Source organism: Accipiter gentilis, chromosome 3, assembly GCF_929443795.1.
Source record: "Accipiter gentilis chromosome 3, bAccGen1.1, whole genome shotgun sequence".
Taxonomy (NCBI): domain Eukaryota; kingdom Metazoa; phylum Chordata; class Aves; order Accipitriformes; family Accipitridae; genus Astur; species Astur gentilis.
In genome coordinates this window covers 32577251-32649339 of record NC_064882.1, presented here as the reverse complement: position 1 = coordinate 32649339, position 72089 = coordinate 32577251, and positions in this window count along the sequence as shown.

The following is a 72089-nucleotide window of genomic DNA, read 5'->3' as shown; positions in this document are numbered from 1 at the left end:
GTCCTCATTCAGTATAAGCTTTAGTTCCAATAGAAGCAGAAGAGGCAGAAAATTACTCAAATAATTTTTTGCTCTTCACCTTTCTCCCACCTTTCAACAAGGACCATGACCTTGAACATGCACCACCTGCATATCAGAGAATAGCTCAAGGAAGCATCACCCAGACATCTTCTAGTATTGTGGAGCGAGAAAAAAAATCCAAGGTTAAACACTGAAATATTAACAGAATAAGCTGACGAAAAAAGGAGAGGAAGCCATGAAGAAGAGCATTTATGAAATAAAAATTGAAAATACTCTTTAATTCCTCATTAAGAGACCACAATCAAGGCCTCAGTTAGAAGAATGACTTAATTTCTGATGTCTGAAATTTGGTTGGAAAGCTGTATTTCACAAATTTCTTAAATTCTTTATAGGGAGAAATAAAAGCTACAGTTTGTATATTCTCAGACTCAGCTGGGCACATTCATTGTTTTGAACAATTCAGTCATTTATTAACTCTTTCCTTTGGTTTCTAAACCTCACGAGGCTGTGGTTTGCCTGCAGTTCATGCACTTAGGCCAACGGATCGCAGGTGCAAACCGCAGAAAATGGCAGCAGAGGGAGCAGGTTGTGGCAGCACAGGATGAAAAGCAGCCATGGGACTCCTGATTCCAGGTTGTCCAAGCATCCCGCTGCACTCCAGCACCTGCCTGTATTCCTGATGGCTCCCATCAAGGCACATTCTTGCTGAGGAGTTTGGATGCTTTGGGCAAAGAGGTCTGGCCTGGGTGATTTTTTTGGAAAAAGGGGTGAGAAAACATGAACATAAAAATTGTCAGATAAGAAAACCTGATACAGCTTGAAAAAGCATCCTATAGTGTTTCTGAGAAAACGTTTCGAGAAAAGAACTGAGAAAGTGCTATTTGAAAGAGATTTGCTGCTTTTAGCTGGAAAACTGCCTCTGCGTTGTTTGAATCTTCATGTTTTCAGGGATGGAGGTCTTTTCTAAATGTCTAACATTTCTGACTGTGGGAAATATATGTTTCATTTTTTATAGCCTACTTCTTCTCTCCCTGGTGCCACTAGACCCCACCGCTACCAACTGCCTTGCCTGTGTCCCACCTACCCCCCCCCCCCCGTCTACTCCTCCAGCAGGGGGTCCTGGCTCATCCTTCCTGGGGAACCCTCACCAGCCTTCCTCCAGCCTCTCATGGCAAGGGTCCCAGCTGACCCTTTGGCCATTTTCAAATGGGATTCAAAAACCAGGATCAACTTCCCATGAAAGCCAGTCAGTGAAGAAACACCTCAGGTTTTCTAGACCCAGTGACTTTTTGTTGGATACCTGTAAACTACCGTTTTTGGGTTTTTTTTTAAATTGTTTTAATATCTGCTTCTATGAGAACATTTAGGTCCTCTACTATTGTGGAAAACAGATTTATGGCTTGACTAAAACTTGGTAAAAGTTTTTGGCTAAAATATCTCTTGGACAAATTATTCAGTGAATGGCAAAATATATCAACTAGTCACACTGAATTGACTTAATAGTTTGAGTCACAAAAGTCTTAAAGTAGTCCTCCTTCCAAAAAAATGTGTTCATATTTAAAGAAAGTTGGGTGTTTGTATTTTCTTCATTCAAAATAGTACTTCACTTAGAAAATGTCTAACAAACTTATTTTAAAACTAAAAAAAAGAAAAAAAAAAACATTTTAAGCAATGCATTTTGCTTTAGATTAAATGAAGCAAGTAATTCAACCAAAGAAAATTTCATTTATCTTAAAAATGTTTCCTTTACATTCAGCCTAAAATTATTTTTTCTTTACTTTCAGAAATACCAGCAAAACAAAAGATTCACTATTTACACAGCTGCTTTTCTGACACATATGCCCCAGTCTTATGGCTACATTTCTTATTCCTGGCTGGGCTTCCCAAGAACATTCCAGTAGTTAATAGCAATAACATGGGGCAATTCAGGCTTGAGAGAGGTAGGTGGTGTTTAGTGGATTTTTGCCCACTGTTATTAGGTCTGAATAGATTCCATTTTATTATTTTATCAGTTTCTCAGATCTGGGATAACATTTTATGCTGCAATCTGTTCTCTGATTTGAATGGAAGGAACGTTTAGGATTCTAATAAAGGAAGGTACTAATACAAGTTTCCTACTTCAGAAGGTTTTATTACTTCCTTAACAGTTTCATTATTATTTAAGTAGCATTCTTGTAGAAGTCTTGTTCCTGGCCTAGTCTGTCTTACTGGCATTTCACATCTTCATTTTTGTAAATCCACTGCATCAAGGTGCTGGGCTGCTCTAGCGTTTGCCCACAAACTTTGCTTACTGTGCTCTGGTAAGATACTTCAAGTTAAGTTTCTCAGGTTTGGAATTTACTTCTGCTGAAGCTGTGGAGTTGGCATGCTTCACTAGGATTTAATCTTACATTAAAAAAAGAGACCCAATGTTTTCTTTAGCATTTAATCAATTTCACACCAAAAAGCTCTTCCTCTTTACACCCTCACAGCTTGTCTGAAATTGATTGCCTTTTCTCTTTTGTACCTTCCCATTTTAAGTTCTCTGGACACTAGCTTATATTCCAGTAAGTCTCACCTTTCACTACTCTATTCACCTTCTTGCACTTTATTTCACCATTTACTTTAATTTGTCCACTAGATGTATTTCTCTGACACCATTTTCCTTTCCTGTCCCGCTGAATGCTTTTCCTGGTTTGACTTTCTGTACTGGCTTCCCATGCTTTCCCTGTCCTCCACCACCTCTGTGTCCTCTATGGAGCTTTCTTGGGAAATATTATTTCTACATTTCTGCTCTTATCTTCATGCTGATATACTCTCTAATGTCTTTTCTCCTTAGTTTTTTTTCCCTGAATCCTTTATGCAGAAGTTGTTCAATGCCTCCCTCTCTCCCCTCATTAGTAATTTTCTTATGCTTGTAACACTCTCCAGATTTACATACACTAACATCGTCCTCACTTCATCCAAAAACTAGAACCACCCCTTACATGACCAATCTGAGTAACCACAGCAACCAGACCCCAGTCTGCCTTTGTTCACTCTATTGCGATACTTGTCCTCTCAGCCTTTTCTTTCCCAAGAATTATTTTATTGGGCTTGTAGATGTGAGCAGGACAGTGCATTTCAAAGCACTGAAAAGGGATTCTGAATAATATTTACAGTTTAGCTTTAAGGTATCATTCCTGCCTTTCATCAGAAATCTAGCTTTCTTTTGCTTCCTCAAGGAGATCATGCTTAGCAAAAGGATCACTGCTCCCAGCTAGAATACATACTCCCTATGCTTAGCCAGAGCAATCCCTGGGTTTCTGTCCAGAGGATTTTTATCTAGTGGATGGAACAGGGGCCATTAAGTAGTTTGAGAGCCCACAACAAAAGGATGCGAGTAGTGAAGCTTAACTACAACTTAATCATTGCTAACAATAAATTGTTATTTACAGTGTAACTAGACAAAGGAGGAACTTGCTGTATCACACCAAAAAAGGAGGGGGGAAAAAGTAAAAAAAAAAAAAAAAAAAAGAAGATATCACCATGCTATAGCTTCCATCTGTTCAGACATGGAAGGAGATCTTCGCATGACATTTAGAACAAATATGATATTTGTTTATCCAAAACAGAGACTATCGAATTCTGTAGCCCGTTCCTCAGGCACATCTTGCTGAGAGTGCCTGAGCTGCAGGATACTGCTCCAAAGGTGACCTCATTCTGAAAGCTGAATCCAAATGAATACAAAAATATTTGTTTATTGAAATGTGTTGTAGCAGTTTTCAAAAAGTGACCTAGTGAGACTTGCAGCAGAGGAAAAAGGTCTATTTTCGTTACTGCTCAGCTCGGTATATTATGCATCAACCTAGGGCTCCTTCTACTAAGGCTCTCAAATTGTTTGAGGGAAAACCAGAATGAATAAAATATATATATTACTTCTACAGAACCATTTTTTTGCTCTCAGTTATATCAGGATAAATTCAGAGTAAATCTAATTAAGTCAATGGTTTTCTAAAAGTGTAAAAGCGAACAAATTGAGCTCTGAAGCTTCTCATGTTTTATTTGCCAAGTGTTTTCATGTTATGCTGGCAAATGGACAGTGACAGGATGTACAGGTTTTGGGAGCCCTTTGGCAGGCACCAAAGAAGCCCTATTATATCCCATGACAATGCAGCCATTTGCAAATGCTACCAGAACCGGACTTCCTAGCCAGAAGCATAGCAGTTCCTCTCACTGGTTTGTTGTCCTCACATGCTTGCTTGCTAAATTGTAAGGAAGAAAGGCATCCTGGATGTTTCCTTGAGGTGGCAATTGGGATTGAATGAGAATTTTTTCACTAAACCCCAAACATGAAAGAAGAACATTAAATAGAAACTACAAACAATCATTATCTACCCTTTTCTCCCTCCCCTCAAACATAGGCTCAAGCTCTCTCCAAACTCCCACCACACTCAGGATCATGGTTCTTTTATTCAGTCAGAACAGATCATTTCCTTTTGGAGATAAGCTTTCAACCTTGCATTTAATTACTTGCATTATTTATTATCAACCTCTATGTTTGCTGAAAGAATATGGAGTCATTTGTCGTATTTAATTTCATTTGTGCTTAATGAATAGAGGGCCAGATCCAAAAAACACCTTGAGCACCTTAAATGCATCTTCTGGAAAAGCTGCTCTCCTAAATCTCAGTTTTCAATCCTGAAAGCACCCTCTGAGTTCTCACTCCACGTGAGGGTCTTCACACTTCTAAGCCACCTCCTGCCAGGGGTCAGAACGCCCCGGCTGCCAGGCTGCCTCTCCAGCCACAAGGGGAAGCCAGCACATCAGCAGAGCTGCCTGGAGGCTTCAGTGGAAGAGTAGTAGTTTATTCCTCAGGAGGACCTAAAGCAGAGGTAGGACCCTGCTCCTGGCTAAAGTCAGCGGTGACTTCCAAGACAGCTGCAGGAGGTATAAGCACCCACTTTGAGTCAAGCCTACTGGCTGGAGAAACTGGTTGCAAGGTTTTCCTTTTCAGTGTCCAAACTGACCCAGGCATGGGCATGTTCACTGCTGTTTTTTGAACCATGCAGGGGACCTAGAGAACAGCCACACAAGAAATAAGTATGAGCATGATTGAGACCGAATGGTTGCAACTGGTATGGAGAGGGGAGTCCTGAGCCTGGGTTTCAGCCTGAAGCATTCAAACAGCTGGAATGTATCCAAATGCTGTCCTTGCAGGTTTCCTCCAACATCCCCATTGTAATACCCTTCTTTTCCCCTGCCTCTTGTGATTTCATATGACCCATACCGCTACAGCACTTCCATCCTTCATGAGCCAGGTTAGAGGCAGTTCATTGCAAGCTACGTACGGGCCAAGTTGCTGCCCAAGAGACTGCCAGCTGACTACTCGCAAAATGAACAGAAAATTGCGGACCAACAAGGCTGACTAGGTGGAAGAGTCCTAACCTAGTTCTCATAGCAGGGGAAGAGACTTCTTCAGCACTGCTCCAGCTGTCTTCAAGGCTCATCTCCTCTGCCAGTGTTGACTGAAGTTGGTCAACAAGGCTCAGGAGCTGTTGTAGGGAATAACAGCAGCTTGCTTGCTTACAGTTGTATAAAACCTCACACCACCTAAACAATGCCAAACCACTCATAGTGAGCAAGAATTTTGTGTTACTACTTGAGACAAAAAAGCACCATGGATGACCTCCATCACATCAAAGAAATTCTCCAGCTCTATATTTCATCCCTGTTGTGTACAACTTGGACATGGTCCATTCCTGCTCAGCCTTCCATCTCTTTCCCTCCATCTCTTTCCCCAAGTGAAGTTAGAATAGGGATTGAAGAGAAAAGCTAGAAAGAAGGGGATTATCAGCATTAACTCTTGTTAGCATATCTGGGCGTCAGCTTATCACCTGCTGTTAGTGTACTGAAACACAGAAAAAAACTGCATTTCTGTAAAAGACATTGGGTGCAAAATTGGACAGAAGAGTGTCAGATTGCAGTTATTCCATTCTTTCACACAAAATGTGAAATAACATGTTAACTGCCTTCTGGGCATACAGTAAGCATCCATTAAAATAATCACCATATGGCTCTTTTTGGGACATGGTAACTTTCATGTTATTTCTGAATCCATTCAGATGAACAATTTCACAATGGACCCTGCAGGACCTTGAAAGGATTTTATCAGGTTACTGGATTAAGGCTTTGATAGAAATTCTGAGGAAAAAGCAGGTGGAAATAACAGCTCACACAGTGCCTCTGCAGAATGATTACTGGGCTATATTCTCTGTTGAAATGGGAAAAGGAAATCCCTTGAAATAAAAAGTCTCTCTGCTGCTGATTAGCTGACAAGAAGGAAATTGAACACTACATGCATAAAACTCTGTATGTGCTACCAACAGATCCATCATGTCAGCAATTCATTTTCTTATGGTAGCATGGGCTTGGAGAGGAATCCATTAAGGACTAAATAAATTAATAGCAGAGAAGAGAAGTACCTCTTCCTTGCATGATTTTCTATACACACAGCTTAGAAGTCTAGTTTGGGGTTGTTATTTTTTATATTTATCCCTTCCTCACTTATTACCTTTACTGCATTATATAGTCAGGGACCCAAATATTTTGCTTTTTGTTGTTACCAGCATATAACTTACTACAGGACTCCTGCAGCTGGAGAAACTGATGTAAGATTATTCTATATGGAGCAGATACTTCTCAATCTTTGAGTGGTTCCAGTTGTACCTGGAACTTATTACAAGGACTAAGGGCACGATAGATTGAGGGTGAACCCTGGTTAATATTCACCTAAAACACCATTACATCAGTAATTTTGTTTTGTTGTTTTTAAACAGCCTATATCATCTCTTTTTCTCCAGTTTTACCCCTTGTGGAGTCATTGAAATGCATTGTCTGTTGGAGGACTCCAGTTGTGGTGGTGATGGTACGTTAGGTGGCAAGTCCCATGAAGCATGCTAATATGCGCTAATCTTTTAATAATGATGAATATTTGACTCTTTGTAATGGAGGTATTTTTTTTAAAGAGGCTTTCCACAAGAAAATCATCACAATGGTTGTCACAAGTAAGCTTCCCTCCCCTTTGAAACAACTGACTGTAGTGGAAAAGATAATTACTTAGTTCCTTTATCTCTGAATTATTTGTAATAAAACCTGAAATCGCACCACAAGGTCTTTCATGAGGATGTCATAAATTAAGATGCATCGATGTATTTGGTGCATCTGTTCAGCTCTGCACTCCTTTGTCTTCTGCAAATAGCGCAGCAGCTTCAATACCCAGCAGACAGCATTTACGCAAATGATGTCGTGGTCTGTATCATTAATATTCAGCGATTGTCTGTCATAGACACCTTACTGTACATCTGTTATGCAAATTTATGTTAATTTTTGCTCACTGACAGCTGCCTTGGTTCCCTCCCTAAAATGATCTTTTCCATTTTGAAGTTTGCAATCTGTTCCCAAAAATGTTAATCTAACAATTAACTGAAATTGCTAAACAGAAATTTTACATGTTATGTCCAAAATAGAAACCAGTGTTTTTAAATAGATGGTGAATCTTCTCTTCACATCATTTGTTTTATATGTGATTCAGAGAAGGGTAAACATTGATCTTTGCACAGCCTGTGTTGGGATAAGTGACAATCTCCCCATACAGTAATAGGTTTTGCAGGAAATGATGCCATCTTGTTTTCACATAGGCTATGGGCATAAAACTGACTTTCCCATTAAAAGCTGCTCTTTGTACAATTGTTTCTTATTTAGACTTTTGGAAATGGAGAGGCCATTCTTTATTAATACGTTAATAACATTTAAACCTTTGATATTATTTAATATGACCATATTTCAAAGAAAGACAGCAAGCATTTTAGAAATGTTTCAGAGAAATTACAACATCATGATAGCATAATGTATCAGGAAAAGTGAGATACGGAGGTCTTGGAAGCTAGGTTCACACTGCTGGGACAAATGCTTTGACCCATTGTGCCCACAACCAGGTTTTTGCTTCCAGAGTCAGGAACCAGACAAGTTACACCAGGTATCCCACAGGGAACTAGTGGACATCTGGGCAGTTGGTGTACAGGAGAGGGTCTAAGTATGTTAGACGTTAGGAGGTACAAGAGGAGAGCCTAGACAGAAAAATGGTCTCCACCTTAAACCAAAGTGCAACCAGATTGCCGGCACAGAGTGTTTACAAGTTCTAGGGCAACGCTTTGATCCGGAGCAAGAGAAACATTGATAGGAGCCAGGGAGAGCTTTGGTCAGGCAGATACCTGCCAGAGATGTCAGAAACACGGGGGGACCTCTGTGTCTCGGAGAGGACAGCTCTGGGACTGGGGATGGAGTGGAGAAGGACAGGTTGCAGTCACAGGAGGAGAGGGAATTAAATAAGAGTAGGCATACTGCACGTATTGGGAAAGAAGCCCCTAAGTGTCTATATACCGAGGCCAACGGCTTCAAACCAGAAACCGCTTAACTACATCGCCTGGCAGTGTGATAGGGCCATGATGTAATAGATTTTTCAGAAACCTATGGCCAAATCAGAATTTGACAGAATAATACAGAACCTGACTATAAACCATACAGAAAGACAGGCTGAAAGAAGTTAAGTTGTAGACATTAGAAAAAGCATTACAGCACACCACAGATTCAATATTAGTCTTCGCCATGGAAAATACAGCCAAGATACCTATCCAAGCCCTACCCTTATCAGGAAATAAAGAGCACGCTATGTCAGGCTGAGCTGTCAAAATAAGAAGAGTAGGAAAATTAAACTGATAAATTAAAGAGCAGCATGTCACCTGACCGATGGCATCCCTCCAGGAGATCTCTTAGAAGCATAGCTGCTGTTTCTAACAAAGAATACAGAATAGCTCATTAGAAAACACAGAATAGCAGGCTAGAAAACATTGCCCTTTCCTTCTAAAAAGGGAAACAGGGGAGTTCTCAGACTTACAAACTATGAATGCTCAGAAAAGTTTTTGGAACAATAATTAAAACAAAAGTATAAAACCACCAAAATGAGAATACTATGAGGCCAAGCTGGCAGAGCTTCTATTAAGGAAAATTGTTCCTCTCTAGCCTATGGTAATGCATCAAGAGTGTTAAACAATGGATGATGAAGACCATTTTGTAAATAAGTTCACTTGAAAGCCCATGTATTTAATTGAAAAAGTATTTCCTGAGGAACCAATTAGGAAAACAAAGCATTCATGTAAGAAGAGTGAATATTCTGCTGTAGTTCAGAAAGTGATTGACAAAACTGCAGCAAATAGAAGTATATCACTTACTCCCAAATTAGAAACTCATAGTGAAAATTTGCTGAACTATTTTAGAAACTGCAGTTAATAAGATTGTTTGGAAAAGGGCTAAACAGCCATATCAGTATTTGCAGGTGACAACAATTTTTCTAGATGTCCAGACAAAGGAAAGTGCTTGACAGACTTAGGAAGGCCTTTAAAATAAATCACAAGGCAGCACTTGAAAAACAAATTCAATGTCAAGTACAAGATAAATTTAGGGGCATGGGATACTACATTTCAAGGAACCTCCCGAGACGTCAGGTTTAACCACTTACTATTACAGGCAACCACATCATATAACTTTCCATCATAAGTTTAACAAGCTCCAGTTTTTGTTCTAATCAGAATTATCATACACATTTTTGGTAAACAATCTCCTCAGAACAAAGTTTAAATTGTTTATAGCAACATTCAAGCATATAACAGAGGCTGCAGCTAAACAGAATGATTCATAAAAATTTAAACTGACTTTGACTCCTGTGTTTCACCTGTCTTTTCATGAAGCACTTTCCTAGTGAAAGTAGAACTTGCAATACAGTTCCAATAATATTATACTATCCTAATGTAGGACCCCCTTCCCCCCCCCGCCATGATATGATTTTTTTTATATTAACTGCCATTGTTGTGGATAAGCCATGTTACAGTCATTCCTTTTCTCTTTTTTAAGACACCAGCAGTGAATGGAAGCAGTGAATGTGGTCGTCTCCATACCGTCTCCTGTGCATGTATTTCAGAACTTCAGCCTTCATAAATAGTTTTCCTATTTACAACAACCTGGAACACCCTCCTATGGGAGTTTTGGCTTTTTTTATTTACAAGAAATTGTCAGGGGACATAGTACAGCATACCAGAGGTTGTCTGTCTAGCATTACCTGCAATGTTGGAGTAAAGTGGTAGGATAACAGTAGAAGAGTGGGGCAGGCAGAAAGCTATTAAGAGCAGTGGACCAGCCCAAGGTTACTGTGTTGACCTGGCACCCCAGCAAGCATATCCCTGCCTGCTGGATGCTATTCATCAGTCCCAAAGCTCCAGACGCTGCCTCTGCTGTGTTAGCTTAGTTTTGAACTTATTTCAAACATCCTAAGTCCAGAGAAATTGTTATTAAATTGCAGTCCACAGAGATAGAGTTTTCATTGTTTGAAATAGTTCAATCACAGTAGTTGAAGAACAAAATGCCAAAGAGCAGCTACAACATAACTAATCTCAGAGCTTAAATCTCATATCTAATTGGTGACCAGATCTAAAAGTGATTTCTCCCCTTGATGACATTAAGATTAGATGATGCTTCTTCTTTTTTTTTTTTTTTTTTTTTTTTTTTTTTTTAGTACACTGGCATTTTACTGTCATATGGCTGAATCATTTGTAAGGAAAAAGAATGTGATGAACTGCTTTATTTAATGTCCTTAAAACCTTGACAATATTTTTGTACTGTGTAAACCTCAGGTTGCTGACCACAGCCTCAGCAGGAGCTCAGGGGCTACGCCAGGAATTTCCACCTATAGAAGTGAGTTGAGACAAAGACAGTTTTGCCATTTTCATTTTATCCTTCTTCCCATTTTGGAATGAAAACAAATATTTCAGTGTTTCCTGATAAAAAAAGCTGTCAGAAAGTTGTGACAGACTGATTACGGTATTTTGCTCCCAGAAAACAAACACTGTGGTCTAGTTTTCAAGTTTCTGAACCTCTTTATTATACAAACAAAATAAGTTTCATCAGAAATGACCCCTTAAAATGAAAAAAATCAAAACATTGTTCCAAAATTGGTGAAGCACTTTAATTTCATTGTTTTAAAATGGTGTTTCTTACAGACTGATTAAAAAACTCTTAATGAATCGTGTTTCATTTGAAGTGGTGGAAGAGAATTTGAGAGGCACCTTTGACAGAAGTTTTCTGAGCTCTAATGTGCAAGAAATTGGGTTTTGAACTGTCTGTAGCCAAAACGCTGAGTCTGACTGAACTGCAACAACTCACCCAGCCCTTTGTCCATGCTTTGTATAAAAATACCAACCAAAGATGGAACAATCCAATAGCACGGTAGCTTTCTAGGCCCTACACCTTAGAGCAATGCAGCAAAAGCCTACCCCGAAAGCACAGAGACAGGCAGCAATTCTCGGAAAGACCCTCCAGGTATGGCGGCTGGTTTGCAACTCCTGCTCAGCTGTGCCCCCCAGCACCCTCACTGCTGCACCCACTGGGTCTTCCTGCTGCCGCACTGTCAGTGCAGGGCAGCTGTTGGAGATGGTATCTGCAGCCATAAGGACAAAGGAGTTTTGCTTGGTTTAGGAATGCTGCTGAACCAGACAAAACTGCTGTTATTTTCACTTTAACTGTTCTTTTGTCTTGACATCTACCTCCCCAAGACAGAATACACACCTAGAAAGAGAGACTTAATTAGATTTCTTATTTCTGACAGCCGCTAGTGCAATAATATTCTCTTCTCCCTACCCACATAGGTCACAGAAAATAAGATTGGAGGGATCTGAAAAGATTGGAAGTCTGCTAAATTATTCACAAGAGCAGTGCCGAGGTCCATCTGTGAAGAGTTGCATTTCTTTACGGGACTGAGCGACATTCATCAGTCACTTTATTGACCAGCGTAGAAAACTGTAAGTTAATGGGCATGGGGAAAACCCCCACCAAACACACAAAACCTGCTTCAACACCATTCCTCTGACTGTTGCTAAGTAGTAATGGCTTATTGGGGTTATAACAGGTAATTTCATGGATCTATCACCTCACTGACTAATAGTAATCAAGCAAGCCAGCTAAATACTAGGAATTATTAGGAGAGGAGTAGAGAACAAAATAGAAGATATTGTGATCCTTTTGAATAAATCCATAGTTTACCTGCATCGCAGGTATTATGTTTTACACTTGTCCCCAGTTCTCAAATAGAAAAATGAAGATTGTAAAACCAGGAAATGTTCTGAGAAGAACATAATGAAAAATCGCTTCTGTGTAAGGAATGGCTAAATAAACTCTATGTCTTCAGTCTGCAGAATATAATAATGTGTACAGTCATTACTAGTATGGGTGTCTAGGAAATGACAGTTTACTCTTTATTCCACTGCAAGAGTTCAGGAGCAAAGAGAAGCTGGACAGAACACAAAGGAGGTGGATCTCACAAAGGGTAGCAAATTGCAGAGCCCTCAGAGATGCCACATCTGGTTCAGAAAGCCTCCAAGCTAACTGGTGGAAATTAAGAGAGTGGGTAGGGAGGGCAGGGCAGGTGCATATATGTCTATCCTACTGCTCTCTAGGTCATCCATTTCTCTCAAATGCAGACACAAGATGTTAGGCAAGAGAAATCTTCCCCAGAGGTTTAGGTATTTGCATCAGATAAATAAACGATCTCCATGCCATCCACAAGAGAAACAAATAAGTGCTCAAATTAGGGGGAAAAAACCCCCAACGACAAAACAAACCCAAAGTATTTTGCAGTTTTCAGCCCTCAATAGACCAGAAAACATTCCTAAAAATAATCAGCCAAACTTACCTTCAAAGGCAGGACTATATTTTTCCCATATGAGAACAAAGCTCCTGCTTAGCCAGCCCCAGTACCAAACAAACCCTCAGCCTGCCTTCACTCCCCATCTTTATATGGGCTGAAGTTATGACCTGTGACCAACCAAAGGCTGAAAAGCACCATCCCAAAGAAGGTTTCTGTCTCCCTTTCCCAACTTTCCAACATCCCATTCACAAATGAAAAACATTTAGTCTATCATCACACAAACCACTTCAGCTGAGAAAAGCACTCCCTTCAGTTGTGGTACTGTTGGGAACTCCTCTCAGCTCCTGCAGTGCCTCTACCACATCCCTATAGTTTTCGAAGACAAGTGTTTATCAGAATGTGACTTCAGCTTCAGGAAAATTAAAGTCACATGTATCAAAACAGATTTAGCAACTCAGTAGCTAGAGTTAATACAGAAAAAAGTCTATGGAGATTGCTAATAAATGATGATCTAAGAGAGATTTTAGATCACTAGATTGCATTAACCTGTTCCTTTCAGTCCCACTAAATCTAAATCCAATTAAATAATTACATATTCCTTGTATTTAGATAAAACTGCTCCTAGTCTAACAAGCGTCAAAGACTTGTTAACCTCTCCTACTTGTATTTAACTGTTCTGTCCCTTTAAAAATGCCAGAGTGATAAAGAACAGAAACAAAATAAAATTTGAATAATTAATTAATTAATATGTGGCTGGGAAGTGGGCTAGCTTAAATTCGTGAGCGTGCATATACTGGTACTTCCTGAGATTTTACTGAAAATGATACTGTATCAGAAGTAATATCAGGGGCAAAATAATGCAAGGTGACTCAATAGTCAGGAGCATGTTATGAGTATTTGCTGAGGACACATCACAAATGCTGAACCTTCTGTGGCTCTTACTGCAAATAATTGCAATGATTCATGGAAAAGGACACCTCTAATATCAGAATAATGCAGCTTTAAAAGGTAATTTTGAGTGTTTTTTATATGGGCTTAAAACAATGTAACATCCCCCTAGACTCATTGGAGAAACTTTCATTAAGCTGCATAGAAGAAAAAGTCAAGCTCACAGATGAGTAGGAATAGGTGACATTTTGATCTAGGTAATATGAAGATATACAAAGCATAAATGGAGCTAATTTAGATGTGCAGCAGTGTGTGTACATAAGTTTAGAATTTTGCCCAGCAATTTTCATTAAAGTGAAGTCTTTCTCAAATGCCAAATATTATTTGGGAATAAGTAGAGGTGGCAATGAAAAGAATAAATAAACCTAGATAAACTTTAAGAAGAATTACTTAAGCAGGTGTGCAGGTTAGAGAAACCCACAAAGAAATTCCCCCCTGTGAAAAGGCATATATATTCACCTCGTTAACTGTCTGGATTTCTACATTCACACCTCTTTGGTCTTTGTTTTCCATTGATTCTAGTAAATGAGGTTATTTGTAGTAATGTCAAAGGAAAAAAATGAATTTAAGCAAAAAGAATACTCCTGAAAAGCAAAGTTGCAGTGTTTCAAGCTCATTTGGAGATTTATACCAAGACATGAATCATACAAGCTGTGCTCAGCGCCTGGGAGAGGGAGCGCTTTGGCAAGCTGTGCCTTTGCGAAGAGCACAGCACTCTCTAGCCATGTGCATGTTCCTCGCGCACTGTAATTTTCACAAAACTTATCAAACCTCCAGCTCACTATAAAATGACTGAATCCAAGGTTTAATGTAGATGTCTTGTACAATTCCATCGCATCATAATTACACTGAAAAGGTCACAAGCTTAACTTTGTAAAACATAACAGATCCAGTGTGGTGAATCATCATACTGTTGGCTAATCATTTTTACATATGAATACACTGAGCTTTCCTCACTTGTGTTTTAATAAAAGCCTTGGGATAACACCGAGGTGGCACCTTGTCTGCTGAGCCAAAATCAGCTGCAGTAAAGAAAAGTATACTCATTTATTCCCAGGACCTTTCAGTTAAGCCATCATTCTATAAGGAAAAAATAAACATTTTCACAAGGATACCTGCAATCTACTCCATTCTGGAAATTTTTAGGCTTAGTTCTCCATGGTCCTGGCATCTACAATCTCCCAAGTAGACTGGTTCAGGCAGCCCTACAATAATTAATAAGGAATGGGATTATTGAAAAGATGTTCTTGAGAATTTTTTCCCATCCTCTATTTGCACTGCAAGTTATGAATTTTCAGTGTTTCCCTGGCACTTGTTACTGTGATGCTCAAACACCTGGATACAGGCAATTCATTTTGACCTGGCTGGCTATGGCAAAGTCTTCCTGTAAAATCAAACTCTTAAGGTGGGCAGCCTCTCCCGTATGATCGGTTTGCCATTATTATTATTTTACTGCCCAATATCAGGACCTTTGCATTCTCTGTAACTGACTTTTTTTTTTGGTTTGCAGCTGCTGCAAATGAAACACCTGCCACCATTGTGGATAACTATTGGAAAACAGATTTGAAGTTAAAAGCCCCACAAAATCAGAATGTAGTAAAAATTCTTCAGAGAACTGCAATAAGCATCACTTTTGCACAATTCTTGTGATTCTGTGTAGGCTAAACCCGCAAGGTATAATCCAGCTACACACAATCCACGTGCCCCTTTGGTTATAGTGTGAAGATGATTACAACCTGGAGCCAGTTCTGGAGAGGCATCCAACAGATGAGCCATGCAAATAAGCCTTATTTTCCACAAGGAGTCTTTCTACTGTTGACTCTATTTACTGTCACTGTAACATTATCCATCATGCTGTGGAAAGTGTCAGACCTAAAAATAAAGTGGAAATCTATAAAACAGGTCTTGAGCCAGTAAAAAATGTCAATTTCATGGCAGTCTTTATTAATCCTATTAAGTGCAGTACTTTGGAATCCACGGGATTTCATAAGACTCATAATGCAGCAGTGTTTGGATAAAAGAAGACACATGGAAATCCCATGTGTGCGTATGCAGAGAAACTTAAAGAAACGACTCAGTGGCTGACACCCGCTTATGTCAGTAATGTCAAAGCTGATATGGTCTTGTTAAGCTGGTTATCTTCTCCATGGTATCACCATGGGAAACTTTAATGTTGTGGTTTAGAGATGTAGCTTCATACAGTTGACTTGAACAATATCCTCCCCCTCACCTATGGGCTGAGCTGTCATGTTGAATGAACTGTGTCTCCCTCCATGTATCATGTCACACCTCTCCTCTTAAAGAAAAACTTGTGTTTTCATCAGAGATCTAATCATCAGAGATCTAATCCAGCTAATCATACCTAATTTCAAGAGTATTGTACAAAGTGTATGAAAGACCTTTTGAAATTATTTTTCCTGCTACCAGACCACTTTTTTATTTTTTGCTTTATGCGTTATATTCAGATTTACTATTTTTCCTAAATAATTGTGCTACATGCATAACTGGCCTAGAGGGTATAGAATTAAGTATTTTACAATTAGAAATTCTGAAGGAAAAGAAGAAAAGACTTTCTCTCTTCAGCAATGTACTTAGCTCTAAGCACATACAATAAACTAAAAGTCAGACTGTGAACCTTTTCTTCCCTCTGGGGAACATTTTTTCACATAAGTAACCACATTTATTTACAATGGGAGAAGCCCACTACAGATTCCAAAGGCAAGTGTTGGAGGAGAGTGGTTCAGCTGGAGCTGCACATGAGATGACGGGCTGTGAACTGTGGTTTATTAATTCATTTTGGCAATGTGACCCAGTAAGTGCAAAATAACAGCAATGTGAAATATGGTACACAAAATGTGACTAACAGCAATTATGCTAACTGTGAATCTAATCTTGGAGAAAGCAGCGACGAGGGATGCTCATCATCCTAGGACATGTGTGGTTAACCTCAGCTAACTGGGTTAATCTCTCTATGTTCTCTGTTATGTCGATGGGGAAGGATAAGCTCATTCAGACCATTTTTCTAGAGCAAATGCCCAACTTTACTTATTTTTACTTACTCCTGAGGACTCTCTGTGTCTGTCTCTCTCTCTTTCCACATATCGCAGGAGGACACTTAGACTGTCTTAGAAAAGTGGTTCTTGTAAATACCCATCTTAGAACTGTGGCTGAAAGTAAATTCCAGTATGTAAACTAATCTAAGTTACATATGAATTTACATGTTAAATGTCAAGATAAAACATATAGGTTGTTACCAGTGATGCAAAAGAGGATGCAAATGAAGCACATGGCCAGTGGCTTTGTCTGTTGGCAAATAGCAAACAAATGCAGAAATCAATATCCACTACAGTGGGAAGTTCAAAATAATTGTATCAGCACAGTGAAGAGGGCCAAAGGCCCAGGCGGCAGTTTGTCACAGGCTGTCCATGGCTGTCCAGTGCCGGCACTGCTCTGACCTGGGATTTGGCCTGGGCCAACCAGTGCTTCCCCACACCATGCCCAGGCAATGCTGGGGGCGTCGGGAGGAACCTGAAGCCAAGGAAAGGTACTCAGAGGTCACCCTATTCTGCAATGGTCAAGGTGCCAACCACATAGACAAGTTACGCTAAGCTGTTTGCCCTAAGGGGCAGAAGATAAGCTGTGGTCCATTTTATTTAATACTATAGAACCAGCTTGTCTTGACAAGACTGCAGCATGGCTGCATAAAGTGATATTAATTTCCCTCCCCGTGCCCATTTCCATGTCCATCTTGACAGGCAATATGGACTCTTGTTTCAACATTGCTATACACAGGTTCACAACCAACATGAAATAAAAACCCCTAATACCTCAGTCCTGCCCTTGGCACAGGTATGTTCTGTTAGTATAGTAACTGAATTATTCCCTTACCCATGATATATTCCTATTTAATAACATTCTGCTCTGATTAACAAAAAGCTTTATTTTATTGCCATGATTCCTGGCTTTCTCACAGTCTTTAAAAATATGAACTGAAACGCTCACTCCAGGGGCGGTCAAAAAATTTTACTACTTCAATACAATATTGCAGATAGTAAATCTTTTCACATATGAAAATAAATCCCTCTGTTTGTTTAGAGAGGCACATATTGCAAAACAAAATCACAACTGTAAGTGATAAGAAAATCTCCACAATTGATATCCCTGCCTGCTTACAACTGATAGCAGAGGTACCTGATGCAAGGAAATCTGCTGCTTTCATAGAAATATCAGCCACAGTGGAGATGACATTGCTGGGATGCAGCACATCAACAGAGAGAGGAGAGAGAATCTTCATTAACAGCATCGCAATTAAATGGGGTATGCAGGGTTGATCCTGGGCATATTGACTTCATTTGTGGTGTTTGCTCTGTACGGACTTCAGAGAGAAAGGCAAGTCCAGTCTGAGGTCTCAGTCGCTAACAGCTCTGCTCTCCTAATGGAGCAAAACTTTCTCTGAGGAGGCAAAGCTTGTCTGGGCAAGGACTTCCTTGAAGCTTAGTCTGAGACAGTCAAGACACCTAAAGTCTCTAAGGTCTACAATAAACGTCAACACATTCAGCTTCAAGTGCAAGGCGTAAATCTTTCCATCTGCCTTCTCTAACAGGAACACAAAATAACATGCACATTTAAAGAACGAAAAAAAAGCCTCACATACTTTACAGCCCACATATATCTAACTGAAGTACTCGGACACTCTGGCAGTATTGGTGGTAGCAACTTAAGTGAAGCTAGAGGAGCTGCAGCTCAGTGTCAGGCAGTGCTCCGTGGGTCCACGGCCACAAAACCGGCATCCTGAGACACCTTCCCAGGTAGCTGGGGATACCTCCTGCGTGGAGAAGCCCTTACATACTGGGCAGGCTTCCCTCCCTGAGCCAGGACAGAGTGTCTAAGTTCAGTGGTCAAGCTCAAAAAATGATGCCTTTGTAGGAACCACTCATCTCGAGGCTTATGATAGATCGATCACATTCTAAAACCCCTAAAAATTGTCTTCCTAGTTTCCTCTGCAGCACTGTCGTCATGGAATTGGGTGACAGGATTGACTACTTGGTCAAATGAAGGTGACAAATCAATCCCAGGAGTCACAGATGTCCTCTACTCTATTCCTGGTGGTCACCTCTCAGAAAGGGATTTGCACCAAGTGAGCTCCTACAGCTCCAAAGAGAAGATAATCTATGCAAGCGAAAAACCAAACCTAAACCACCCCCACCCCCACCCCAATTTGCAGTAATTTAATCAAGATGTGAAGGAACACAGGGTCCTTTATAGAAAATAAACCAATCACATTTTGTAGCTTTCAGGAAAGCAGATACATAGTGTGCTAACAGGGAGACAGATACTGGCAGCCTCAGAGTCCCTCCTCCTGAGTCACCAGCCCTCCATCCTGCAGCGTGCTCTTGGCTTTGTTACTCTGGTGTGCAAGTACCACCCCAGTTTAGAAGTCTTACAGGAGCAGGCCAGTTAAGCTGGATGTAATCAGTTCTCCTGCCCGCTTGAGAAGGGGGATCGATAAATATTGCATACTATGCAATCTAAATAAAAGTAATCATTTTTTATTAAGTTGAAACTTACCGTCAGGAAAGGAAATGAAAGTGAAGAAAGCAAAGCAAGCTATCGCAGAAAGTATTTCACTGCCATGGCCGGTTGAGCTTAAGGCCATGCATGCTTTCACTGGTTTGGTATGTTCTGAAGGAGGAAGAAGTTTACAAGTTTGTCCCGCTCACCGTGTGACCCAGCGCAGGCTGCTCCACCCTGCCTTGCAGCGGCGCAGAGCCTGCCAAGCCTGCTGCTGAGATTCCCTCACCGCCTCCTCCGGGACCAGGAGTACAGCACAGCTACCCTGTTTCTTTCCTCCGTGGACTGTCAGCGCCATGATAAAGTGTTTTGGGGGTTGGTTTCTTTTTTTCTTCTTTTTCTTTGTGTTCTGAGTTACTTCCCGCTCTTCCTTAGGGGATATATATAAATCCAGTCTTAATGGTTTATTCCTCAAGCACGAGGCACTACCAGATAAAATAATGCAAACTAAGGAATGGAGGCCAAGTATCTGTCCCAATAGTCAAAGTGAGTTTCACCATGGACTGCAAAGGGACTCAGACTTGGCCCTGTTTCTGCAGATATGGAAAACATTAGTGAAGCTTTAGAACATGCTTGAGGCTCTGTCCTAACCTCTGATGAGCAGCTATAGGAAAAATGTAGGAAACATAAATTTCTCCTCTGCTCGTGAGCCAGGACCAAAGACTTGTCCAATGAACCATCTGTGACAGCACATTTTGAAGGTGCCATACGTTTTCCAAGCTATCAGAAGATATAAAATGCATGCAGCCCCCAGCAGCAGTTACAGCTGGTAGGGAAAGGTGGGCTCCTCGTGGAGAAGCACAACACATCCCATAAGGGGCTGCAGCCAAGACACACAGTCCTGGTGGGAGCTGAAAGTATCTCCAAGGCAGAGGAAACATTAGGCTGTGCTCTTGTTCTGTACTGCTGTACGAGCTAGGCAGGTTTAGCTTGTACTTCATAATTACCAGAGGTGATTTATTCTCTCGTTATCATCACAGAAGCTTAATCAAGAGAAAGGTCATAAAAAAGGTCCAGACTTTTACACGTTGCAAAATTCTGGCTTGGATAGTCTGCTATGTATTCGGAGTAGAGCTTCTTTGCTCCATAGTCTGAGCTGAAATGGACTTGGCAAAAGAGAGGATCTAATCAACTTCATTTGTACTTTGCCTTCTCACACAGAAACTGGGAACATATGTCAAATCAAGCAACCACAGAAGTGTCCAGGATCATGGTTTTCATTTTTCTGGAAAAATAGAACAGATGGAAGGCCAAATAGCCACACTTATTCATTGTATGTGACTTTCTATCATGGGTATGTAAAAAGTTAAACATTATCTTCCACCTGTTGTTTGCCAGTTCAAGTTTAAGGAGTTTGATGTGGAATTATTCTTAAAGAATTGTGCATGACACTGACAAAGCCAGCTAAACAATAGGAAAAAACCCCACTGCAGAGTGTTTGAGCACATAACTGCCGTAGCTGCAAGAATTAAATAAGATGAGAATTATTATCGTGTAATGCAGTTTTGCTATGGGAGGGAGGTTAAAGTCTCTCCATATGGTTTGGTCTTATTTTAGAGTGTGATACACATAGACACTGTAATTTCACATACAAGTAAAAATGGTGATTTCTGCATAACAACATGTCACTTCCTTCTATCCCAGGCTGTTCTATATTCTGACCATTCTGGCATGACCTTTCTGGTGCTGAAATCAAGCAGCTCCCTGATAACGCATGTGAAGGGTTTAGCTATGTTTGGTGTTCAATATAGAGATCCAGGCGTGTCATTTTGCCATGGCAAATTTAGAGCAAAAGAATGGATTAGTCATGGCACAAATGCTAAGTATAGATGAAACTCAGCAAAAGCTATGGGCTTGTTTTCTAGTGGCTCGGTGAAGGTTGTGTCATTCTACTTATCAGAGAGGGTTTTGCTGGTGATATTGGTTTTTTGTTGGGTTTGGTTTTAAACACGAGGGTAGCTAAGAGTGTGATAGGTGAAGCAGTGCTGGAACTGAAGGGGAGCAAAAAACCCCCATAAGATTACTGTATTTCTGTAAGGATAAAAGACATTTATTATTTACATCCATATTGCCTCAAAATTCTAGCCAGTGACCAGAAGTTCATAACACTTTGTGATAAACATGGCAAAGACCCTCCAAAGCTTAGAAATGAAGTATAAGATGAGAGGGAGTGCATGGCTTTAGGCAGATGGCCACAAGAGTATGAAGAAGCAGCGGCACGGATCCTGTTCCTCAGAAGCATTTCCAGCAGACCAGCAGCCTGCTCTTCAAAAAGATTGGGTCGCACAGAAAGGGAAAATAAGGAAGATTTTGAAGGCGAATAGCAAAGTAAAATGCTGTGAGTGTTTCTAGTTCAGAGCACGGATTAGACAGAAATAACTCCAAACATATGCGGACCACAGTTAGTGATTTCCAGCATGGGACCCAGAACATGGCATGGCCTGAGCCCTAACTAAGCAGCCATGATTGCCTTCAGCTGATATGAGGGAAGATTTATTTTCATCTTCCTGGGTGAAGGTCGAGACTTTCCAAGGCAAGTGACACTGGGATCTGTGAACCCATCGAGTGTAGCGTTGTGAATAAGTGCAAGACTCCCATTTGCCTGCTGTGAAGTTTGCTTTCTGTTTGGGATATCCATGCCCAAAGCAAACTGTGTGAAGTTCATGGAGTTATGCTGTTCAATTTTGCTCTGGGAGATTCAAGTAAAATGCTCAATACTTGTGAAATTTCTATGCTCAATGCTTCTTTTTGCCTTTCTTTGGTTTTGGATTTTTTTCTAACAGGAACTTTGATTTTTCAGGTTGAGATTTTAAACACACAGAAGTCTTAAAATTCTAAGTTACAGTTACCACAGCAACTGGAATTACATACACTAATTAAAGACTGTAACAACCACACAAAGTGATACCAATTCCTATGGAAGGAGTCTCCATTCTAACTAATAAGAATCTTTTCTTGAGTTTTTGTGGGTTTATGTGAATAGAAATAGATATGCAAATAATGACACTTCTCCAACCCCAAAGTCTTCTGATTAAATTACAGTATAAACTTTTTCTTGTAGAATTTTCTACTTTTCCTGCTACATTATCCATGATTTTGGACTTAGCAGACAATAGTCCCTTTCCCCAAAAGCTGGAAATCTGAACATAAGAAAAAAATAAAAATTCATCTTGAATAATAAACAATGAGATAATTTAGATTCTGATTACCTGAGGTTTAGTTCTGCAAACCTGACTGAAGAGCTTGTGTAGCAGAAAAACTTTGGAAACTTTGGCTTCTCCTGAGAGCAAAGTCTTATATATAAGAGCATGCTAACATTGGGCTGATTAATTTGTTTCATAGTGGTTGTCATCAATTTATCATCCTGCACCTAGAACTGGTAGACATCTATCATTAAAAAAAAAATTACTGCTATCTCAAAAATTGGAATACAGTTTTTAGACAAAGAAACTGCATGCACAGGATTTGTCTTACTAAATCAGTCGCTGGAAGAGCATGTCCCCCTCCACTGATCATAAAAGGGTCTGGCTGACAAGCTGGGACCAGAAGCCTAACTTTTACCCACTAAATTTAGATGAGATTAATTCCCTTTTTTATGGATGATGCACTACTTTTTTTCTATCATTGAAAGCAAGGTCTGCTTGAAACTGACATCTGAGACTGGCCTCTTCATACTACCCTAGGAGAGCTGATGGGCTTCAAAGAAAGGTGAAGCCACTGGGACATTATGAGAACCCTTAACAAGTGGGCACTTAAAGTTCCCATTACCTACCCTATGAAAGGTGAAGAAAAAAAATAAAATTATTTTCAGGACCTTTAAGCTAGCAACATGGTCAAAATGGGTGTCACAGAAGGTGTGTGCACATGAAGAGGTGACACACTAGGGATCCTCTAGTTCACTCCAGGTGGTGTGACATCCCCACACAGTGCCTTGCAGGTTACTCAGTCCACATAGTGCATTAGCAGCTTATACTGCTTCATTTTGTCTGTGTATATACACTTCATTACATGTGTACATACATGCCACCACTGAGCAATTAAAGCTTCTGAAGATGACAGGCCTCATTGTAACAGTTTTAAGCTTTGCTCTGTCACAACTGAAGGAGAAAAACTGTTTTTTAAATGGGGAACAGTGATTAATAATAAATGTTAACATTTCAAAGAAAATTATTAATCAGTCAGAGGAAGTAATGTCTCTAGGTTTCAAGTACAAAATATTAATAGATTTCAAGGCCAGGAATATACTGAAAATGATGGCATTTGGCATCCACCAAAATTTCACCCAAATTGTCAGTTCAAAGTGTTTCGTCTTTCTTTACCATGAACTGACACAGGAAATCAAAACCTTATAAAATAATTGCAGTTATGTAAAATTTGCTAACAGTCAGCCACTGCTTCCTGGCTTTATGGATCACCACATCTATCCTGTTTCTAGTAACTGTTTATTTATGTTCCTTGGGGAAACACATGTACCTCCTAACCAAATAAAATCAATTTCACATGCAAATTACAGGAACGATGGGAGATATTTCACTTCCAAACCATTTGAACCCTCAAGGCCCCAATGCACCAAGATGCCAGGCTGTGCTTTAAAGTACTGCTCCTGAGATTTCCAAGAAGGTGGTGATCGTCTAGCTGGATATTTAGCAGTATCCAACTGCTGGCAGTTTCACCTGTTCCTGATCGGAAACATCATTTGCTCTGAATCCCCTTTTTGTGGTTATCCTGGAGTAAAAGAAAATCACATGAACAAAACCACATACAGACACTAGACATGCAAACACATACAGAGAGGCTGGTAAGACAACCCTCGCACCATTTTTAGACTGTGCCCATACTTTATCTCTCCCATCACCTATACTTTTTCTCTCACACAGATGCACACCTGAGGGTAGGAGTCATCTCACATATCTTTATTCATCTAAAAATTGTCTAGTCTAAACTAGTTAACTAGGTTCCCTCTAGAGTCTGTGCAGGGAGAAAAAGTGAGAGGCAAGCACATCCAGAGGGCAATTCACTCACCTGCATTAGACACTCAGGATGGGATGAATCAGCCTTTAGAAATGCTCCTCTCTCTCCTTTGGCTGCAGACGGAACATAGACAACCTGCCTGCAGAAGATAATTAACTGATAAAGTTAGGTAAGGTGATTCCCACTCCATATGTAGGCATACTCTGCTTTTGGAGATTGTGTTGTCCTTTGGTGGGATTTATCATGCTAACAGAACGGAAAAATCTTTCACTAAGACAAACCAGCAGAGTGGCTGGATTCTAGTCTGAGCTCAGACTGCACCTTTTTTTCTAGTAAGAAATTGTTTGGAAAGCGTCCTCAAATTTTCATGCACCAACATGTTTCCCGCTTCAGGTTAGAACTGGAAGTGGTGAAATAGCACAAGAAAATCAATCTTGGCTCTACTGCAAAGCAGCTCCCATGAGATTTCTTCCCAGGCTGAAAAAGTAAAGGCTGTTGGAATAGTTCAGTCAAACTCTGGGCAACTGTCCACACTTTGGGGTGCAGCGAACAGAGCAGAGCACTTGTGAGATTCTTCATGGTCTTCTTCGAAGACTGCCTAAACATCATTTGAAACTGCAGACTAGTACAGTGTGTAGTAGACCAGCTACAACACAAGGTAGGGCATATAGAGAACACAAGGCTCAGTGCATCAACTCTCTGTGTAATTCATGGACTTGGTCATTATTTACTACAGCTCTAAAGAGGCTACCAATAGCCCCCTCAGGAATTAGCACTCGCTCTGCACTCGTAGCAGTAGCATTCATCCAGTTAAAGCCCATTATACCTCTCACAGAAGATGAAGCAGAGTGTTATGGAGATGGAGAGTTGTTTAATATGTGGCCCCATGCTGCACACTCTTCAAACACTTTCTGGAAGAGGACTGCTCCTTTCCTCCTGCAGTTTAAGACAGTGCTCTGTACCGGGTAGCTAAACACACTGCAGCAGCAGCACAGAGGTGTAAAGGTCAAGATCTCCACTAGCCTTGAGTGCCCATTCGAAAGCACCTAACACCGGATATTTTCAGAAGACACAGCACTATAGAGCATTTGCCATGTGAAAGGAACAGGTTCTGTCAATTTGACTTGTGACAGTGAAGCCACAGAACTTCCAGAAAGCAGACCTTGGATGTTTTATCCCCACTAAATGTTTAGAAAACGGAACAAAAGAAAAAGGAAAAGAAAAATTTTTTAAATCCATGAGCTACTGGAAAAAATTTGGTTTGAATGTCTTGCTTAGCATGAAAAGAGAATGTAATGGAAGAGAGAGACAAAGATTTCACATCAGTAGATAAATTTCTTACTTGCAAGTCTTTCCTCTTACTGCATTTTAGGCTTTGTTTCCTGCACATCCTCCCATTTCTGCAAAGGTCCTACAGAAAACATTTCATTAAACAAACTTTTTAGCTTTCACTCTTTACACTATTCGCTATGTTTTACATGGGAAGCTGAAGAAGGGTTTGAGACCTCACCTATAATCTTTTGAAATTCTGCTCCACAAAGCTTCATGAAAATACAGTCTTGAAGTTGTTTTGTGTGGTTTTTTTTCTTACATGTCTCCCTTTCCAGCTGGAGAAGAAATTCACAATGAGACTATCTAGCTTCCCAAAATTCTTTCATTGTTCCTTTCTTCTTTCGCTCTTCAAAATCCTTCAATAATTCATCTTGTCCTTCTCCCAGATTCAATATCATCTAGACTTTGCCTCATTAGGCTAGGAAAAATCCTTCTTCATTTAAGAGTGAAAGTAAAGTTTCTCAAGACAATTGGTTAGGGAGTCGCAGCCGTCAGTGCTGCAATTTAATATCAGTGCTCCCTTTAAATAAATTGCCATTACAGCTTTTGGGTTAAGAGGTTCAGCGACTGAGCTGTACAGTTCACATTTCCAATTACCTTAACTTGGAATTAAATAAAATCCTCAATTTTATAAAACTGAGCAACATGCAACTTACAGGTGCAAAGGCTGCCTTGTCCCAGTCTGGTGGGAAAGCTCTTGGACTGATGGTCATCTCTGTTTTGTAGAAGAGGACTCTAAACTGCTTAATGAGAAGTGAACTGTCCACAGCATACTTCCGTCACTTCTCTGTTAACAAAGGCAGCCTGTGCCCTTAGTGGTTATCGTCACTACCGATGACCCGATTGGAAGAAAACCTAGAAATTGATCTCTAGCTTCAGTTCTGTTTTCTAAAGAAAGGGCATTTCTAGCCTCTTTCTTTGTGATTAAAGCCTTCAACGTGCAAGCTGCTAGAAAACTGATGTAACCAGATTGTCAGGATGGAAAGAAACAAGCAGCTGGGATCCCCATCTGCTGCAATAAGGAGCTAAGCTAAAAATCCTCCCAACATACTCATCTGAGGTAAAACAAGTCAATAAAACTGTATTTTTATCCATAGAAGCACCCCACAAATTCCTTCCTATTCCTCTACTTCCCTTTACCCTACCCATTTACGACATGCTTAAACCAGTATCATTCGATACAGTCAGGGTTTTTAGCCAAGCCCACGGTCTGCCACGTGAACAAAATCCGTAGCACGTAATTTATGTTCAGTGTCAAGGGCATAATTTGCCTCTTTGTTTTCAACAACGCTACACAAATGTGTCAGTTGTGGTGCTTCCTCTGATCTGTCGATAGTTCCCACAATTGCCACTCCAGTATGATGGAGTCACTGGTGTCACTAAAGCTGCATTAGGCAATTGGTGTAGTTGCTTTCTCTTGAATGCTAGTGAGCAGTATAAGTAAATGGTAACACACCAGTTCCACTGCCTGTGACTCTGGAAACTGAGAAATAGGGAATACTATTTTAAGCAATAGTTTAAAATATGATAAAAGAAAAGATTGATTCAGATGAGAGATGTAATTTCATTTTAGGATGGGAAAAAACAAAGAATTGAGAGGTTTAGATAAGCATCGTTTTAAAAAATTGTAACTCAATAGTTAATGTCAATGAAGTTGAAACTGAAGTCATGTAGCCTTTCTGACTTCATTATTTTTAATTACTTTCCTTTTTTATATAAATAAGACATTCAGTTTCTCTACCTGGTCTTTTAAAATATTTTTCTTTTTATACAACTTTTTTATTCTATCCCCTCTATGCTAGTTTTTATCTTATTTTTCCTAATCAAAATGTTTTATTTTGTAAGTATAAGCTATTTCTGCTTTTCTATGTCTTGATCTTGTTTTGGTGTTCTTTCTCTCTTCTTATTTTTTGAATGTTTGAAACTTCAACAACTCAAGGGATGCCCTCTTATTTAGACTATTCAAATTTAGTATTTTTTTTTTACAGAATGGAAGCTTAGAATGGAAGGTATTTCTTTCGATAGAATTTTAAATTTAATTAAGAATTTTAAGATATTAACCACAGTGATCACTTAATTACTCTACATGTTTATGTAAGGTTACATCAAAATGCTTATGACAGAGACAAAACACTAAATTTTCTCCAGGTAGAACATTTTATAATGTAAAGCATTATTATTTTAACACAGAAAGCATTTTAATTGCAGCAATTGTAACCTACAAAGACCCTTCCCCTGCTTCTTAGCTCTCAAAACAATCTTTCTGTTTGTTTTGTAAACAGAGAAAAGCAGAGAAAGAACACAAGATAGAAACAAGGGAGGGAAGTGGGAACAGTGTGCCGCTTTAGGGTACATACACCTTTATACAAACAAACAAAAGAAAACAAAGGTGCCTGAGCGATCCTGTCTTAAGGAGTCTGGGCTACAATGACATTCTGCTTGCTTTGACAAAAAACGGTAATTATTCACATGTATTCTCTCATCAGTGTACTGGATGTTGTCAACACCTCTCAACAGACATGGACTATGCCCCTAAGATCGTGGTGTTATGGCTATATAAATTCATAAACATCAGCCTAACATAGTTCCACAGAGGATGCGTAGACCTTGATGCTATGATTTCAAAATATTTTTCAAAGTCCAATTATAATTCTGCTCTTTCATATATGCCTCGCGATGGTCTTCCCATGGGGCTTGGTTTCCCCTGGTTTTTCCCCATATCCAACAGCTTCAGCTACACACCTTCCTCAAGTACTTTATCTCTGAAGGAGTGTTTAAGGATCAGCACCTTGTATGTATTCATCAATACTGAGAAAAAGCATCAGCAGGCAGCCCCTGTGTAAAGCCTTACTACTACATGGTCTGTATTTTCCCAGGCGCCATCATCAGCATCCTCTGCCCAAAAGCTCAACGGCTGGGTGGTAGATGTGAGCCACCAGTCTCTGCAGCAGCATGCTTGTCTCCACTGCAGCACCATTTGTGGTATCACACTCCCTACCAGCCACCAGCCCCTTGGCAAGACCACGGGCAATGAGCACAGCTCAAAGGACAAAAAGACCAAAAAAACCCAAAAACCATTCCCAAAGAGGCAGCATCACACCATGGCTTATTGGCTATGGTAAAAACAAGTTTAAGGGGTATAAAGAGCAAGCAGAACTCTTCTCTCTAGCATTGATGGCACATTGAGGGGTTTTTTTTTAAAGTGCTCTTCAGATTTGGTGCATGAATTATCACCTCTAATAACTGATAATTAAACCACTTCAGCAAAGCTGTGAAATAGAGAGGACTAGCAATAAATTCTCAATCTCACCTGGCAATTATTTTGAAACTATGCTCCAAATAACCAGATAAATAAATCTGTCTACGTCACAGGCAATTCTCTGCAGACTGACAATTCCATAAATAAACACACACACACAGATGCACACATCCATAGCCACATCTATATGTATAAGCTTCAGTGAAATATGGAATAGGTCTTAAAATCAATTGCACAATCAAGGAGAAGAATATGATAAAACTAGAGACGTACTCAATGACCTTTCTTGAATACTGTGTAACTGGCTCAAGAACATAATACAAAAGGCTAGATAAAAAAAGAGCTAATAAGCAGATATTTTTCATTTATGGAATCTGAAAAGCTATCTGGCAATCCATCTCATTGTTCTGTTTTAGAAGGAAAACAAACTGTTCTAGGGACAAATATCGATTTCACCATTAAAAGAAAACTACCCATTCATAAATATTAAGTGATGATATTATCTCTTTCCATGACTGCTTTGTTGCAGGCAACAGAAGAAACATAATCCACATCCAGGAAAACAATAAATAGCTTTAGCAGCTACAGAATCTACTCATCCAACACATGTCTTAAATGGAAAACTGGAAGGACATTTTGGAAAGCTATCCCACTATGGAAAAAAGTGAGAGCACCCTATAAAAGACTCTGCAATGCCACAGACAAACTTCTACAGACATAGGAGGGACAGTATTAAGTATTTCAAGCCTTTTGATCTGGTGAAAAATGCCCTCTGTTTCTTGTCTTCTAAAAAAGGTTTTGTGCTCTATAGTTGCAGGATAAAACAAACAAACAAACAAAAAGCCTCATACAGTAGCGTGAGAACCTTTGTGTTCATTAGGAAGCTTAACATTTAGAATCTTGTAATAAAATTATGGGTTAGAGCTCAGAATTTCCCTGTACTCGTCCTTCCTTAGAAACCAGGAGGTTTGGAGTTAGAGTCCCTTTAGGTAAGGAAGTAAAACACTGGAAAATTCTTGATGGTTGACAGTGAAGTTGTAACAGTTAATTTGTAATCAGGTCCAAGGACCTCTTTCAGTATCTTTACCCTCTTCTCAAAATTATGAAATTTGCTTTATAATCATAGTATTCCAAACCTGCTGACTTTCAAAAGCAGTTGTGAGTTTTGACATTTCAAGATGTACCTGACTTACGTTTCCATCTCCTTTCCAAGTATGACTGATAAAAAATTTTGCTTGGTTTTGTTTACACAAAAGATGATATCTTCCTATAGCTATATAATCTAGGAACTGGAGCTGCAAGAAAAACACTAAGTGTGGAGTCATGCAAAAAGAGGCAGCGAAAGAGAAGAGGAAACTGGGGCCAGATGCAGGAGTAAATTAAGAGGGGACACAAAGGTGTCTACTGCTAAAAACATGATATTCACAGTGCAGAAACGTTTGAAAACACTTTCTGGGCAGAAAACTTCATCATCAACCCTGAAAACACTAGTGACTATAGAATAGGGAAGATGAGGTAGAATCAATCCTACACAAAAGCTCAGTCCCAACTGGATGATGCCATTTGTAGAGGAAGGCCGTCTGAAGGAGAATGAAACATAGATCTACTTTGTCTCCACATAAGACTGCCATCCCTCCTTGATGTTGTGATACATATTTTTTCCCTAGAAATACTTGAGAGAATTTCTTTTTGCTAGTTATAGGCATACAAAAATTGCCCTAAGGCAAATTCTAATGGGGAGTAGAATTGAGAAAGGAAGCAAAAAACACAGGAATGAGAATATGCATGGGCAGACAGAGAGATAAACTAGGATTATATTAGTTTCACTGATTTCTCTTGAGTTATTCCTAATTTGCCCAGCAAGAAGAATATCAGGCCCAACAATTCATAGCTATTATTTGATTCAGAACTGTCAGTGCAGAAGGGAACAGTGCCAGTGAATAAAGTCTTTTCCCTAATGAATACATACATATCATTAGGATTGAACTCTTTATTTTATAATCAGTACAGTCACTAAAATTAAATATAAACCCAAATGCTTCAGATAAAGCCATCATCACTTACGATAGTCATGTTTCATGCAGTAGCTTTCATTATAGTGTAGGCAAGCAATGACTTTGTTTTTGCGGTACCAAAACCTCCCACTCTACAATCTACATCAGAATCAAGGAGATAGAAGTTTTCAAAATTTCTCCAGAGCTGACAAGGAGAGGAACAGCAGCAAGAACAGCAAACAAAGAACATTTCAGTTTTGAAAACCTCCTGCAAATTTTGATTTATTATGAAAGGCATGTTTCAGATAAGTCTTAGTGCATCTGGAAGAAGGTTTTGACTGGAACAATCATATTCTTATAGAATTTGGATACACTTACACATTTTAAATCCAAAGTCATAATTCAAGCATCTTCTTGTTCTTGTGAAGAGTGAAGAAAAAAGAATGAAGCAAATGCAAGTTGTAAAGTTATGCGGCTTTTGAGGAATTTTTTTGTCTGTGCGTAGAGGTTATACCTAGGGGGTAGGCTGCAGCCTGCTTTCACTATATTACTTCTACAACTGCGGTGCAAGAGCAGTATATGGAAGACCCTCTGGTGTCATCATTTAGTTGCTTTCTGACAAGCAGTCTATCATTATTTAACTCACTTTCCTCTTTATCAAATACTCTATCCGTTTCACAGATTAATGGATTTTATACCCATATTATTATTTTATATTTCATATTACTGTTTCATAAAACAGGAACTCAAAATTTAAAATAAAAGAGGGTTAGGCAAAAAAAAAAAAAAAAAATACTGAAAGAAAAAAATCTTCCAAACAGGTCTACTGCTTTCTGTCCTGGTCTCAAAAGACCGAGTGTACACAATGATGACAAAGTCACATTACAAAAAAAAGGTACATTAAAGGAATCCCTGAAGCAATTTATGCCAGAAAATATGACCTCAGATAAGCCATGCTAATACAACAATTAACTGCACTGGTAAATTAGACAGAGGCTGATAGGTTTTACAGATGGAGCAGTGAAAAGTCAGGTGGATAGTGAGATGGCAAAGTCAGTCCTAAGCGAACTGTGAGAAGTTGCAGATGGATCTCCAGCCATCCAAGTGGTTAAATATAAGATTAAATTCAGTGCCACTAAGTTCAGTACATGTGAGAAAAACAATTTTAACTGCATGTATACTTCAAGAGCCTTTAAATTACCTAATAACCCTCAGGAAAGAGATTTTACACTCATTGTGAATGCTCTTGGAAAATGTCAGCTCAGTGCCTAGTGATGGTCAAAAGAGCAAACAGCATCATCTGAATTGTCAAAATAGGAAAAGAGAGCGAAGCAGAACAGAAAATATTATGCCGCTGTAGAAATCAATGGCACACCCATTTCTTGAATCCTATGTGCAGTCTTGGTCCTACTATTACAAAAATGATAGAGTAGAGCTAGAAAAGGTGCAGAAAAGGGCAACAAAAATCAGGTTATTGAAGGGCTTTTTTGGGGAAGAGAGATTAAATAAGGTATGACTCTTCAAGCAATGAGTAAGGGGAAATACAATAGAGGTCTATAAAATCAGGTTTAACAGAGAGAAGTTGCAGGGACAACATGTATTGACACCATGTGCCACAGGTCATACAAAAATATTATTAGACAGCAGACTAAAACCTAACAGAAGGAAGTACTTTTTCAAAGAACACATAAATTGTAAAATTCACGGCCACAGGAAGCTCTGAAAGCCAAAAGTATAAACTGGTGAGGATTAGACTGGCTTTTAAATGCAGCAGTATGGGTGTGACCTCCAACTAAGACAGTCCCCAGGCTGCCAATTGCTGGGAGGCAGGAAGGCAAGGCTGGAGAGCATAATTTCCAGTACGCCTTTTAAGATCAGAATATTCAGAGGGTGATATTTTCCTTTCTGGCTTGTGAACAATAAAAAGCATTACTGTGCATTTTCATTCTCTCTCTGGAAATACCGCCTATTAAAATATTCCTGTTCCCTTTAAGGCAGAAAAGTTAAATATCTGGTTCTTTAGTTCTGTTTCAGGCTTAAACTGCCTTATGCTACTGCCTCGCACAGGAACAGGGATAGAGGAGTAAATGGACCTTTTGGTTCTTAAGTTCTTGCAAAATAGCTAGTAAAACAAGGGTCATAGAATTGCAGCTCCCTTAATTGTTTTTAAACACATGCGGAAGGGGAAGTAACATCCACAGTGTATCGAAGTACAACTTTCTTGAAGTATCATGTAAGAATTTTCTTCCTTGTCATGTCAGCTTCACCAGGTTTTTATGACTTACAGTTGCTTTATATCGGTCATAGAAAACACATCTGAACTGTGTAACTCAAAATGTTCTGGCATTATACAGCAGATAAGTCTAAACTCAAGCGCTCGAGAAAAGGACAGCAAGAAAGTGTAATATCTTCCTTCATGGTATCATCAGGTGGTTTTACTTCAAGGGCCCTGAAATGTCTTGTTTTCGTCCAACAGAAAGTTGCATAGCCAGAAATACCTTTAGAAATGGTGTTAGAAAATGATTTCTTTTAGCTGTCCCGTTACCAAAAGATTCAGAATTTTCTTATCATTTATATTTCCATTTCTGGAAGTATGTGGTACTGCCTATGCTGTTCATAACATCAGGTAAATAACAGATCGTCTGCCATTTCTTTAGTCTTCTCAATATACTGGTCTTAATGGAGACCCTAATGGATCCTAACTGTACTTCCGCATTAAATATGCCCTACTAGCTGTCTGCTGTAGGTTGAGTTTCCCTGCTTCAAGACCTTATTGCACTTTTTCAAGTCCAGCAGCTATAGAGTCTGGACACCAACCCTGTCGAGTGTCCTGCCTGCAGCAAGTCTGCAGAGCTCATTAGACAAAGCTTGCAAGGGAAACCACTGGAAGGAAGCAGAGGTAACTGACTGAAAAAGCATTCATTTCTGGGCTATGGTTGGAACACAGCCTCTTTTATAGCAGCTGAGGCTGTTGCTTACACCGGTCTATGTGTAAATAAGTTGTGTAATCTTAGGAAAATGTGTACTGAAATGCTGTTATACTTAGAAGCTGTCTTTAAAGATTTTTATTATCTAATAATCAACAAAGAACGACATTTTTTCTTTTCTCTTTTTTTTTTTTTTTTTTTTTTTACCCCTCTATATACAGCTTGCAGAAGTGGAGGTACTGAGCAAGTGATAGTAAAGATGAACATTAACATTTCTGGAGGAATGCTGGGTGAGTTGCAGATTAACTGCATATCTGCCTATGGAGAGCCGAATGGGGAGAGCACTGCCCTTCTGGGTGCAGTGCAGTCTCAGCCTCTTGCTCCTGCTGTCCCACTGAAACCTCGTGGGACGATCCTTACCTTCATCTACAGTTTGCACAGCCACATCTGAGCACCTCTGCACTGTTAAAGCAGAGAAACAGACCCTTCTGGGGCACAATTAATCTCACATATTTTAGTTGTTTAACTGGAGTTGAGATGAATTACACTCTAAAAGCAACTACTTATTTCTACTGACTTTAAAGGGAGACTGGATGACTTGCTCGGGTATAGCCATCTGGACTGTAGTGCCTGCAGTTAGGTGAGACGAATCCCCCAAATTTCTCTTGCTTGCTTTCCTGCCAAGGCTACACTCACCAAATCCCTGCTTCAGTTTCTTTTGTCCATATTCTCTTCCCTGGGTGAAAATGAACTGTCCCAGCCCTGTTTTTACTGTGGGCCTTGCTCTCGAGACACAAAACCTCAGTGGCTGTGTCCCTATTTCCACTCTCATCTCTGCAAATGCTAAGCCGTAATCTTCTACCTGCTAGTCTGAACTCAGTTACATTAGATTTGATGCCAGTTGCATTGGTTCCCTCGCATGTTTTCCAGGTGGCTGCCTATGACCATAAAAGAAGAGACAACAGCATGCCCTGTAATCATTCCTGTTCCCCAGTGGGGCTGGTTAGACAGGCTCTGCTTTTTGCTTTCCTTAGAACATAATTCTTCTGCCCTTAGTCATGGACACAGTCCCAGTAGTGTCCAGGAGAATTACTCCCTTGAGTTAATACTGCTGAACCCCTGTTTCACTTCTCTTTAATCATGCTAATCTTCATCTTTTATTCACTAACTGATAACAATGGAACTGCAAGCTCTGCCTTACCTTCATCTAAATCTTAGGCAATGATATGTAATCCGTTTAGAAATTCTAGAGAAGATGGGAGATTTAACTCTTTGTTAGTGATGCCATAGGTGAGTTAGTCATCCGGCAATTCACAAATCGGTAAAGAAAAATCTGATAGGCAAAGCATATTTATTAATTTTCCGTTGGCATATTTTTCTGGCTTGGAAGTACTTTCTTGCCCTGCTTTGTACAATACTGAAAGTAAAACTGATCTCCAGACATCACAGCGTTTCACCGGGTGGCAGAAACAAACAGGCTGATTTTTAAACTGCTTCTATGGCTATTCTGACGGTCTGTCAGGAAGCCAATACTATTCAACACCTATATGACTGATTATACCTCAATCCCTCACCAGACAACCAAACAGATGTCACCACCAAGGATGCCTAGTGGCTGCTGAATAACATTTCTGCTGCAGTGACATGGCCTCAATCAGGAAGAGAGGGGATTTTCTCAGGGAGGTAATTACTTCTTACTGATATGAAATCTGGATGCTGAAAACAGTGAGGCTCCTAAACAGTGTGGTAGAAGGAACAAATTTTAAAAGAATAGACGCATCCAACCTTACCTACAAATGGTGAGTATGAGCCTAGCAACAAATATTTTGCAGAACTAGGCTGAACTCTATTTGAACAAATATCTTCTCAAAGTGCAGGGTATGACAAATACTGTATTCTTGACTGCACTAACACATTATTCAGTCAACACAACACATTCAAGTGAAGAAATGCTCTTTGCTTTGAGCTGATACGCAGGAATGCTACCAAGACTCAGGCATGGCATTCAAATATATTTCTAGTATGTTTTGCATAAGCCATTTCTAAGGAAGAAATAAGCTTCTGAAATATGAAATTTACACTAAAAACAATGAGTATGCTGATGGTTTTGTGACTTATTGCAGAATTAGAACAGTAACCTGTGTGTTCTCCCACCTCCTTGAAATGCACTGTGATAAACATGCTGAGTTACTGTTAATGATAGTGATATGTAGTCCGTTCACACAAGAAGAAATATATTCCAGATATGCATTCATCATGGCTTTAGTAAGCTCTGGAAATAAAACGGCATTCTTACCTCTATGTAGTCAGGTTTCTTGCTAGAGACAAGAGCAGCATTTTAACTATCTGCTGAGTCTCTACTTCATTTCACTGTACTGCAACTTTGAAACCCCTTTTTCTCTGTCTGACCTAGCTTGGATTTTTGTTTCCTCGGGATGTTTTTCTTCATTTTTAGCCTCTCAGTAAACTCAATATGGTCAACAGTTAAATGTGCAAGGTTTATTTATTTATTTAGTATTTTGGCTAAGTCCCAGGTAGCTCTTAAAATATAAGTTTTACTACTTCATTTATACTCGAAACACCTATTATTATTTACAAGGATTTGGGCTAGAGCTGTTTAATGCAAATGCCTAAAACATCATGCATAAATACATACTCAGCCCCCCATAAAAAGACTGACTCAGAGGAGGGAAACTTCCTCTGAAGGCAAAGGCTGTGATCAAATCTTGTCCATAGGAGTAAGTACATAAACTCCCTTCAACTACACCGGAGTGACTTACCCAAACTTACACCAAATATCTGTGGCAGAACATAAAACAAACATTTCAAGCCTTAGAAATTCCTGGTTCCTGCACCATGCTTTGTAGAACAACAGATATTTTTTTTGTGTTAATATTTTTCATAAGGAGAAAACGGTCCCTCAAGGTATTGGGTATACCTGCAGAGCACCCCAGAGAGTTTTGCATTGTTGAAGAAACCTGTATCTATATAGCACACAAAGACTGTTGTTGTTTTGAGCTCCTCTGTTGCCTGTGCAGCACTTTGGGCTCCCTTGCAAGGTAGGGTGTTCCATCTGAGCCAGGGTGACGGGAGCTGGTGGCCAAGGAATGAGCAGGAGCCCCCAGTGCATCCAGACACCAGGAACAACACAGACTGCTGGACCCTCAGCTCCTCTCTGTGAAACCACTAGATCCACTTGCTGTGGTCTTCCTGGGATTGCTTGCATCTCGGAGAGGTCAAGCCATGGGTTGCTCTCTTTCCCTCCAGTTGCTCCCAGGCTGTGGTGGTCATTTCTGTAGGTGACGCCTACCCACTCCATTTTATATTCTGGACACACTAACCGCAGCATTTTGTCTGCCTCTATCTCAGGAAAAAATAAGAGATAAAGGTGTCCTTGAAATCTAGGCTCTGAATAGGAACAGCCATCCTTTTAGGGGAGCTTTGTACCTCAAGAAGGCTGAAGGATCAAGAAAATGAGACTAGGGAAAAGAAGGCCTGAACCAGACTATATAAAGGCCTGGTTTATTTTAGTATTGACTTAAACTGGCTTTGCACTAGGCCCAAATTGTACGGAGTTCTTTGATGAATCAGATACTTAAACAAAGCCACCTGAGAGGACCTAAAGAGGCTATGCGCAGGAGACATTGCCAAATTCCACACATACATCAATGTGCAAAGTTAAGAGGCCAAATGTTTCTTCAGAAAAAAAAACATAGACAGTTTGTAAAAAATATGCAACTTAAAGCCAGTCTGTGTTGCACACTAGGCATGAATATTTAGTTTGACTAGCACAGAAGAAACCTACAGCTATCTAATTGCAGATCTCTCAGCTCATCCACACTGATTAAGAGCCAGACAGCGATAAGACAGAGGCCAAAGACTGGTCTTTCAGCTAACACTTGCAAGGCCACGTGCCTTCTTGTTAGCCTTGCATGATCCCTGATGGTGTGATGGAGAGGAGCAAGGAGCATCTGTCAGTTTAGACTGCATGTCCAGGCACACAAATAGCACAAGCATTGAACTATGACTGTGACAACAGGGAAGGCTGAGTCCAGCTTTTACCTCCCTTCTATAGGCCCAAAGGAATGTGTCATTGCCTTTTCCAGGGTTTTTTTAAGGGTTTCACAGCTCCTTCTCAAGTCCCGTAGGAGCATGTCCTGCCATCATTTTCTGAAGGTCTCCTGCAGGTGCCACAGAGGGGTCACCCCAGGTCACCCTCAGGCTTATGTCAGTGTGGGGCTGGCTACAAATGCTGAGGTGCTGGAAAAGGAAGGTCCACACAGCTTTGTAATCATCAATGTCTTGAGGCTGCAACTTTGTCTGCTTGTAGGTGTGCAGCAATCACTGTAGACTTGGACATATTACCAAGATATCATGCCACCAGAGTTTATTTTGCACTAACTGTGGACTTACTGTCACATACATACTTCAGTAAATATCTATTTATTTCTAGTAAATATCTGTTTCAGCAAACATCTGCAGCAGATTTCTACAGTCAATGCCATTAAGATAGTTGTGAATCAGTGAACCAGTTTTTACTGCTTCTGCTACAAACCTGGTAATGAAACACATTGTCTTTACTAATATCAGCACAGCAAGGCTGTTGAAGGGTTGATAATGAACTTTTAGTCTTTATTCACCAGTAAAGAAATTATAACTGGACAGGGAGGAGAAGGTAGTCAGTAGTCCTTACTTAAAACTAGAAGCCGCATCTCCAGAAGACCTTTTCACTCTGTGAGCAGAACTATTTTAGGTTTTATGCAACACTATTTAAGAGCTGTAAGGGAGATGCTTAGCCCAACACAGCCCCTTTTAAGACCTGGGGGGGGAAGAGAGATTCAAATTGTGAATTGGCCTTTAAGGAATTTGCAACCTGGGTAAGAATCTCATACAGCCTTCGAGATCCATTGGTAAAGCTCCCTTCTGAGCTTAACCTCAAATACCTGGTGCAAAAAGACTGAAAAGGACAAGCTAACTTTCTGATAGTCCTGAGGTCAAAGAAACAGACAGAGATACCACTTAAACATTTGTCTAAATTTCACATGGGGTCTCTGCAGACCAGCACAGGACCTAGGGTATGACCAAGAAAGAAAGGTAGTTCAGTGAAGAACCTTGCTACAGTGTAGTATAACTGTGCATCATATTATGTCTTCAGAAGAAGTAAATTTGTGGGGTTTTAGACTAAGTATTTTTTTTTATTGTAGATTGAAGAAAACAATGATCAAAATTAAAGAAAATACAACCTCTTTATGAGAGATCATGGTCCTTCTGCAAGGAAGACCTGAAATCTTGAGTAGCAACAGAACTGTTACCCCTGCAGACAGCAGTACACTAATGCATACAATGAAAATTACAGTTGCATATCTGACAGAGCTAAAACCTCACATGATGTTAACTGGTTTGACTTAAATCCCAGTTTAGACAGTTTCCAGGAACGAACATAAAAATTATGGCTCAATGATTTTCATTCTTTGTGTTCTTCTGAAAAAAGATCTCCTTCTGGTGTTTACCAAAAAAATAAAATCAATAATTCAAAGCAGGTATTTCCAGTAGAGACAGAAGAATATGGATGTCGTCATAAAAGGTGCTGGTAAAATGTCATCTGACTAAACATAAGTCCGTGGTCAAAAAAGTTCATTTAAACAGAAATAGGTGCTGAGAAGGGCATTAGGATCAAGGCAGAGGAAACTTCAAATTTCCTGCTGGTTCTTCTTTTTAAATGACATGACAAAGATGATACACATCTAAAGAACAAGAAATTCAAGTGGTACAGATGACACCATCTGTGAAAACTTTGCTTTGCCTGAGTTGTAGACCAAGTAGTTAAAATGTGACTCAATGAACTGAGGAGGCTTCTTGCCTGTTGTTACTATTCTTTATTATTTGCTCAGTGCTGACAAGGCATTCTCGACTGTGCATGACACAAAGACAGCCCCTGTCCTGCAGACTAGAGGGGGCTTGTAAGCTTTACATCTGTAATGTATAGTTGATACTCATACACTGTTATTGACTTTATTCTTATGGGCTTTGCATGCAATGGAGAGTTATTAGGAGGGCTTTGCAAGAGAAGTTGTGAGTAATTTGGCAAACTCTGAATGGGAATTTGGCTTCCTGCATGTTTTCCATGCATATATTCCATGTCCATTTCTAGCCTTCTTTCCTCATTAATCTAATTTCTTTCTGATTGTTCTTCACCCCAGAGTTTTGGTGTGTTTTTTTTAAAAAAAGAGAGATTTAAAATTAGTTCCATCTCATCACACAAAAAGTAAAAAATTATTCCACTGTATCCATAAAATAACAAGTTCTGTTTGTTTTTTTTTAAAGAAAAAAAAAAAGTCTTAAAAAGCTGCTGAAACTTCCCAGCTTCAGGGTTTTTTTCATGGAGCCAATGTTTAACTTACAGTAAGTCAAGAGGCAGGAGGGATGATAAAGTTAAGCTCATACTGTTGAGAACAATTATCCTGGCCCGGAGACATATGTAGCCGCAGAAGGTTGAACAGACCACCATAGCTTAAAGGCACTCAGATAAAAGGGCACGTGCTGCGTTGGCCCAGTGGGAGCAAGGCCACAGCCTGCAAACAGAGGCCACTCAGCTTTCATTTGATTTGTGCCTCTCTCTCCTCCCCCCCTCTTTTTTCTTTTTTTTTTAATTTTGATTTATTTAATAAGACCCTGGTGCATTCATTGGAAAGAAAAAGAGAATGGTAGCTGGGACAGTGTGACAATATCAATCTAATATTTGCTACAGACATAAATAGCTGGGCCAAGAATCATGGCAGCCTCTCTAAAAGATTGAAGACACTCAAGCATAATGTAAAGTAAAATAGATGAAGTCAGGGGACATTTAGATTCCGCACCAACAGAATAACAGCAACTATTCTTTTTTTCCCCTGTCTCATTAATCATGCTGGTTAATTGTTGGGATAATGATTTCACAAGTTCATGTAGTACACAAAAGGATTATCCTCAAACTGTGCATGGCACTTGGCATTTACTTCTATATATGCCAGTATCTGCATTAAAATGTGAGGATTTTTGTCATTTTCCTTTTTTGATTGTCTAATTTTCCTGGAAAATGAATTGTATGTTGTTCTCAAGGATGGAAATAAATAGAGGAAACTTCAGATAACAATTAATAAAGGAGATCATATCTTTTTAAAAGGAAAACAGTAAAGGAGATAAAGATAGAAAAATAAAGAAGACAGTTATGTAGTTTGAGTAGCTAAGTCATACCTCTAAAAAAGGATCCAATCTTTTGTTAGGTGTCTAGGTGTTTGGTTTTTTTAAGAAAAAACAGTGGGATTTTTAATACCTTTTGGCAGCTGAGTTCAGATTTCTAAAAATAACAGAATATCAAGACCCTTGTTTCCGTGATATTAATCCTTACTGTCCAGAAAAATGTGATACCTATCTGTCACCAAGGCTAAAGGAAAATTGCTTCTGGATGCCTGTAAGAAACAGCGTGCCTACCTGAATTCTTAAGAATGTAATGCTTACAGATTAAAAAACTTACATGTTTTTTACAAGCTAAGAAATCAATTATATTGTTATCCCTCTCCTTGTTTTTGGGATTGATAACATTTTATTACTGTTTTACTTTAGTGCTTTTTCCCATTTGCATGTAGAATTTAAAATATCTTTTCTTTTTCTGTTTTTTTTTTTTTTCTTTTTCTGAAGAACACTGCCAAACCCATCCTAAATATTATCGATTCTCATCTCCAGACTTTAAGAAAGATACATCAGGTTTCTGTGCACTATTCTGATCTTTCAAAACTTTGCAGTTGTCTAGGAAGCTGACTTGTGAGGCATTATTTTTTCTAATGTAATCACCCAAAGACTGATTCCATAATTTGGCAGTTCCAAACCTTCCTCTTTTAATTCTGAAAACTTACAGATTTATTTGATACAAAAACTGCCCACCAAAGAAAGAGCAGATTAAAATATAATAGAATTCAGTTTCTCACATTTGTACCATTTTTTCCCCTACAAATTGATGCCTAAGCATATAAACAGCGAGTTGTTGCCATAGTAGTATTTTATGATGTCAAGCATGTACAACTTGTACTTCACTTTCTCTTCTTGGTGGAAAAGCAGCTTGGCAGTAATCCTCTCAGCTTATTCCTGTGTGCTACGAGCTGCAGAATGAGAAACTCTTTTGGGGCATTTTCTTAGCTGAATTTTTGTAACTCCTTCTGACAAAAATTTGGCCTTGTCTGAGGCAAAGCCACAGTCTCTCAGGGTGAGGACACAATCACACATTTTACCACAAGAGATGAAAGACTGATAAAAACACAACTCAGAGTGACCTGGTTTTGTCCTCTCTTTTATCGTGGAGGCATCAGGAAATCCTTTACTTTCCTCATAGACATAAGGGTCCATTTCACAATACAATGCAAAAGGTGTAATTTATTTTGGAAGAGGTCTCAGAGTGCCCTGTCTCAAGCAGTGTCCCCTTTACATGCAACCCTGGATTAAGTATCTAGAATTAATGACTCAGACAGAAATAGTCTTGCCTGTTTCAACAGTGACTCCATGTTAACCTTCTCACGCAAAAAATATCAAGATGCTAATCTTCTCAAAATGAGAAATTCATGTTTCGTCTCAAAATGACAGCTTTCACTTTGCCTCCTCACTGTCTCACCACAGCCATCAGATCAGGGAGGACAAGTAATACCTTGTGATCAGTTGGGAGTGTCATATCACACTGGCACATCACAATAATAAATATCTCCTCCTTCCCTTCACCCCTAAAAGTTGCATGATCTTGAATTGCAAATAAGTTTGAAAACACCGCAATCAGCACATGGGGACTCCATGAGCAGGAATGAAGGTTAAATTCAAAGGCTAAATTATTTATTGCGAACTATTTGCTTAGCCCTGGCACTGAAGAACAGCGGAACAAATGGAATTGTTAGATGCAACACGTATTAAGAACAAAGGCTGCAATCCCATTTCTAGTACTCCATGCTTAAATTTCCCCTGTGCTTTAAAAACTGCAGTGTTAGCTTTTCTCTCTCTCATTAAACTGCTTCTCTTCTATATTGAACCTAATTTGTATTTTTTTTTTCCATTTTCAGTTTACCTAAAAATCTCATGTTCTGAAAAATTCAACGGGTATAATGAACGAAAACAGAAATGGTCTACAAGGCAGTGCACACAGTTGTACAGACACTGGACTGTTCAGGGAGGGCATCTCATCGCTCCTGCAACAATATACTATAGAGGCTGTAACTCATCCAAAATGTAGAAGCTCCGCTTGCCATGCTGCAGGAAAACTGCAGTGATTGCGGACACAACACAAGCGCTGCCTTTGGAAAGGTGGTGAGCAATGAGCTGAGACCACCACACCAGCAGTCCTGCACCCATGCACACGGTCCATCCCACCCTTCTCCACCCAAGGTGTCTGCCCAGCCTGTTTAATCAACGAGGGAACCGCTGTTGGTTTCTGAGCATGGCATCTCCCCAGCCTTTCACCCATTCCTCTGGGTCAGTCTGTGCAGTCCTGCTAAGCAAGACCAGCTGAAGGCGCAGAAACCTTCCTGCAGGCCCTCCTGGGAAGGAGGAGGCATGCTAGGCTGGCTCAGACCCCTCTTTCTGCTACTTTTGAAGCCTTCATGTTCTGTGTTATTTTTATGCACTCCCTCAGCATCTCATAGCCAAGGGAGCATAGCATTTTAGTCATTTAGAGCCAAGCTCTGCCCTCACTTACACCCATGCAGCTCATGGCCCTGGGAGACAAATATATCTGCCAACAAACCATCATTCGAAGTTCCACTTCTTAAAAAAAAAAACAAAACACCAAAAGAAATAGAAGGATTTTGCAGCAAACGAAGTGTCGTCCGTCCAGTAATACTGTGCTGAGCTTTGAGTGAGTTATCAGCTAATTTGCTGTGATATAGTGCATTATGAACCTGGTAGACTACAGAGGCTTCAGCAAGCTGGGCGAGTTTGCAGTTACTCCAAATTCATGAAAATAAACCACCTTATTCCACTTTTGCATACAAACAGATTCTTTCTTCCTCCAATTCTCTGTAACACTCAGTAGTCATAGTTACAATGATAATTTCTTGCGGTACAGCACATAAGTATTACCACACGTCTTCTCAGTTAAGGCATCTGAAACCCTATCCTGAGGATTCTCAGTAACACCCACGCTTTTAGAGATAAAGTTCTCTCAAGTGTTCTGCAGCAAGCATCCTTCTGACTTTCTACTTGGGAAAATATCCCATTGATCTCAATAGGCTATTTTTTACACATTCATCAAACAGTAAAGATTGTAAGAAGACTTAGAGGACACAATATAGTGGTATGATGTCCCACTTACAAATTTATTTTTCCACCATTTTTAGAATAAGCTTCTTTGCTAAAGAAAAAACTCAGACATTAATGTCACTGCTCTGGGTTGTTTCGTGAGAGTTTGTTACAAAGAAATGGGTTTGCTCATATAAAAGGAATCTTTGGAAATTTTCTGAGCTCTGTTTTCAGGACATTTTTCTCGAGAAGCAGCGTTGCATACCCAAAGGCTGGAATAAAGCCTCAGATCAATGTTCTTTTAGCTCTTCCCAGCACTAAGATAGTCACATCCATTTTCTAAACAATTGCTGCAGGTTTATGCTGCAGAACAAAGGAGATGAGAAGGGTGGCCGTTTCCCTGTGAAAGCTATCGGGAGGTCACACCAAACTCCATAGGTGTGGAGCCAAATACCTCCTGCTTCCAATTAGCAGATGTGTGCATAGAAAGACTCTTTGATTCAGCTCTCTGGTTATTGCTGATCTCTCCAGTGCCGGTTGCATACTGGCGTGGCCAAAAAGCAGAGCTGTCTGTCTGCTGCTAGAGTTACTGATGCAAAACCCTAAAAATCCTAAACTGAGTTAATTATGCTGTGGTTCTCTTGCCATCACCCCACTTTTATTCACTTTATGTTGCAATTTGGCATAATACTGACATTCATTCTAAATCATCACAGCGTTTACTTTAATTTTGGTCTAAAATTCCTAGTTTCAAAAAAAGGTTTGTAAATTTGGTAGCTTTTCATAGAAAATGTCTTCTGTGAGTCAGACATTTATTTTCAGGGTTTTCAAACACTTCATAGCTCAGGAATAAATTAACGAGAAGTTGAAAACATTCAAAATTCCCTGGTGGAAATTATTATAATGTTTTAAGAAGTTTTGAGTGGGGTTTTTTTTCAGTACTTGGAGTGTTTTTAGCACGAGTCAAACATATTTATAAAATCATAGGAACTGTGGTTGGAAGGGAACCCTCTGGATGCCTCAAGACCACCTTTCTGCTCAGAACAGGTCTCTCATCCACACGAGAGCAGGGTGGTTGTGCCCCTGTCTAGGTGAGCCTTGCAAACCTCCACAGATGGAGATTCCATAGCTTTTTGGGGTAACCTGCTCTGGTCTCAAACTACAGAGTTTGTAACAGAAGTCAGACATACATATTTATGCTATGATACAGAAGCGCCAATCATTTCCCAAACTTAGATGAAGACACTTAGATGGTTGATGTCTTCACGAGACTGCAACCAGAAAGGAAAAAAACCAACCAAACAAAGAACCCCAACCAGCTGGACAGCGGGGGTCACATCTAGGTGGGAAAAAAAAGGTGACCACTACCCTCCCAGGAGTTCCACTTGCTTTAGTTTAACACCCAGTCTAGACCAACCAGCAAAATCTGCAATACAGAGATAAATTGTACTCCTGCAGAATTGTAATCTCTAATGAAACCAAGAAACAAGAATGGTGCCAGGCTATTTGTGACTACATTGACATTTCTGCAGTACTTTGACCATAGCAGTCTATCTTATTTCAGTATAACAGTCTGCCTTTTCCTTGACTCGATAGTGAATTCCTCCTTCCTTCTGAATGTCTTTTGTGCAGCTATAATAGAAAATTAATTACAGCATAGAACCAGCTCTATTGAGTGATGAAAAAAGGATTTACACATTTTAAGAATGCACACATTTATATCCACATGTGTGTGTTTGTGTATATAGCATACATAAACACAGATCTGTAGATAAAATTGGAAATATATAGGTAGGATAAATAGACATAATTATAATTACTATGTAATTTCATATTTGTAACAGAAAATATGCAGTCATTCATTAAAAAACTCTAAATATTTAATTATTGAAGAATTTACTTAAATTGTAGTTTAAAAATACTTCCAGCAGCCACACAGTTATTCTAATTGCTCACATTTTTTTTTTTTTTTTTTTAGCTCCTGTTTCCTTCTCCCTTTCTTCTTAGTCTTCTCTGATATAAGAGAGCTGTTCATGCCTGCCAAATGAATCGAGCCACACTTTAAAATCACCTACAAACTTGTATTAGGTATCCACAGTCATTAGGTGCCCCTGATGGAACTATAATGATATGGCACTAACTGATGGATTAGACCTTCTACTCAGGATGAAGCGAATACAGTAACCTTTGAGGTGAAATGTGCCACAAAATAACACAATGCAGATGATATTTCAAGATTAAATGTGTCTTTGTGCCCCACTGAGCAAAATATACTTACTGATTTATTAATAATAAACCAGACTGCTACCAAATGCATGCTATCAGCACAGAGATTATATTGTTTATACAGTATTCATATGTTTGAGTAGATATGCTTTTGAAGAGATTTTAGGTAGTTTATGATATTCATGATGGAATTTCTCTTTGTACCTCAAAAAGGTACAGTCTCATCCATGCTGCCTTTATGAGTAGTTCTTGGAGTGAACTATCCTCAAAACTGTATTTTGACTTTTTTCAGATAAAACTAGTTGGTTGACTCCAAAAAAGTTGCCACGAGCAAACTGACATTTATGTGAAACAGACCATCAGGCACCCTGTTTTATTCATGGGCACCTCAAGGGAGAGGTGCTGAAGACAAGGTTCACCTGACATCCTTTTCATCAAGTAATTGAATCACAACTGTTAGGAGCTCTGGTTGGGAGAGATGGGCAGATTCTGGAAGTGCTTGTTAAAGTTTTTTGATATCCTAAGCAGAACATGTTCAGTATTGCAGCAATAAATAGACTGTTGGTATATGGGTTCATGGTGATAAATAATAATCAAAGCAAAAAACTATCTTAGTGAATATATATAGCATCGAAACCACACTTCTGCTCAAGGTGAAGGTTATAGAAACGTTCATGCTGAACCCCAACTTGCTGGCTCGATAGAAAAGTTCCTTTCTGAGAAAGACTGCATTGGCTTTGTGTGGCAAGGTTTTGGTAGCAGGGAGGTTACAGGGGTGGCTTCTGTAAGAAGCTGCTGGAAGCTTCCCCTGTGTTCGAGAGCGAGCCCATACCAGCCGGCTCTAAGACGGACCTGCCGCCGGCCAAGGCCGAGCCCATCAGTGATAGTGGTAACGCCTCTGTGATAATATTTTTAAGAAGGAAAAAAAGTTGGGACAGGGAGAAACGGCAGCTGGAGAGAGGACTGAGAACATGTGAGAGAAACAGCCCTGCAGACCCCCAGGTCAGTGAAGCAGGAGGGGGAGGAGGTGCTCCAGGGGCCGGAGCAGAGATTCCCCTGCAGCCCGTGGGGAAGACCCTGGTGAGGCAGGCTGTCCCCCTGCAGCCCAGGGAGGTCCACGGTGGAGCAGATCTCCACCTGCAGCCCAGGGAGGACCCCACACCGGAGCAGGTGGGTTCCTGAAGGAGGCTGTGACCCCGTGGGGGACCCACGCTGGAGCAGTGTGCTCCTGAAGGACTGCACACCATGGAAAGGACCCATGCTAGAGCAGTTCGTGAAGAACTGCAGCCCGTGGGAATGGCCCATGTTGGAGAAGTTCATGGAGGACTGTCTCCCGTGGGAGGGACCCCATGCTGGAGCAGGGGAAGACTGTGATGAGTCCTCCCCCTGAGGAGGATGAAGCGGCAGAAAATAATGTGTGACGAACTGACCGTAAACCCCATTCCCCATCCCCCTGTGCCACTGGGGGGGTTGCTAGAGAATCTGGGAGTGAAGTTGTGCCTGGGAAGAAGGGAGGGGTGCAGGGAAGGTGTTCTGAGATTTGGTTTTATTTCTTGTTACCCTACCCTGGTTAATTTGTAATAAATTGAGTTAATTTTCCCCAAGCTGAGTCTGTTTTGCCCATGATGGTAATTGGAGAGTGATCCCTCCTGTCCTTATCTCTACCCACAAGCCCTTTGTTATATTTCTCACCCCTGTCCAGCTGAGGAGGGGGAGTGATAGAATGGCTTTGGTGGGCACCTGGTGTCCAGCCAGGGTCAACCCACCACAAAGACATACTGAGACTCAATGTGACAGTAACACACCTGCACGTATTTTTTTTAAATGTACATCTTAATTATGGGAACATGACCTTATGACTTCTATGGGCATATTCTGCATCAGCACTAACCTGGGAACCCTGGGATTCCCATCTCCATAACCAGATCCAACAGCTGTCTCGAGAGAGAGCGTCGCATATCCTTTCCCGTAGGAATGTATTTTTCCTTTGTATGAAAATCCAGGTGACTTCACACTCAGAAGGCCATAAGTTTACGCAGTAAATGGTGGGAGAAGTAACAGCTATGAGGGTAGCTGTATTCTTAATTTTCTCTTAGTATATTTTCATTTCTTTCAAGACTTTTCCGTGAGCAATCTGAAACTTAATGCCACACAAAACCTAACAGCAACTGCATTATCTCTTCAATGCATTGTAACACAGAAGTTCTACTTATTTCTATGGATATTGCTCATTAAGTCTGTCCTTTCAAGAGATAAATGTTGTTCTGCTAAACCTTACCTGATCCCTGAATGCACATTTTGACCTCAATCCTACAGGCTTCACACTGACAAAGTTCTCTTCTCAGAGAGTTTTTTCAAAGAGTTTTTGGGTCAGGTTTTATGCTTGTGACTCATGAATGAAAGCTCTCAGTCCTTCACATAACATTTCACTTCAGGTTAATCGTTATATAATACAGAGACACCTCAGAAAAAGACTCCTCTGCCTATACATTCTCCAAAATACTTTAAATTCTAAAATCCTTGCCTTCCTCATCAAGCTCCTTAATTACTTAATTAAAACTACAGTATGTGTCTAACAAGCTACTGCAGGCTCTCGGAAATTTAGCTTGCAGTAATTAAAACACAGTGAAGCCTTTATAACCTGATACACCTTAAAAGATCCTCTCTTCCACCCCTTTTCTTACCTCAAAAATCTTGTCTTTCATTTTGCTTTGTCTTGATATCGGTTTCCTCAATGGTACCTGCTGCCCTGGCAGGTACCAAATTTACTTAGCTCTTGCCTCTGCCACCTAAATCCCAGTGCACAGTGCTATCCTGGGCTGGTTTCAGGCCACCAGCATCACCCAGTCAGCAGGACGCTGCTAGGCATTTCCAGACCTAGCTAGAAACAGATAAGAAGACTATGAGCACGGGGCCTGCTCTCTACCCATTTCTCTTTCCAGCATTATGGTAGAGGTCTTCCTCAAAACTGGAGAAACCCCCTGTTTTAGACAAGCAATTGAGGAGAGCCCTGCTCCGGCTTTACACCTGTGGCGGCCGTTGACCACCAGGCAAACGAGACCATTTCCGATTCCTCAGCTCCCTGCTGAGGTTAGTGCAAACCAGCACCCCAACATATACTGAGGTAATTACCAATCTACAGGAGCAAAGAGTTAATTGAAAATCATAGGCTCTTTCAGATCGTATCAAGCCTGCAATTCTCCAGAGGATCCAGAAATGGTAATTACTCAGTGAGCACTTTTCCCTATGCTCTCACCCCCTGAGGGTGACCTTACTCTACAAAAAATCCATCCGTCTCTTGTGTGCTTTATGCTTCTTCCCCATGGAGTATGCATTTTATGTAACAGGATGATTAATTCTTCATCTCCACATCAGGGAGAAAGAGTTCCTTGAAGAGGCAAAGCGAAAGGATTGGGGTGATGCAGCCCTTGCTGAAACAGACTTTCATGAGGCTTTACTTTGCTTTTGTGCTTGGAGATGTTGTTATTTAAATGGACTTGATGCTGGTAAGTGAGAGCAGAGGAGAATTTTGCTATGCTATTTGAAGATAATTGATTTTCAGCTTGTCCCCCTGAGTATTTAGTGCCTGCTGGGCATTACATGATAGACTGCACTCTGTATCTGCTCTTCATACCAGTTTTACCTGTTTACAAAGCTACGGTGTACCTGGCTCTGGTATTAAAAGATAGTAAGCGTGACTGATCCATGGGAACTTCAGCCCCATCTAAGCTTTAGCTGTTGCATCGGAATGAATGCCACTGAAGAGATCCTATTCTCGTGTGCTCTTACCTCACCTTCTACTTTTCCCAAACATTTAGCCAAGAGTTCCATTCATGCATATTACCACCTACAATCAGAGGGCTGTCTCAGTATGGGAGCACTATCTATAAGCTTATCCCATACACTTAAAGAAGCAACTAAAATTAGGCACCTAAATTTGCATAAGAACCCTGAATGTAAAAAATTAGCCTATCTAAAGCAAAAAAAAAAAAAAAAAAGAAAAAAAAGAGATGGTAATTACTGACTTCAAAGAAGTTCAATGTCCTTTGCTCTCTTTGAGCAGCAGAGAATTTGTAGGTTCCATCTTGGTGTTGGAAATACTGATCCTGTACACAGAGCAACAGCTGACCCAACCCAACTGGTTCTTTCCCTGCGTGGTCCCAGAGACTTTCTTTCATAGTGCTTGAAATAAAATCAATTGTTTATCCTTGGGTCACTCCCTGCTGTAATCAACAGACTTACCTTACTTTCTTCTAGCAAAGAATACATCTTTTGTGAATCCGAGTATACTCACAAACCCTAGAAGCTTCCTGGCTCAGGACTACAAAAATACTGATGAATGTTGTTGGTAGAAGCTCCTGCAGATAACCATTCATTGCAAAGATTCCAAAGATACTTGTTCTAAACAAGTACTTCTGCAGGTGTTATCACAGCTAGACTGTTTCCAGTATCTCATCAAACTCACTGGCATTTCCAAACTACAGCCCTTAATGTAGGGATGTCCAAAACATGAAAAGACTTTTCAAAGTCATGGGGGAAGCCTATGGCAGAGCAAGAGCTTAAGTTTAGGTCTCCTGATCCTCACTGCAGTCCATTAACCCACCACTCCTATTAAAAACAAAAGAACCATGAACAGGCAGAGGGGTACATGCACCTTGAGTGAATTCTCAGTGTATTGTAAACTCATTGGAAATATGCTGTTCTAACTCAAGTAACTTAGCTTATTAAACCCTGAGATCTGTTCACTTAACTTGTTCTTAGACTATATTACCCTTTTTTTCTGCTTTATTATGATGTAGTTTATTTTTTTGTTTAGTTCTGGTGAGAATTGCTAGCAGGTTGCTAGTGCATTTATATACGCATTGCAGGCAACAAAAGCGCCACATCTGTTCTACCTCCTTGTCACCACATCTGGGAAATCTCTGCATTCTTCACCTGGCATGACTTACCACATGGCACAGCTCAGTGCAGATAAACATGTGAAAATGCGAGAGAAGTTCTTGGTTTGTCACATCAGCTCAGTGTCAGCATTTCACATAGCCAGGACATACACTGGATAGATTCTTCTTGTTACACATGGATCAGGCATCTATGAGCAGTACTTCATTCAGTTATTCAGAGAGACCACTCACTAAAAGCCAAGAACACTAATGCCACCCTGGGTGATATTTCCACCCTGGTATGTGTCCATCATGTGATGTTAGCAAAGGCAAGTGAAGATCACATCTGAGTGTAAACCTCATTGTATTTGAGCGCAGCTTCCTTTAGCTTCAACTTGTGTAGGGCAATACATCTTCCAGACTTTCCATTAAAAAACAGTTAAATAAATAAATAGCAACTTTTGAAATCAAATATCAAAATTTTGGAGGGAAGTGTACTGATCCTGTCAGATTTTACCTGAAAAATTACTGAAATCTAGATTATTTCCACCTTACCGTTTTCACTTTCATAACATAAGAGAACCTAAAGCAGCTAAACCAGTGATCCCTAAGCAAACTATATTGGTGACACTGAAATAATTGGGGGGGGTGGGGTGGGGTGGTATCGTTATGAAAAAAACCTGGGAGATTTCATTAAAATTCACAAACTCATGACAATTCCTGTATAGATACTAGGCTCAAAGCTTACAGTAAGTAAAATATGAAGGCAGATAGATGAAGATACAGTTTTAAGAAAGGATTGTTCTGAAAGAAAAACATTGTTATGAGTTTATAATGGGGAAGAACGGCTGTTGCAGAGGCTAATTTGAGGAAGCTTGGGGTCATGGTCATTGTGGTCTTGCCAAAAAGCTACCATAAAGCCTATGTGCCCAGCACACCAGGTTGTGCTCCTAAGGTTGGTATTTCTGTAGGTACAGTAGAAGAGGGTCTTCTGAGGAAAAACATGAGCTGAGTAGTAGCTTGAGCCAATTTCGTGGGGTGCTGTGAGCAGGGAGTGCATCAAATTGACTTGGACACCATTTTCAAAGAGAAGTCGAAGTCAGGGAAACAGCTAAAGTGCCCTTGGCAACACACTACTTGTTTGGTTAGGGACCCAAAACTGCAGACGCCTAAGCACAGGCTTAGCTTTGATAGAACAAGTAATTCAAAGGCAGCTAATCCACTGACGATCCTGGAGGCAAGTATGTATGTAGGTTTTTGCAGATGTGCGTTTAAGATGTCTATGTTACTGTATTGCGGACCAGACACAGATCTTTTAAGAACAAATGCACTTTTATGGTGGAATAGCTTTTAGAGAAGTCAAAGTTATAGAAACATTATTAGCTGAAAGGTTGGGGCATAATTTACCTTATTGCTGTGAAACATCTTTAAGGCTGGTATGACCAAAAAGAGTTTAGCAGTTTTGTTCTTGAAGCTTAGATCTAGTGTTAAACCAGTCTTTGTCCTCCAAGTGGGATTCTGTATTACAGAGAGAAAAGTAAAGTAAATTTTCTCACCTAGAGAATTTCTCACATTTTTACATGATTCAGAGTTATAAAACTTGGTTTTGATTTTGTTGTGTGCAAAGCTGGCTTTAAAACTGTCTTTCTTCCAAAAAACAACTGAAGATGTGGTTCTAAGAGTTTGTGGGACATCATTAATTTATCTCAAGAGGAGTCATGAAAGTTCAAACCAAGGTCCTATACATAATAAGTCTCATGGCTGTTAAATAATTCCCAGTAGACAGTCATGAGCATTATTAATGAGGACCCATTAATAGTTTAGAAAACCCTTAGTTGAACTCTACTTGCAGTTCCATTCATTAATTGCAGTAATTAACATTAAGGACTACAAAAGCTTAATAAACAGCTTTTCCATTAATACATATGATGGTTATAGTCAAGTCAGGTACTTACAGAGCCATAACTGTGGAGTGCATTTGAAGCAACAGCAGCTTTCAAATAGCACACAAAACTTGCAGATTATTCTTTGATATTTGCAGAAAGATAAATCGTAACACTGAAACTAAGGGGGCTTCCTATCACTCTGGTAGTATGGCAGAATTTATCTTTCCATCTGTTCCTATCTGCAGTGTTACACCTTTTTTTTTTTTTTGGCTAATATAATGTGCAAGCTTCTGGGACAACTTGGTTGTCCTTCATTTCAGCAAATAATCACAATAATGATGATGATTGTAATATGAATTGGATTCATCATTTGAACAGAATGCAAAGCCAGGGCAGAAAACAGCTCAATTGAGAAAAAAAAAACCCACCTTGCTGCATAAGTTAGGCAAAACTCTTCAAACAGATGTGGAAAGAATTAAAGGATGGAGAGTATCTTATCAGTTACCATTACATTAAAAATAGCAAACCCAAACACCAAAGAAACCACAAACCACATGGAAAGAATAGACGTAATCAGCTTAGTTTATTCTGTCTCAAGAACATACAAAACTTAGAAATAGTCCAGCATGGAAAATAGAGGCAATAGGCAGTATTAGGACCAGAAAGAACAGGTAGGGTGTTATTTTGGCTGGTTCTTGGTTAAGGCAAATGTATAAATATCCATGAGAATATGATTACAGAACCCATAGGATGAAATTAGCAAGACAAATTTAGAAACAAAGGTGTTAGGAGTGAATATTCAAGTTTTTGATCAATCAATCTTTCTTCCTAGTGAAAAAAAGGGTACTGTGAAGTTGGTTTATTTCAATGAAAACAAAACCAAAGCCCTGATGTAGCAAGTGTCTTTAAGGTATTTCTAGTTTCCTCTGTAGCATGTAGATCCCACCATTTTCTTCAGAAAAACCATTATGTTAATTATAAGGTCTCTCTCAAATTCCAACTGCATAATTGCATTTTGTCTACTTATATTATGCCACAGCTGTGACAGGAAGAAGTTTTATTCACCTGCTGTTTCAAGCTGTTGCATACTTTTACTATTAATTAGTTGATACATTTCACCCCAGAAACAGCTGCATTTCACAAGTGGATTTAAAAGACTCCTGGACATTCTTTGTACATATATGTATAGAAGTGCTTTGATCCTTTAAAGTATATGGCTGTAAGATGATTTTAATTAACTCATGATTCTGACAAATATTTATCTGACCCTTTGGAAGCTGGAATGGTTTAGGAAGTAGAATCTTTTCCTTCTTTAAAAATGTGAGTAAAGTACCATATGCAATAGGAATTTATAGGCAGATCCCAGCTACTGATAGAAAGATGAAGTATACACTCTTGCTTTTATTCAGCTGCTGTGAAAAAAATATAGGAACAAAAGTATTTTTATCTACTGGTTCTCAAACTCATGTTCAATACAAAGATGTAGCAGATTTTTGCTCCATTAAAATGGCACCTTTTTTTTTTTAACTTTGAGTCTGGGGGGTTAAATATTTCCAGATTCATCACAGCAAAAGAAAGCAAGTATATCTTTCATTAAAATTGATTCACACAGTGTCAGAATATAATGTCATAAAATCTTCTTTTCACTGCTCTCTAGAGAACGTTGTGTTCTGGGCCTTCCAGGCGGCATTGTCATCTTTACCTTGATATCCGTCAGCTACCTAGAAATCATGTCGCTTAAGTAGAGCACTTTCTGCCATTCAGAAATCTTATTGACTGTAAATTAGAGATGAAATGGACATAGAAACTAGCAGTCCAGATTGATACAGCCATTATTAGATTCTTATTAATACTTCAGTTAAGTATTAATCATCTATATTATTCCCACATATGGACTGCTATCTATACAGGGAACTTAGTTCTTTCTTAGGTTTCTGGGTTTACAACAGAATTCTTAATACTGAAGCTAATAGCAACAGAACTCTATTTCGCTGCCAATGCAAGGAGCAAGACATGAAGGCCTTTGGGTTGGGAAAATCATGGCCATGATCTGGTGACAGAGTAACATCTGATTTCAGTGCATTCTTACGTGATTCAAATGAAAGCACATGAAAGGATGGTTCCTTTCATTACTGCCTCAGGTAATACCATGATTTAGTATCAGCTGAATTTTTTTTCTCGTAATCCATGGCAGTTTTGCCTTGGGCCAGCCTACAGACATGATGAATCTTACGTGTTCTACACAGTATGGGTATAAGCAAGCACTAGCAGTTCCCCAGGTAACTAACACCCACTGTGGACTAAGGCACTGCTGTCATTTATTGGTCTTGGCCTGGGAAAAAAAGCAAGACCTAGCAATCTTTCTGTTTTGACTATTTCAATTATTTCAATGATTTTGGGATAATGTGCTTTGAAGAACTATAGGAACCCTAAGCTTAGAGAGGATCTGACCTCCAGGATGTCAAGAAGATCTATGGAATCAATGTGGGTTGCAATGTGTATTAAAGGCATTCTTATACCCATGCAGATACAGCTCAAACACCACCTCAGGTACAAGACATTATGGAGGGCAATGATTTAAAATTTTTAGGTCACATCCAAATAGAGGGTGTGTAAAGGCTAGTACCAATATGGTGCTACCCTGGACATACACCTGCTAAAAATATAGCTGTGCCTATATTATCAAGGAACATGGTACAACAGGACCAAATCTGCAGAGCAAAAGCTTTGATGCTACAGAGCAGCACCCACAAACAATTTGACCATGGTTTATTTTGGAGTAGTTCTACTCTTGCCCTGTGGACTGAGCATCTATTAGTACTTAGAGCACATGCAGTGCCCTCCCCGAGCCCAACTTTTGGTGTCATTTCACCCATAAAGCATCCAGTTCATGTGCTCCAAAAACACTCTACAATGTGATTACAAGTGCAGAAAATGAGGAACAAACAGAAGATTTGCTTCTAAATTTGTTTCTTTCACCCCAGAAGGGAAATCAAATGGTAATGCAGATGAGCCTACCATTGATGTCTATGCAGAGGAAGACTATATCTATCCATATTTTTTGTCCAAACCCTAAAAGTTAGTGAGTATCTTTGACAGCCCAGCAAAATGCTCCTTTCCTATTGTTGCCATTGAAAAGCCACACCTTCAGAGCCATCTTTGCATTGTTTCTTGTCCATCAGCATGACAGGCAAAATCCTGTTCCCACCAAAGCCAACAGAACGTTTTCCACTGATATTCATGCAGCTAGGATTTTGCCCAATATTTGTGGCACTCAAGATAAAGTCTCCTTCAGTGTGCGAACAACTGGAAAGGACAAGAGCATGAAACTGTGCTTGTCCTACGTGATGGATGGACAAGAGCGTGAAACTGTGCTTGTCCTATGTGATGGATGGCTGACTGACTCAGGACACCCCAGATGTCTCAGCAGGAAGATGCTGCGGGTCTAGCAGAGGCTATGCTCTTGGGATTTACCTTAGACTTCAGTGGCAATTCACACTTCAGTTCTTATGGTCGGGGGCAGCACATAGCACTGTGCTCAGAGTCCCAGAGCCTGAATTCAGTCCTACTCTTGGTGGGTATTCAAGCAAGTCACCTCGGCCTCTGCTTCATTCACTGCCTACCTCCTGTCTGGGTGATTTCAGCTGTAAGATCAACTGCGTAAGGCCACTTTCCATGCTTACGTGCAAGAGCATTGCACAGCAGGGAGCTCTGAGCATGACTGGCGCTGGCGTGGAACAAGTACCAGCATCAAAATACAAAGTTGTTCTCTGAGAGAATTGCTGTTCCTCCCTCTCCTCTGAGCTTCATCTGAAGTTTCTCATCTCATGAGAAATAAAGGATTAATGTCATGAAGGAAAATAACCTGTCATCCAGGAAAATCGTGTTTTGTGAGACTTATCTATTCCTTATCAGTGTTGGCACTTAACTAATGTTAACTGAACACTGATCAATGGTAGTGGAACTTCACGGGACCTGTAAGTTGCATAGCACTATTTTACTCCAAAAGTTGTCTGGAGCTATATTTACTTTATATCTTACTTTTCTTTCCTCTTCTTTTTCTTTAACAGCTTTTATTCATATGTGAGTTTCTGGCAGTTTCAATATGTTAAAGCCCATTTAGACAACATTAAAACTGAGAATTCTCTACTGTATAAATTTAATTCCAATTACTCTTCTTCCCTTGTTATCTGCTGGTTATAATGTGAAGTACTTTCAAAATTGGCATATTAAAGAAGCTATAATTTGCTCAACAGCTGTAGAAACTGTGATAATTAAAGGAAAAATTAATTGGTTTTATTTTGATGTTTCTTTTATTATATTGCAAGTATGAGAATTTCCTTTTCAAGGTAAGAAGTCATCAATTCTCGTCTGTCCATCCATCTATATAGGTGCCTCAGCATCACGCTTCTCTGAGCACCTTCCAAAAATGAAAATATGGAAATAATATTTATCTCTTTCTTCTCCCCTCAGCCTGTAGAAGAAATAGATTGCTAGATTTTAAAGTCAACAAGGACCACTAGGTTATTTAGTATGAGATCCTTGATCAAGCATTAAATCTAGGCATGCCTTTATTGAGCACAAGGATGTGATTTCAACTCAGGCAATTCCAGACAGGCAGTCAGTTTTGATATGAAAGCTTCAAGAAATGAAAAATTCAGCACTTCCTTCAGCAGTTTCTTCCAATGCGTGCTAAGCACCTATGTGCCTTCCTTCTGGTTGAAACTCTGCAGATTTGACTTCTAGCTGCTTGATCTTACAGTGCCTTTCTCCAGTAGATTAGGAAGCTCTTTAGTAGTGACTATTTTCTTTTCACAGTGGCACACATACCATCAAACCAAAGCTTATCTTAGTCTCCCCTGGATAAATTAATTGGATTTAAATTTCTATGTTTTCCATTTTAAGAGAAATTTCAGACCACAGGTGAGATGCATTGAATTTCTTACGTCCTTTTTTAAATTACGAGATACAAAACCAGACTCAGCAGCTTGATTTGGCACAATTACTACCAGGTCAAGTGGCAAAACCACTTTCCAGCTCTTAATCCCTGTTCCTTTTTTGCACATTCAAGGGCACTAGGCCTTTGCTGTGGCTTTAGGCAGGTTGCTCACGGGGAACTGCTTTGTCAGCATAATTCCTAAAGCAATTGAAATCTATTCGCACAGTCCTTTCCTCAACTTCAGCTGTGAAGGACAGATTGCTACTAGACCAGACACTAATTTCTAGTAAATGTTCTAGCAAGTCCAGTTCCCATGAAAGATGTCTTATATATTGATCCTTACTATTCAGGGCACTTTAATCTCTAGAAGAAAGCTACAAAGAAAACTCAGTTCAGGCAAACCTAGCTCCGGAGATACTTACAGAGGTAAGCATAGCGTGAACCGATGTGACTAGATTCACGACTAGAGCAGATCAGCTCGCTTTTTAAAAACAAGTGATGCAGATCCCTCCAAAAATATAATTAAAGAATCATTGACTGGTCTTGCAGGTATTGGCCTCAGCCTTTCTCTTCCTTAAACTTCCAGTCAATACAGTGAGTATACAAATATTTATCTTTATAAGTACTTTTCATTAAAAGCTAATTATAGTATACTTCTGCAATTAATTATTAGCTGCTTTAAGTATATCTTACAAGATATACTAAATAAAGAGAATCAGTCATTCTTAACACAGTGTAAGTTAGGGAATTGTTTTAAAGATAAGTTTAATTCCAGTTAAACAAGATGTACTGTAAATGTTCCCTTATACATTCATTTGACATCCAAGCCTCTGGAGAACTTTTTGCTCTTTTTCTACTTTGCTCTGCATCCATTTTACTTCCCCTCTGGACATCCATTACAAAGAGGAATTGGGTTGCCATGTTCAGACACCATTGCTGCAGCACTACCCTGAGCTATCTCTTTCCTCAGCGCGCAGGTTCGATTCTAGTTGTTTACTAACTTTCTCCAGGTTTCCCAGAACTCCTCCTCACAGCTGATTGCAGGCTGACTGCGCTGCCAGCTGGAGGTCTGGGTCTGGAAAGGGCAAGAGGAAGCCTGTCCCGGAGGGTAAGGAGCCCAGCAGCATCGCAAATACATTAGATTCCACTGTGAATTCCACAAATAGTTAATAACAGGCTAAATTTCCTTTGCCTAGCTGGACCATGAAAATGAACAGAAGAGTATGTAGAAAAAAAGCCACCTACAAGAATGAATGATTTTTGGTATCTTACTTATCACAGTAGGGAGAAAAAAAATGGGAAAACTGCATATATCTTTCTCCAGGTTGCTAACTTGTGTACTGGAAACTCTTTACCCAACAAAAAGCTCAGTACAAGCTGCTATGTTTCACCTAGAAGAAATACCAGTACTGAATGAAACCTAATGCAAATCAGGTTAGTTTCTCTTTACCACCTGGTAATCTATCCTTAAAGGGTTAGAAAAGAGAGTGGTAATAATGCTTGAGCATACCTAAATTACAGCAAAGGAGACACAGGTTCCATTTTTTGCCACTGCTGATACGATCCAAGAGAATTAATCTGTGGAGAGACACAAAAGTATCTCACCTTCCAAAGGCAATTACTTCCACGGAGAAAAGTTGTTATAACAAAAGCTTTCTACTCTCAAGGTGTGAAATCTGCTTTTGACTGCACATACCTGCAAAAGGAAAAAAAAATAATAATAAAAAAAAATCACTGAATTACCAGACTGGTGTTACTGATTTAATATAACAAATATCTACATTTGATTTTAAACAGTTCAGAATAATTTCCATTAACCATGGAAGTCTTACTTCAGCTGTTAAATCAATTGTTTAACCATTGTATTGCTTGACCAAAACCAGGCCCATAATACCTGTTAGGTTTCACATGCAATTCATTGACAATGAAGGGCCCTCCCAGATATTTCACTGAGATTGCAGATAGAACTCTATAAATGCACTCTGAGATGAAGTTATGGTCCCAAAGCAAAAAGAGAAGTCATAAAGAAACCAAAATATTTTCTTGATGACTGTTCAGCCTTTCCTGGAGAGCTGGAAACAAGTGCTGGAAGCTTTTCTTTCAGCAGTTTGATTCCTTGCTGCAAAGTGATGGTATTAAGGCATTAAGAGCAAAGGAACAAATGTAAGAAAAACACCCTGGCGATAAAAATGATCCATGATCCATTGGTGGGAGGACACCACACATTCTTTCAATTTTGTTTTTGTCTTTTTTTTTTTTTTTTTTTTTTTTTTTTTACAGTAGCAAACTGTTTCACTGGTTCACTATCTGAAGGATGAGATGCAGTAGGGTAGCCTGCTCAGAGGACTGTGGGGACCTGGTCTACCAGGGTGTGCTGTGATCATTGGCTTGTGCAAAACAAACTGCAAAGCAGTTGTAAAGCTGTTACACTCCTGCTGGTAGAATCATACACTGATCTTACATTCCTTTTACACTTCGACTATGCAAAGAGCAGGAAACAGCACTAATTGGTTTCTAGTCTTTCTTCCACCACATTGTACATCTTTAATATAGCAGAAGAAAACTAGCCAAACTATGTTGTGAAAAAAGAAGCAATTGTGGATTTGGGGGGGGTCTTTTTCATGAACTGCTCTAAAAATATTCAAGAGTGGTTAGCCTGGTATTCTCTGAAAAAAAAAATAAAAATCATTGAAATACTGATTTTAAGAATTTAAACCACCTAGATAGAAGTCCAGAGGCAGTATAAGAAAGTGAGATTTCTTCACTGATTATGTGGACAGTTGAAAGAAAAATATTTAATTATTCCTCACTTGTCTTTTAAAGGAAATGATGAGCTCTTTTATGTTAAAATTGTGCAACAAAGTTAACATTTTCTGTTGTTTTTTAAAATATCACTGTATGTGTTATAGGGTCTTTGGCTTCTCTTTGCATGGGTGTGTTTACCAGTAATGCACTATATGTTAAGGTGCCTGAAGTCAGTTGAAAAGCATTAGTGGGCAGAAAGCACCTTTATACCCTTTCAGTTCAACATATCTCATGAAACAAATCAAATTCACACAATAGATTTTACAAAAAAGGTTGAAAAAGTAGAGTGACTTTTTACTCATTAACAGAAAAGAAACCACTTCTGACATATAAAAGTGCCATTTCCATGTCTCTTGCTTAAGATGTGTAAACAACAAAGTAATCCTGAATGGTACACTGTTTCTGACAGGAATTAAAGCCAAGTGGCCAATTTGAGTCATTTTATGTCTTTCAGATGAATAGCTGTGAGGAGCATCCTTTGAGGCAGACAAATGATCTGAGACAGTTCCCAAAAGGTATGATTATATATAAGCACCTGCTTGCTGTTATGATGATTCAGTCAAGAACAATTGTGAATGCTTTTATGAGTTCTGCAAAGCTATTAACCTCAGCAGAGTGCAAACCAGTCTTTTTCTTAAGTGTCATGGTTCTGAAAACCCTCCAGGAACTCTCATGTATAATATGATGAGCAAGTCTTCATGTGTTGGACCACATAGTCCAGAAGGATAAAACTTCAGACTGATGGACTACAAGGACAGGGGTAAGCAGTAAACTTCTACCTGGGTGAAACAGTTTGGAAACAGAAATGAGTCCAAATTCAATAACAATCAGATCTGTGAAAGGCCTTTTCTAGTACACTGGGCTATCTGAACAGATGAAACTTAGTTTGGTGACACCTCCTGGCAGAGGTTCTTTTTAGTCACCTCAGGATGCAGATTCAGATGTTCAGTTTTCTGCAGCAAAGTAGACAAGAACTGTGTAGCATGAAGTCCAAATTTAATTCAGACTTACTCACAGGGGCACAAAAAGCAGCAAAACACAGTGAGACTAACATTACACCAAGAGAAATGTGAAGGAAAGGCTCTGCCTTGCTTGTTGTTCTGAGGCAATGACAATTAAACAAATACAGAGCATGAAAGAGGTGGTCCAGGAGAAAGCAAATGCTGTTACTGTCTATATGCAAGATGGACTATTAGGAAGGCTTAAATGTCAGAATGTGATAGCACATCATGCTTCCATTTGTGTGTCTCTTAAAAATCAAAGATGAAAAAAGGAAAGACAACATTGTATGTGGAAGCATGAATGATGGACATTTACACTTAGTGAAGACAGAGATTATGGACCTATCACAAGCTTTGAGTTTCTTAACAGAAGACACTTACGGAAAAGAATGTGGCTTAACAACAGTCCACATTAAAATGTCATGTGGTAAGTATTGTACAAAATAGATAAAATAATGTGTATGTATATATAACAGACATAAAAGCATTATTATGCACATCATTTGATGACATATTTACTTCAAAGCCAGTGAGCAGGCAAAAAATGGGATGTCATCATGAGTAGCACTAGTCCATGTGAATAAGAAGAGTTCCACCATGAACAGAGCTCCTGAGGACACTACAGTGGTGCTATAACCCCCTCTTAACTGAAGAGAAACATAATAGTTAAGGCCATGAGCTTCTGTTCTGTGATCAGTGATCTCCAGATTCATTATGAAACTTTCCGGAGCTTCAAATGTCAAACACATGCAGGAAGGATTTATATATATGTATTCAGCTATATTTTTCCATTTTGCAGCAAGTTATGCCTATTAAGGGTCCAGACATCTTAGCTCTAAATATTCACCTCTGTTACAAAAAAAATTTTTCTCATGTTAGGCCTGTGTCATTGATAGCTATGCATGTAATTGAACTTGAAAAATAATTTCCTCACAGGCCTCATCAGAAAAAGCCCTTGTCTACAGAACAGCATGACCTAAGTGGGCACAGAATTAGAACAGGAGACCATTTCTATCCATCTTATATACATTGATAAAGAGGGTCTTGGTTCAGTGAAGAGCACCTGGTCTCCCTGTCACACCGAATGCGTGAAGAGTGATTAGCAGAAAGACACAACTGGCATCTTCCTGTATCACTTCTTTGCCTCTTTGGCTTCATTGCAGTAGCTGAAGCTGAAGCCTTGCCATGGTTTAACCCCAGCCAGCAGCTAAGCACTACACAGCCGCTCTCACTCCGCCTGCATCAGGATGGGGAGAGAATCAGAGGAGTAAAAGTGAGAAAACTCGTGGGTTGAGGTAAAGACAGTTTGATAGGTAAAGCAAAAGCTGCATGTGCAAGCAAAGCAAAACCAGGAATTCATTCACCACTTCCCATGGGCAGGCAGGTGTTCAGCCATCTCCAGGAAAGCAGGGCTCCATCATGTGTAATGGCTACTTGGGAAGACAAACACCATTAACTATGGACATCCCCCCCTTCCTTCTTCCCCCAGCTTTTTATTGCTGAGCATGATGTCATATGGTGTGGGATATCCCTTGGGTCAGCTGGGGTTAGCTGTCCCGGCTGTGTCCCCTCCCAGCTCCTTGTGCCCCCCCAGCCTGCTCCCTGGTGGGGTGGGGTGAGGAGCAGAACAGGCCTGGACTCCGTGTGAGCACTGCTCAGCAGGAACGAAAACATCCCTGTGTTACCATCAGCACTGTTTTCAGCACAAATCCAAAACATAGCCCCGTACTAGCTACTATGGAAAGAATTAACTCTATCCCAGCCAAAACCAGCACAAACCTGCACAGACATAGCCTCTTTTCCTGCCTTCCCTTTCCCTACTGCTCTTTTCAAAACTGGTAGGACAAAGACTGATGCTAGCATCACCCAGATCAATGATACTTTTCAAAGAGATTGAGTCGAGCGTGTAAAATTCCTCCCGTCAGCCTGTACTTCGTAGCTTACATAACCTTGATTGACATATGTGAAGTGGTTCGGTGAGCTGTGATCAACTAGGGATTAGTCTGATCTTGAGTTTCATGCACAGATGAAGGGGTTGGATAAGGGAAGTCAATTTTTTTTTCTGCTTATTTGTGCTTTTTATGAGTGGAAATATCTGTCTTATTTGCAAAGACTCTTGGTAGAGAGCTGGATATTGACCATTTCTCCCCAGTTGCATAAGAGGCATGGAAGAAAAGGCTTCAATTGCCTATGGTTTGCCACTCTTCCAGTCTGAGGCTTTGCTTGACTGCTGTATTAACCCAGATGTTCAACCCTGAATTAGATCCCTCCAGCCAGCAACGGCTCACAAACCAAACCCATGCACTTAGAGCAATGTCTGTTCTGACTGCAACGTAAATAAATATACCAAATCTAGTTTTAGTCTTGGTAGTTTGTGTTCTGGTGCAGCAAAGATGTGTTTACACAGTTCAGCTGCTCAAGTAAGAGCTCATGCTCTCTGGCAAGCTGGCTCAGTATTTCAGTGTTGAAATTTGTGCCACCATCTACTCATTTATTAGCCGGTGTAGTTAAATTAAATCCAGCTTGGCATTGTGCCTAAAAGCAGTGCAATCACAACACCCAATGCCATGTAAGTTTAATCCTGCAGGGTGGAAACACTTTCAAGCTGAGCAACTAGTTCATCTGAGGCATATATAACTGACTGCAGCTCACAGTGAAGAAATATTTCACCAATTTGGCACATTGGCATTGTGCATTCATACTTTCCTGGTGTTAAAATTTCTGCTGGCCGCTCAAAAGAGCAGTCACATTTTTCTGTAAAGAACAGTGAAAATATCCCAGAATGGCTCAACTTAACAAGTGCTAAGAATGATTGGACATGGCTCTCTCACATGAACGATACACCACCACTTTAGATACAGCTGAGTTGATGTACTTGGTGGAGTTTGCAAAAGCTTTGCTGTAGACCTACCTACTTTGCCAAGATCAGCTCTTGAGCTCCTGCCTAAAGTCAGGTTTTGATTCCAATATGTGCATGCAGAGCTGGTGAGAAATTACTCTGATAAAATATTTTTTCAGCAATTGTTGGTTCACTAAGATATTTGAAAAATGTCGTGATGTGCAACAAAACATTTCACAAGAACTCTCTTAAACACTTGATATCTGCTTAAAAGAAAGTTCCAGATTCAAGTCCTTGTCTGTATCCTAACAAGCTAGCTGTTTTGCAGAGGGTAGTCCTCCAATATAATTTGTCAAATGCAAAGTGAAAAAATGTCTGAAATCATCATCATTTTCATAGGCTAGAAAAAGTTCTCTTCCATTGAGTGTGAAACACATACAGGTGCAAGAGGTTGGAGGAGTTCACAACAGCTGATTTTAGCCCTTTTGGGGGGGGGGAGAAATATTTTTGAGTACACTAGCTCTAAATAATCCCAGATTTTGTGTCTAAGATTATTTTATTTCAAGAGAGAAATGTAATTGCAGTTTTTCAGTTAACGTTATTTTATACATACAAGCTTTAACCTTCACTTTATTTGCTGAATGGTTGGGTCATGACTCATCGACATAATCTCTTCAAAGTCTGCCAGCCTGGGTGGCTTCCCTAATGATATTGCTTGTTTTGTGCATTGATACAGTGACAGTTGAGAAAAATGCTTATTCTTTGAAAGGTCAGTGTACAGCTTAATCTACATCAGAGCAATCAGTTTCTGCAAAGCCTATTGCTGAAACATAGTTTTTAACCTTTTTACATCTCAGCTTTTCAGGCCTCTTTTCACCTACTGTGCTCTGGACTGACAGAAGAGCTATTTGACGTTCAAGTTTGAATTCTTCTCTCCAAAATGCTAAGTTTGGTAAGGTCAGGACTATATCCGTTCTTCCTTATCCTCAAGAGTATTTTAATGAAAGACCAGCATTACACAGCTCAGTGCTAAAAGGATTATAGAAATTGCAGAGCACAGCACTCCTGACTGTTTTATGCAGAGAATCAAAGCCAGAAGTGGTCTGTTTTTTCACTACAAATAATGTTTGCAACCCATCATGACTGGACAGAACCTCGAGAGGTCTTTCTATCTACCCACCTGCAGTATTGTTTTCCTGCCATTTGCCATCAAGCTGTGGTCAATAAGCAACTCAGGGCAGAACAGAACTTGCTCAGTGCAGACTATACAATCAGCTCTGAAAGAAACTACATTAACATTCCTCTGCCTTAAGGCCTTCAAAACAGTATTGTGCTTTTGAGAGTGGTTCATGCTGTGTGCGCACGCACACACACAGAGGAGGAATACACACTGTTGGAAAAAGAGTATTTTGCTATTGCAACTTTTTTTCAAGACAACTAGAGAAATTATTTAGGTAGGCCAGACATAGATCTGCAAACATCTAATGAGACAATCAGCAGAAAGGCAGTGAACCACTTAGAATCCTACCACATGACTCTACTTGAAATTTATTATGTGAATTAAATAATACAGTTCAAAACCTTTTTACATCACTTTGCTGTTCTCCCTTGGCACAAGAGAATGAATTAGACAGCTGTCACCTTGTCTGTAAATAATGTTCAAAGCTAATTTCTTTGAAGATGTTCCTTTATGTGCATTTCAGTAAGATGAATGTAGATAATTAAATATTAAGATATTTAAATCAAGTTGAATATAGTCAGCAGCCTAAGTAAATTACTACCTTGTACTGAATCTTTATCACATGAATCCGCTTGTTTTGTTTTGCTTTGTCTTACTCTATTCAGAAAGCAATACCAATGAATTGTCACTAGTGCTGGATACGGTGTTCAGATGACAACCTCTTTTTTTGTCAAACAGGGAAAATTTTTTCCCTTGTTTGTGTCTTGCTGGACGTGGCATAAGGTGCAAGATGTGAGGATTGTATTCTGATGGGAGGCTGTATTCTGCGCTCTGTACTCGCAGTAAGTTACTGAGCAAAGAATTGGAGTGAAGGCCCTTCTGAGGTCAGGGGGAACAACCAGAAGCGATGCCTTCTGTACAAACAGCAATGCCAAGGAGAAAGATGACCACAAGGCCAGAGATAAACATCAGAGAAAGTTCAGTGAGATTTTTAGTGCCCATATAGAGGCAATCAGTGCTTTGGTGTTTAATATCCCAATTCCACCTCATCAAAGTCAAAGGGAGCTTTGTCATTGGGCTTTGCCTGACTCATTAAGATGCAACACGCCATGGCTTTGCCTTGGCAGGAGGAGACGCTGAGCTAGCTGCACCAGAACTGAGCCTGTGCTCCCAGCTCTGACACACCATTAAGCTACATTTGCTGGATTTATCACTCAGACTTGTCAAATATGTATGTCACATGACAAGCAATATGAAGCATTAACTGATTGGGAAACGGTTCAGTATGAACTCAGTAAAGCAAATATGGTTACTTTTTACTCCATGAGTTTTACACTATACACTTAAGCATTCACAGACTAAGATATTTCAGAGCCACAAATCATTTGCAGCCATCATCCATAGCCTATAAATGTGACCCGAGTCTATAGGAAACCAGGCATCTCTAGCTAACTAAAATAAAATTTAATTCATACTTATTGACGTTAGCACTAAAATGGGGGGGGTGGGCAGGGGGAAGGTGGGCATGTGTATAAGCTCTCAGTTGAGGCAGAGCTATATGGAGGTGAGAACAGCAGAGCTGTCCAAAAGTAGCACTGTTTTTAACTTACTTCCAAGCTGGTTTGTGTACCATACGTTGTTATGTCAAGTCATCCCACAAGCAGTCTGGTTTGCTTTGATTTTATAAGAGTCTCACACTCCCTGGGTCAGGATAACACTACCAAAAATACACATTTAACAGTGACAGGATAGAGACGCTTCTCTGTTTGCATCCCCTTTCTGCTACCTGCAGCCCACAGTTTAATGGAGGAGAATGAAAGTGGGTAATGTAAGGGTATGGTGAAAAATAAAGGATTATATGAAAACAAGAAATTTGCTGTATTCCTTAGCAGCTCATTTCCAGGCATCCTAATAATACAATATTTTTTCAAGCATATACTGTTCTTGTAAGGAAGATGTAGCCTCATTTTGGAACGGCACTGCTACACTGCAACACATTTGCAGCCTTTACATTTCAGTAATTAAGTTATTTATTGGAGAATGACTCTATAAATTCCCCCCAAAGAGGCAGTAAAAAAAAATCATATACACACATAGTGCATGAGTGATTTATAGGGACCGGTCGCCTTTAAGCTGTATAGCAAAATAATGATTCATTCAAGTTAGATGACGAGTTTAGTGACATGTGTACTAAACAGTTGCCATGTAATACCTCCCTGTAAACTGATACATTGCAAGTTGTCATTGCTCTTTGCAGTATAAAAATTGTGACATACTGAAAGAGTGGTCTGTTTTCTCTTTTAGCTGACTGTTCTTCCAAGATTGTGAGGGGAATAGCAAGCATGTTTGTAATTAAAGATAACGCACAATTCTTCTGTGTTATCATTTTACCTACAAAACCCCAGGGTAAAACAGGCCTTAGCATGAAAAGAAACACGTATGGAGCTGCTGATGGGATATTCACTGCTTGAAGTACAGATTAGAGAGAGCAAAAATTTTGAGCACAGGTCCTAACAATAGAAAAATAAATAGGATTCCATCTTGTGCCTCTGTCTTGTTCAGTACTCTTGTATAATAGCTGTCTCCAAAAAAAGTGCTGAAATAAAACTTCTCCTGGGCAACCAGTACCTGCTATTACCATCTAGGAAGATGGGACTGCCTGTAATCTCCATTCACTGTCCAAAGTGGTCAGCAAACCTTCTTAGCGCATGGAGACTTTCAGGTATTCCCTTTCCACAAAGGCCAAGCCAAGGCAGTGAGATGGTCTCCTGCTGACTCCTGTGGGCACATGGATGGGATGGAACCAATACCAAAAATGAGTGCTCTTAGGAAAACATCAAACTTGTGCAAAACATGAAAATTAGTCCTGAAGCACAGCACAGGGGTGTTAGTATCTTTCCAACAGGAGGAAAAAGGGATACATGTTACCATGAAACTTTAACTGAAGATAATATATTTAAGAAAGATCTGCTCTTTCACAGAAACTGTTGGAATTTCTTGAGTATTTTTCAGCAAAGGCATGGTCATGCCTTGCTCAGCAGGGCATGCAGAAGCGGGAATGTCTTGAGGAGGCTCTGAAGTCTGTCCTGCTACATCTGCCCGTAAGGTCAAGCTGTAGTCCAGATATTGTCTGTTCTTCAGGCTGGTCATATGCAGGCTTGTGAGGCCTTGTTCTCTTCTGCAGAGCCAAGGCTGCATGACATGTCTCGGGAATGACCCCTTGGTATCCAAATCAGGAAACAGAGTAGTTCTTCTTATTACTAAGGATCACCTTACCACTGTCGCCTCTCACTTTTCCCACATTAAATAATCACAGCTGTCCATTCTGGTTTTAAAATCTACTAATTTATGACCCTGGATTTAAAATTTGTAAAGGCTTTGCAATACTTAGATCAAGGATTTTTGTTCTGATCAGTCTCTGTATTTTAATATGACATGCACACACAGTTTTGCCAGTCATGTCAGGAAGCAACCCCCATACCTATGCTTCAACTGGAAAAAACGAGCACCAGTTCATTACACTCCCATTTATTAACATGCCTCAGTAACTCCCAATGGGAACCAGGCATGGGTTTTCACAGGAGCATGGAAAAACATTTGAGAACACAATAACAATCTGGTATGTGACATCTTTTAGACACTATAATGGAAAAGACCATGGCAATTTTATGTGAACTTTATGGAAAATAATGAAATATAGTAAATGTATGAGTAGAGCACTGTCAATGAAACTCTGCAATCAGATTATTTTTCTACCAGGCTCTAACTCCTGCTTCATGATGCATAGCGTATATCACAACCTAGTATTTCCCAGTAGAGCCCATAACAGTGAGAACTATTGATTAAATGTTAACCCCTTGACTCAGAAAGTTGAAATTTCACAAAGTGCATCCTATTACCAGCAACGGTAATGTGTCGAGAAAGATCAACAATTCCAAACAGTTGCTGTAATATGAATTTCTATCTGTGGATATGAATTTAAATTTAAACAGTTCAAACTTATTTTTCACTGCATATAATTGTAAAACAAATACTCTTCAAAATACAGTATTGGATAGTGTGACCTATGCATACACACACATATTTATATAGTAGGGATAAAATATTATTTGCAAATTAGCAAATACAAAAATAAATGTCAATCTGCATGTGGATTTCAATATACTGTTATGCTAAAAAGTGCATGTGTGTTTTCAACTGCTCACCACATTAACATTGGCAGTTTCTAATAATTGGTTATTTGCATATATAATTATGGGAATTACACAAACTCTTTAAGTATATAAATATGCATACAATGTATTTCTTTTTTACCTTAAAGTAAGTTAGTTTACTCTGAATTTCTTCATTGGTTTTCTTTCTGAAACTCAACTTCTTCCTGGCAATTTTTTTCCCTAAAACCTTGACATCTTATCTGTAAGACAAGCTCGCATGTTTTCATTTTTCTAATGAAATATTTATGAGAAATAGGATTTTCTTTATCTGAAGAAAATATATAATTTAAGTCAGAAAATGTTCAGCTCCTACAAGCATAATTGGCAAATTTAGAAATAGGCAATTCTCAAAATATTCATTCAGATGAAAATCTCTGGGGTTCACACAGCAAAGCAAAACCTCAAGGTGAGAAATACTGGAATTCTCTGTAATGCTTTCTCAGGGTGGATACTTTTGACCTCATGACGCAACAATGGTTTTATTCACAGCACCTTATACTAATAATGCTGTCAGCAGAGATGGCTTCAAGCAAAAAAACATTAAGTTGTAGAAATTATAGAACTGGGTCAAAACTTTGTGGTTTTGTCCACTCACTTGGTTTAGTTCTTTTTTTTCTTTATTGCATAAGAAAATAATATCACTGTTTCATTAATACTCTAGACACCAACGGTCAAAGACATTCAGATGCCTGCTTTCAGTAGAAGTTACCTCTTAAACATGTCAGAGGATAGATGCATCTACATTTCCCAGTGGCATTGAATCAAGACACAGCGTAATGAGTCAGTGTGTAAAGCACTGTTGTGTCTGCCTGAGAAATATTTGTAGGACATCCTAAAAACATCTTGAGCAACACACTGTTGCAGTCCGGGGCTCTATACATCAAATCCATGTTCATGCAGTAACCTGTAAGGTTACTCCTTTGGAAAGTCCTTACCAAGGTGTAGTCAATGGCAACAATATGACAGCTTTCATTTATCAGGAGCAGTGTAAAACCCAAGCACTGTACTAAATAAGGAGGGAACATATGAGAAGTCCTGCAGAGTTTTACCTTTCATTACAGGGGAGTTCCACTGTAGTGGAGTTTATGGACTTGTGATTTTATGGAGTGTGCTTTTGATTTCTTATTTTTTATCTAGATCTATTCAATCAATTACATTAATTTACTCTCTGGGCATGCTGCAAGTTATTGTGTGACAAGTTTTCAGTGCTTGCAAACAGTACAGGGCAATATTCATGGTAGAGAAAAGCTGTGCCTGGAAATGCTTTCTGCGATCTTGTTCTTCACACATTCCACCCACCCCCCCACTCCACCATTTCTTGGGGATAAGGGATTATTTTTGACACCATGCAGAAAGAAGCAGATAGTGGTCAGAGGTCCTCTTACGTTTTCAGAAGTCTTGATATTTTGTTCATAATCGTACTGTAATTAATGAACATTAAAAATGTCCAGTTTAATCAATGGACAAATTACAATGAATAGAAAATCTATGGGCAAAAAAAATTTGATGTCACTGCACAAATCCAACCTGAGGCTTTGTCAGAGACAGCATCACAACAAACAGCTAGCGTTTCTTCCTGGGTTGCTAAGCTAGCTGGACAGCATTGCACAAGCAGGGAAACCAGGCACATGGTGCCTCAGTTCCCTTTGCTCCCCGTTTGTTCTCCATACTGGGAAATCAGCCACAGCTTTTGCCCTTAGTAAGTTCACTGTGCAAAGGGACAGGTCAAAGGCAAGGCATGGGAAGGAGGTTGCTGGGTGCATTTCTCAGTGCAGACACACTTTCTTGGTCTGAGACTGGGTGGATCAGCCTTGCTAGACCTCCACCGCCTCATCTGTGTAACAACCGGAATAAAACCAGGTGCCGTGGATCTCCCTCTCCTTGCTTTAGACTGCCCAGAGAATGGCAACCTGCTGTGCAGAAGGGAGCAACAGCTCTCTCCTTCTGTGCAGTAAGCAAGGGTTAAAGCATGCACTCAACAAGTGGGAAATCTGGGGTTTTAGGGCCCTCGCAGCCATCGGAAAACCTACTTTTTCCATTTCCCTGGGAAATGTCCAGACATGGCCAGAAATGTCTCTGGGAAGTGCCCAGACCATCAGGCTGTGATTCAGCTGGGACATTTGGTTCTCCTGC